A 72089-nucleotide genomic window follows, 5' to 3' on the forward strand; every position below is an offset into this window, starting at 1 on the left:
CTATAACTTTCCTAGAATCACCTAACTTCAAGGTTATGGATCAGGACTTGGGTCCCTGTTTACAAAGCACAGAGGCAGAACCCTAACCCCTAATGAGTAGTGTTAGCACAATGACTGAAACATCAGTAAAGATACTTTTTATCACAATTGCTTAAAAGAATTTAAGTTTAATTTTTAATAATTCAAGGATAGGATCCTTGTCTGCTACAGCATAATAAAGTCAGCTAATAACTATAAACTCAGAAGGAAACGTATGTTTTAATTAGAGACCTTTTTTACTAAACAGGACAAGGTCTCTTGCTCATAAATAATAATTGCATTGAAAGTTTACCCTTCCATAAAAGATTATGATTAAAATGACTCACAAAACTTTATTAATCCATTGTTAAATTGTGGCTGAGATTTCTTTAATTCCACAGAGAACTATTTAATTTGTCCACCAAACATGAATGCGGGGAGGCTTGGGCTTTCCCCCTCAGGGAAGGAATTAGGTTAATTGTGGTGGTCTTAGGGTTTGGCAATAAGCAGCTCAAGACTATGCTTGTGGGAGGCCCTTTAATTTCATTTAATAATAGAAGAAAAGAAAAGGATCTAAGACAGTATGATACAGAAAACTCATGCAAATGAATGAATACCAGGAAAGTAACCCTCAACATATAAAACAAACTCCTCTATAACTAACAGACACTGTAGTGCATGCTTGGTATCCAGCATTTATAAAACAAACTCCTCCGTAACTAACAGATACTGTAGTGCATGCTTGGTATCCAGCATTTATAAAGCAAACTCCTCTGTAACTAACAGAGACTATAGTACATGCTTGGCATTTCAGCATTTATAAAACAAACTCCTCTATAACTAACAGAGTCTGTAGTACATGCTTGATATCCAGCATTTATAAAACAAACTCCTCTATAACTAACAGACACTTACACAGTACATGCTTGGTATTCTAGCATTTGGGGGCTGTGACAGGAAGACTGGGAGTTCCTGGCGAGTCTGAACTACATAGCAAGACCAGAAAAAGAAAGACTGACCAGGCATGGTAATATACATCTTTAATCTCAGCATTCTGAGGTAAAGGTGGATTTATTTCTATAAGTTCACATCCATCTCTGTTTACATACCAAGTTCTAGACCAACCAAGACAATCTAGTGAAGTCTTGAGGATGGACTAATAAAGAAAGAGGCAGTTTCAAATTCTCCAAAGCACTATTAAGTCAAAGTCCCTCACACCTGAGGTCTCCCCTGTCCTACATCGCCATGGACTGTGCTGTTTCCACAGAAAACATGAGCTCCTCATTTATCTTTGCACTTACAATCCCATGTCTGCCATCAGGTATAATGTCTCACGTCAGAAATTCCAATGTCTGAGAGGCAGGGGATTGAGTTTGATGCTAGCATGGGCTATGCAGTAAGTTTCAGGCCAGCCTGAGTTAAAGTGAGCTCTCTCTCTCAAAAGAATGGCTGAAGTTGGTGGACTATGAGTTCAAAGCTAGTTTATGCTACAGAGTGAGTTCAAGGACAGCCTGAACAACTTAGTGAGACCTTACCACAAGAAAAATGAGAAAGTTACAGCAGGGGGTGGAAGAAACTTGGACTTTTTTAGACTTTTTTAGACAGAAATGAAAGTCATTAGACTATGAGAGTTTAAAAGATTTGCCTTCAGTTCAGTAGCATTACCAAGATGTAGTTTCCTTCACTAATGACTTTTCAGTGGTTCTAGGATCTGTAAAAGGTGTGAGAATGATAACCCCTCCCCCACAGAGTCTCTACCTTGCTTTCTAATAGCAGATGCCTTTCCTGCTCTGAAGGAACTGGATGCCCAACTCCTGGCATTATGAGCAATTTATTCTTAGCAGTCTCTCTCTGTCCTCTCTCTCCCCCTCCCTTTTTCTTCCACCCCCCTGCTGTAACTTTCTCCTCTTTCTTGTGGTAAGGTCTCACTAAGTTGTTCAGGCTGGCCTTGAACTCACTCTGTAGCATACACTAGCTTTGAACTCATAGTCCACCAACTTCAGCCATCTGCTTTCTCATCATCCATAGTCACACAACTCCAGTAACATACTTCCTCTTACAAAGTCATCCCTCCCAAGCATCTCTAGATAGCACCACCAACTGAAGCACCACAAGCATTCAAATTCCTGAGACGATGAGGGATATTTCTCATTCAAACCACAACATTAAAAGTTCTAAATCCATCCATTTATCTCAGAATTTCATAAATTCATTGTTTTTAATAGCTGAGTAGCACTCCATTGTGTAAATGCACATTTTCTGTATCCATTCCTCTGGTGAGGGACATCTGGGTTCTTTCCAGCTTCTGGCTATTATAACTAAGACTGCTATGAACATAGTGGATCATGTGTCCTTATTACAAGTTGGAACATCTTCTGGGTATATGCCCAGGAGAGATATTGCTGGATCTTCTGGTAGAACTATGTCCAGTTTTCTGAGGAACCACCAGAATGATTTCCAGAGTGGCTGTACCAGCTTACAGTCCCACCAGCAATGGGGGAGTGTTCCTCTTTCTCCACATCCTCACCAACATCTGCTGTCACCTGAATTTTTGATCTTAGCCATTCTGACTGGTGTGAGGTAGAATCTCAGGGTTGTTTTGATTGGTATTTCCCTGATGATTAAGGTTGTTGAACATTTTTTAGGTGCTTCTCAGCCACTAGGTATTCCTCAGTTGAGAATTCTTTGTTTAGCTCTATAACCCATATTTTAATAGGGCTGTTTGGTTTTCTGGAGTCCAACTTCTTGAGTTCTTTATATATAGTAGATATTAGCCCCCTATCAGATTTAGGATTGGTAAAGATCTTTTCCCAATTGGTTGGTTGCCTTTGGTCTTATTGACAGTGTCCTTTGCCTTAAAGAAGCTTTGCAATTTTATGAGGTCCCATTTGTTGATTCTTGGTCTTACAGCACAAGCCATTGGTGTTCTGTTCAGGATATCATCTTGAGTGAGGTAACCCAGTCATCAAAGAACACACATGATATGCACATATGGATATTAACCCAGAAGCTCAGAATCCTTTTTAGCGGGGGAACAAAATACCCATGGAAGGAGTTCCAGAGACAAAGTTCAGAGGAGACCCTAAAGGAACAACCATCCAGAAACTGCCCCACTTGGGGATTCATCCCATAAACAACCACCAAACCCAGACACTAGGCAGATGTCAACAAGAGCTTGCTGACAGGAGCCTGATACAGCTGTCTCCTGTGATGCTCTGCCAGTGCCTGGCAGTACAGAAGTGGATGCTCACAGTCATACATTGGACAGAGCACAAAGTCCCCAGTGAAGAAGCTAGAGAAAGTAGTCAAGGAGCTGAAAGGGTCTGAAGCTCCATAAAAGGAACATCAATATGAACTAACCAGTACCCCCAGAGCTCCTTGGAACTATACTACCAATCAAAGAAACCACATGGTGGAACTTGTGGCTCTAGCTATATATGTAAGCAGAAGATGGTCTAGTTGGTCATCAATGGGAGGAGAAACCCTTGGTCCAGTGAAGGCTCATTCCCCTCAGTATAGGGGAATGCCTGGACCAGGAATGGGAGTAGGTTGGGGAGCAGAGGGAGGGGTGAAGGGATAGGGGATTTTCGGGGAGAAACTGGGAAAGGAGATAAAATTTGAAATGTAAATAAAGAAAATATCTGTAGTCTCCCCTCCCCCAGCCTGAAACCTGCTTGCTCAGGGGTGGAGCTTCCCGCTCAATCGTTTTGCCATGCCCACTGCTGGAACCTGCCGCTTTGCTGTTCGGAGCCGTGCATGTGGTCACCTTGCTATTGGACCCCAAGACTAATTGGCGGGAATCGGGCCCCCTTCCCCTGCGTGCGGAACAGTAAAATTGAGCTTTGATCAGAATGACTGTCTTAGCTACATTTCTTTATCTCGCCACCTAGCCCCTCTTCTCTTCCAGGTTTCCAAAATGCCTTTCCAGGCTAGAACCCATGTTGTGATCTGCTGGCCGGACACAACAAATATCTAATAAAAATGTATCTTAAAAAGTTCTTGTATACATTACATAAATTGAATAAAAACAATTTATGCACATCAGGCCAAGGATGGAGGTCAGAAGGAGAGGACTTACCTCACATGTTCAGGACCACGGATTCCATCCTTAACACTGAAAAACAAATGTACAGTACACCAGGAGCCCTCCCTAAGTACTAGCTTCTGCTGTTCTTGGGTATCCCATCTTTGTCAAAACCTTCGAATTATGGTCATATCCTTCAAGTGTACACAATGATTAGAGAAGAAGGCACATCCCTGCAGAGATGTTGTAATCTTAAGATGTATTTATAGTGCTTACCCTGGATCCCAGAGGCACTGCAGATGGCAGAGATACACAACCCCTGGAAGGTTATGGAAGCCTGAAAGAAGGGTTGCATTCCTTTCTGCCATGTAGGCATCACTGTGCATTTGGGGGTTTCCCACTTTTATTTATGCAGTAGATTTATGAGGCCAGTGGAACAGCAGACCAGGCACAGACATCTGTTTATCAATAGTGCATCCTATTCCCAACTGTGACACACACTCGCCAAGCTGGAAAGCCTCTCACCAGCAAAATAGAAGTAATAGGAACTATGCTATTTCAGAATAGTTCAAATAACATAAACATGAACAAATTATAAATTATAAAGCACTATAGAAATGGAAGACATCATTATCATTTGGAACTTTTAGGTTTGTTTTATTTATAGGACTGTTTTTCCTACATGTGTGTATGTGTGTGTGTGTGTGTGTGTGTGTGTGTGTGTGTGTGTACATGCACATGTACCATGTATATGACTGGTACCCTCAGAAGCCAGAAGAAGACAGTGGACCCCTTGAAACTGAAGTTACAATTAGATATGAGCCATCATATTGGTGACTGTGAACCAAGCTCATGGCGCTACAAGAATAACAAATTTTCTTCCCTACTGAGCCATCTCTCCAAGCTCTAATATTTACTTTATAAAGTCTAGACCAAGAAGAATAGCAATTTTAATTGTTGAGCAACTGTTTGACACCACTGAATGCAGATATAAGGCTACATCTGTTCCTTGCTTGGAAGAATACACTGATCAATAGACAACAGCTCTCTATGGCACAAAACAGGGACAAGGGACACGTTATTCAATATTTACAGATTTTTATTTGTACAATACCACAACTGACGCAGATAAATTCTTCTGCATACATGTAATACAAAAAAAGCAGTTTCACTATAGCATTTAAAAAGTTAGAGAGAAAGAGAGAGAGAGAGAGAGAGAGAGAGAGAGAGAGAGAGAGAGAGAGAGAGAGAGGGAGGGAGGGAGGGAGGGAGAGGAGGGAGGGAGGGAGGGAGGGAGAGGAGAGGAGAGAGAGTCAGTGCCATGTTCTGGAAGCCTGTAAAGTTACCTGAACCCAAATATACTTGTTTAGTTTTAAGAAAACCAAGCTTTCATTGTAAGGACTGAAGTTCTTGTTTCCTTGTGTTACAGAATGAACTGTGTTCTCTCTCAATCCACGTGTTGAAGAACCAACTCTCAGTGTGGCTGTTTGGAAAATGAGTTCTAAGGAAGTGATGATTAAGGTTACATGGGATAATAAAGTTGGGGCCCTGGTTCAATAGGATTCATGTCCTTACAAGAAGTTATCAGAGACTTTGTTCTCTCCTCTTTGTGAAGAGGTCAAACCTTGAAAATGAAGACACCAAGTCAGCTATATCCTTGGTATTGATTATAGCTTTTCAGAAGGCTGAATTGTGAGAAAAAATATCTGTTTAAGGTACCAGTCTATGGGACTTAGTTATGGCAAACAACCTCAGAGACTAATGAAACTAGTACCATTCACAATAACCATACAGTATTACCAAGAGAATGAGACTCTACTACAGTATTCTTTATTCATGCCACCACCATTCCAGCATATGGAATATACCTCTGAAGTAGGACAGTCAGACATGAGACAATAACACAACAACCAATAGCCATCACAGATGCAGAACCCAGGACAAATGTGTTTACCCAAAGGAAAAAGGAGAAACATGAGTGGGCAGTCACCAAGCAGCAAGAATCAGACTAAAGTCTGAGAGTTGATGACTGTGAAATCAGAGAGCCCAGGCTCACTTACTGAACAGGTATTGGTAGTCTTCTCGGGACCCTCTCTGGCCATGAGCAACACAGGAAGAGAGGCTACGTGCAGATCCTTCACTAAGCTGGAAAGAAACCACACTGATGAGTTCGGGAAACTCATCTGCTTCTGGATCCTGACATCTCAGGATGGGAAAAGAAGGACCTGAGACTCAGGGTCAGAAAGTTCCCATAGGTAGTTCGGTTTTGAAATCTGAAAAGAGTGATGGGACTGTGAGCACAGCTGTCAGGTTGTTTCTGCAAAGTCACATGATGTCCATGTTCTGGAAGAACATATTGGTCAGCATGCCTGCACTGCTATCCTTATCATGACTGTTTCTGGTATCATGCCCCTGGGTGGCAGGAAATGATGCTGAACAACATTCAGATATATGTCTACTCATATGTGCTGTGGCATAAAAGGCACTATGGGATAGAATCCACCCACTAACCAAGAGAAATCATGTGATCTTTGTCTGTGGAGTTCTTCATAAAGCCTACAGATGTTCCACACATCAGGTATGGTCCTGGAGGGGATGGCTCTCCAGTTTCCTCTCTGTCTTCCCAAATTATATGCACATATTATTTTCTCCAGAAAATATTTGCAAAACATCTGTTCCTTTCAATTTTTTGCCAGTCTTTCAGGAGACTAATTAGAAGTAAAACTCTGTGTGTGTGTGTGTGTGTGTGTGTGTGTGTGTGTGTGTGTGTGTGTGTGTGTGCGTGTGTGTGTGTGTTTATGTGTGTGTGTCACAAATATACATATACATAAATATCTACATATACCAGTAATTTTTGTATTGACCACTTAAGCCCCTCAAAAAGAGCCTTCTCGCTTCAAATTTCAAAAGATGTCAAGTAAACACTGAAGACATCAGATGAACTTTGAAGCCTACAGAAAAATCACCTCAATTTACTGCTTCCAGCTATACACAGAATCAGGTCATGAGACATCAGACAGAGAGACTCTTCCATGGAATTACTGTTTCTGAAAAGACAATAGAAAAAGTTCAATTCTATGGAATATGTGGGAAAACTAAATGATAGAGTTGCCCTATGAGAAGTTAAATATAGTGTCCTTCCCTAATGTAGGTTATATGAGCTGTGTATTGTTGCAGTAGTAAGAAATTACCATATATGGCTATGGTTATCATTGCTGTGATGAAACAATAATAAAAAGCAAGTTGGAGAGGAAATAATCCATTTGGCATACACTTCTACATCATATACCTTCATGGAAGGAAGTCAGGATAAGAATCAAACATGGGGAGGAACCTGGAGGCAGGGGCTGATGTAGAGGCCATCGAGGGGTAATTCTTACTGGCTTGCTCCCCAGGGCTTGCTCAGCTTGGGTTTTTTATAGATATCAGTGTTGTATTAATCATTAAAAAATCCTACCCATGCCTTAGATCATTGAGCTCCCAGATGAAAGAGACATTCACAGCCTTTATATTTACAATAACCCTTAATCAGGACAAGAGCTGGACAACTGTCTATCTTCTGTGCTCCTATAATCTACTTTCCTATCAATAACCCAGAGTTGTTACTTACTATTTACTATGTTCCATCTGGAATGATCTTAGCTCCAATTGGGCAGCCCTCAAGGACACGCTTTCTTGACCCTTCACCCATGGCTGTCTCTCCTTCCTCCTCTCCTGCACATTCTTCTTCCTCATGGTCCTCCTCTCCCTCCAAACCCAGAAAACCTAAGTCCTACCTGTCTCTGCATCTTTATTTACCAATTAGAAATTATTTGGTGGCAAGATCACTCAGTGTATTATGTGTGGACCTCATCTCTGGGGCAACTAGTCTTAGAGGTACCAAATTAGCATTAGAATACAAGCAGCATTAGGCCAACTCACTTCAGTTCAAGATCACCAGCCCAGGAATACTAACCCAGAAACACCAGGCCCTCCCCAAACCCACCCTAGTCACTAAATATAAAAATGCTTTACAGCTGAATTTTTTTTTTTTCAATCTTTCAATTTTATTATTTTTTTTTCTTTTTTTCTTTTAATTTTTTTTTATTTTTTTTTAATTAGGTATTTAGCTCATTTACATTTCCAATGCTATACCAAAAGTCCCCCTTACCCACCCACCCCCACTCCCCTACCCTCCCACTCCCCCCCTTTGGCCCTGGCGTTCCCCTGTACCGGGGCACACAAAGTCTGCGTGTCCAATGGGCCTCTCTTTCCAGTGATGGCCGACTAGGCCATCTTTTGATACATATGCAGCTAGAGTCAAGAGCTCAGGGGTACTGGTTAGTTCATAATGTTGTTCCACCTATAGGGTTGAAGATCCCTTTAGCTCCTTGGGTACTTTCTCTAGCTCCTCCATTGGGAGCCCTGTGATCCATCCATTAGCTGACTGTGAGCATCCACTTCTGTGTTTGCTAGGCCCCGGCATAGTCTCACAAGAGACAGCTACATCTGGGTCCTTTCGATAAAATCTTGCTAGTGTATGCAATGGTGTCAGCATTTGGAAGCTGATTATGGGGTGGATCCCTGGATATGGCAGTCTCTACATGGTCCATCCTTTCATCTCAGCTCCATACTTTGTTTCTGTAACTCCTTCCATGGGTGTTTTGTTCCCACTTCTAAGGAGGGGCATAGTGTCCACACTTCAGTCTTCATTTTTCTTGAGTTTCATGTGTTTAGGAAATTGTATCTTATATCGTGGGTATCCTAGGTTTTGGGCTAGTATCCACTTATCAGTGAGTACATATTGTGTGAGTTCCTTTGTGATTTTACAGCTGAATTTTATGAAAGCTCTCTTCTCTCTGATGACCCTATCTTGTGTCATGCTGACATAAAACTAGCCAGTACAATATGCTTACAGACTTGAAACAGTAAAGACTCTACATGTAACATCTAAAATCAAGCTGTGAGTAGGGCTGCTGTCCTTAATGACATGTCTATGGAGAGTACATTTCCTTGGGTTTTTTGTTTATTTGTTTGTCGTTGCGTCTCCGCGAGGCGGACCACGCTTCTGCCGGCCCACCAACTCTCCAGTCCACTGGGCTCCCGCTGGGCCATTTCACTTGGCGGACCCTCTGCTGGCCATCTCTCCAGTGGGGGCCCGAGTTCCTCTCGCTACCACACAACGTCCCACACATCCCACAGTTAGTCATTACATCACTCAGCTGAATTAACACCCTTAAGCTTATAGTTAGCCAATCAGACTTAAGTATCGAGAAAATCACAATTTACAAGATGCCAATACAATAATTTCAGAGCCAAATGATAATAATAAAAGCTTTATCCCAATATTTCTAACCTTGTGAAATCATAGCTACTTGGGGCTGGTAAACGCCAGGCAGGTTCATTTCCGCAGCCATCTTCTCCTCCCGCTGAGATGCTTCCCATCTCTGCAACTCTTAGCTCCATCTCCCTTCTCCCTGTCCAATCACAGACCTCCTCTGCACTAATGTAATTGGAAAGGAAACAGCCTACGACAGTTTGTTTTGTTTTGTTTTGTTTTGTTTTGTTTTGTTTTGTTTTGTTTTGTTTTGTTTGTTTTGTTTTGTTTTGTTTTTCCAGATTTGAGAGCCCATTCCCAGTCTGGCTTGTGTCACCTTCCTCCCTCTTCAAAGTCAGGACAATGGGATGAGGCATTCTCCCATTGCATTACCCTGATTCTCTCTCTGCCTCTGTCCCCAAATATGAGGAAAAGGCTTATTGTAGATATGAGGGAGAGCAAAGCCAGAGGCAAGATCCAGACTGAACCGGGCAAGCAGATTGAACCCAGTTATAATAAAAGAGTTTTAGTGGATGGGACACAGAGAGAGAAAGAGAAGAGCCAGGAGACCAAGAAGTTGGGACATGTAGCTGAAATGGTTGGGTTATATGGAAGTGAGAGAAGGGATCAGGAGATCCCTCCGGGTTCCTATCTCCCTTCTGATCCTTCCGTGTGCCCTCCCACCGTGCTATCTGTCCTGTTGTGATAAAGCCAGGGGCGCTCTCCCAACCCAAGCAGCCAGGGATGCCCAGTCTTGGACTTTGCATCTGTACACTGCTTGTTAAATAGGATTTTCTGAGACAGGCATGATGGTGCACACCTATAATCACAGCCCTTGATAGGCAGGAGGATTTGAGTGTAAGGCCAGCTGGGCTACACGGAGAAACAAGAGAGGATGGGGACATAGGTCAGTGGGTACAGTGTTCATCACACAAGCATGAGGACCTGATGTCGGTCCCCAGAACCCACATAAGGAAGCTGAGTATGGTAGCATGATAGGAAACCCAGTGCCAGAAAGATCCCTGGGATCCCACGGCCAATGGGCCCAGCCTAATCAACAAGCACAAGGCGAAGGAAAGAACCTGTCTCAAAAACCAAGGTGCATGGCAGAAAGATGACACCTGAAGTTGACACACAGGACCTGTCGTTTGATTGATTTCCTCAAAATATCCAAGCCCAAGTATTCTGTTATGGCAGTAGATAATTAAGACATTACTTCAAGCTTTGTACCAGAGCCAAGGACTTGACATGCTTAGGAGGTTGCCGTCGGCTGCTTGAGAGAATGTCCAGGAGAGAAGGAGAGTTTGCCCGTCCTCAGCAGCTGATAAAACTCGGTGCCAGGCTCCTCTTCCTGGGTTGACATCAGTTCTGACGCAGGTGTAATGTCGCATACCTGTAAAGCCAACACTCAGAAGGTAAGTGCAGGAGGAGAGGTGTGAGTTCTAGGATACACAGCCAGTTCTAGGAGACCAGCCTGGGTTACACTGAAAGTCCCTGTCTCCAAAAGTAAAACAAACCAAAAAACAGTCTGGATTTAAACACCCTCTATTACACATACTTAAATCCCCATTTTAAGATACAACTCAGCAAATAAAATTTGACGGTATTTCTTTGAAATACATCATCCAAAAAGAATTCTTTTTGTTGCTTTTTAAAAATCTATGAATGAAACTATGATCTGAATAAAAATTATATCAATATATATCATGTAGTTTATATGTATCACATAATCAAAATACAAGTAGAAACTTGTAAATCTTTTTTCAGTTGATGCTCAGTTGAATGATTTAACATGTTTTGGTCATTGTGATAGTTAATATGTTCAGATACAGATCACAGGATTTTTATACTTTTTGTTTTCATTTGTCCTTGCTTTTATTTCCCATGCTTGTGCCAGACAGTGGTGGCGCATGCCTTTAATCCCAGCCCTTGGGAGAAAGAGGTAAGCAGATTCCTGAGTCTGAGGCCAGCCTGGTCTACAGAGTGAGTTCCAGGACATCCAGGACTACACAGAGAAACCCTGTCTCAAAAAACAAAAACAAAACAAAAACACATGCTTCCTGCTGTGGGAAGGGCAGAAAGGGGAGAGGGAAGAGCAGAAAAGGAAGACCAGATTTGGAACATGTTAACGCAATCATGGAGAAAGGACAACGGGGTCAAAACTTGGTTTCTACCAGAAGAAACTGGATCAAAAATGATGGAAACATGATTTGCCATTGAACACACTGTCCTTGATATTCCTTCAGTTCACACAGTCAGAGTTACCCAGCACAGTTGGATTATCAGTCCCAACTCAGGGAGAACTCTACAATGTGTAGATAAACAACTTTCAGTTGCTGTTCAATATCTTGGCATTGCCTAAAATCATGCAGAGAGGAAAAACAATAAGCAAGCAAACAAACAAAACTTTCTGCTGGAGGAGAGAGAAGAGAAAATATTATCTATCACAATAACCAAAAATACGTTAAATCATTCAACAGAGTGTCAGCTAAAAGAATATTTACAAGTTTCTACTTATATTTTGATTATGAAATACACATAAACTATAATGACATGTATTGATATAATTTTTATTCAGTTCATAGTTTCATTGGTAGTTTGTTTTGTTTTTGTTTTTCTTTGGGGGTTTTTGGTTGTTGTTGTTGTTGTTGTTGTTGTTTGGGGAATGTTGTTGTTTTTTGTTTGTTTTATTTATTTGTATTTTGAGACAGGGTTTCTCTGTATAGCCTGGCTGTCCAGGAACTCACTTTGTAGACCAGGCTGGCCTCGAACTCAGAAGTACACTTGCCTCTCCCTCCCAAGTGCTGGGATTAAAGGTGTGCGCCGCCACCACCTGGCTGTAGATATTTTTTAAACAACTAAAGATTAAGTCTCTCTGAATCATGCTTTTCAAATAAATAGTATCATCAAATTTTAATTGCTATCAAATTCTATCTTAAAAACATGGGAGGTGTTAAATATGTGGAATAGAGAATGCTTAAATCCAGACACATTTTTGTGTATTTCTTTTGCTTTTTGAGACAAGAACTTGCAGTTTAATCCAGGCTGGTCTTAACTTGCTGTGTATGATAAGTGTCGGCCTTGGAAGAGATTAATGTAGTTCTCATGAGACTTGTCTCTCTGGACTCCTGCCAGAACACACATGTGAGGACTCCTTCCTGCACATGCTCCTGCCAATGTCGCCACACTCCAGAGTATAAACCTCTACACCAGCCTCATATACTGTATCAGAATTTCAACAAACGAACTAATAATACACAGTGTATTTTATGCACAGCACATTTGCATATGCTGATACATAGAATTAATTGTGTTTCACTTTGCTACACTGACATGACAAATGGTAGATTAAAGGGCTAAAAACAGAGACACTTTCTCATGATTCTGTAGGCCACACATCTAAGATGAATGAATTGACAAGAATGGTTTCTTTGTAGACCAAGCTGGCCATGAGCTCAGATGTTCCACTGTCTCTACCTTCCAAGAGCTGAGCTTAAAGTTATGTGCCACTTCTGTTAATATTGAACATATGGTTTTAGAGAAACATGATCCAGTCCACAATAGTAAGACAGGATATACTAGTGTCCCCTAGTTGGTCATACTTTTTAGAATGGTTCTTGTAGCTGATATCTTGTCTACATGCTCAGCTGTAAACACAACACACTCCTACTCTACTTTAGTCTAACTAACACTCACACAGTGTGTTCCTCTGGAGTTCTCTGCTCATGGAGCATCAAGGAGGACTATATATAAGCAAGACTGAATGCCTCCCTTGTAGCACGGTTCACATGAAAGACAACCAACTTCAGACGTATAGAATACTTATGATTGCAATAGCAGAACATTAAAACAAATTTGAGTTCTTCTGAGAGCAAGGACCTAGGTATAAGGTAAGTATATTATGCTACATGCATATGAATGAGCAAAAGATTTCCACACCACTCATATCACACATTTATTCACCATTGACCTCTCAGGTTGCAATTAGAAAACGAAAGTTCAATAGTAAAATTATTGAATATTGCAATAGGATGATGAGAAAGTTGCAGACTAACTGTTCCTCAGTCTGAGACTCCATTTGTCCACACAGGATTTTTCTCCAGGGAGCTGTTCTTGAGACAGAGATGATCACCCACAAAATATATTGGCCACATGGATTGGAAGCCTTCTCTAGCAAGCCCCTACTCTGAATTGGCCCAAAGTCATGGCATGGTAGGAAAGCCTCTTTTCATCTTAAGATTGCCACACAACATCAGCAAAAATGCCAGACACACCTGATACAAGAATGTAAGCCACAATACATCTACAGAATGTATAGACCAAAAATATTCAACTCGAAATTCTTGTAAAGAGCCACCCCCTATTACATCTTCTACATAAAATTCTCCATTAAAGATTATAAATACACCTTATAGACAAAGAGGTTTGATAAAATGAAAGAGTATATTGCCTGGCACAAAATGTTAAGTCATGTTATAAGATAATAAATGCTCTAAATCTTTGGAAATATTCATTTTTATTTCTCATCTTTATTTCATTAGCAAAAAGCTCTTACAGTCAGTTTCCAAGTGGGACACCTGGGCGCCCAAACCTTTTCCTGTCTGGTCCTGCTGTTCCATTTCAGCAATTTCAAAGTATGTGTCAGCCACTAATGGCTTGTCGACCCGGCCCCATCTGTGTTGTGGTTAACGAAGTTCTTCTGCATGTCTAGCAGTCTATTATTTGAAAGTCCTGTGTTTCAGTGTTATTGGATCTCTGCACCAATTTTTATGCTTCCCAGAGATTTCAGTGGGAGTTTCAGGAAGGACAATTATATAACTGCCTTCAGAGCCTGTAAATCCACCTGCTTTGCTGCCAGCTAATGAGGAAAAGAGCCATGGCTTTTCCAAGCCAAATAAAATGTCTGCCACAGAACAACTTCTGCATGTGCATAGGCACACACAAACAAACAAATGCATTCACATGCCTACACACACTAACACACAGTGTTATTATTAGTGGGGAGTGAGAGGAATGACTCTGTATGACTAGGATTTTACACCATTGGCCTCCCTCTGTAGTTGTGTTGGGCTCTGCTCTCTCTCATATGGTAAGAGATAATAATGAACACTTAAATGTATTACCAAGAGAAGTTAAGTGTTATTAAGTATAAAAATTGGTAGGGATTAAGGAATTTGGTGAAAGGAGATTAACAAAAGGGCTATTAAGTAAGTAATTTGCCATGGACATACTTGCTGATGATGTGACACTTGAGAAGACACCTGCAGGAAGTTAGAACACAATCATACAGGTATCTAAGAAACTGATTAAAGGCAGAAGCTTCACAAGTTTGACAATGAACAAGAAAGCCAGTCTTCCCAGAGTGCCCAGGAAGAAGATGATGTTAAGATTCCCTGTAATGGTAAGATAAGAATCTGCAGTTCCATGTGAAGGGATAGTCTGATCTCTTCTGTCTAGCTACTGTGTGGTGGATGGTTTTAGAAGATTATGGGCTGGACCAAAGAGGTACTTAGGAAGGTATTGCAGTTATCCTGGAGACAGGTAGGTGAGGCCCACACCAGGGAGGAGAATCATAGAAATGGTGAATTATAGTCATGGATGAAATGTAATCTGGTGGATTTTCTAGTATTTTAGGTGAAGCAATTAGGAAAACGAAGTTGCCAACTGTAGCTGAACAGAGGCCGAGGGGTGCTTCCTTTTAATCCTAGCTACTTGGGAGGTTGAGTAAGTGACAAGGTAAGTGTAGACAATTTAGTGAGACTCTGGGTCAAATACAAAATTAAAAGTGCTAAGCATGAAGCTCTGTAATCAAGTGCTTGTCTAACATGCATAAGGCCCTAGGTTTGTTCCCCAGCAGTGAAAAAAAACAAAATTACTAGCTATGTTCCAAAATTAATCAAGAAAATACAGTATGTTACAAGTAAATATTTGAAATCACAAAGAACTGCAATTTGTTCTGTCTTCTAAAACAAAAGAACACTGAACACATTGCTTGTCTTAACTATCAAATAATAAATTATCTCACAACTAAGAGTTCTGTTTCTAGTATAAAACACTGCATTCAGATTCAGTGCGTGACTCCTTTGAAGTTCCCCAAAACAATGAAACTTCCACAAGTCCCCAGATGCAAGCTCACCTTGAGGCTATTGTTCTAAGAGGAAATTCCACTGGAGAACTGGAGTATTACCTTCCTTTGCTTTCTTGTATTTTGCTTTTGACAGAGAGTCTTGTATATCCCAGATTAGCTTGAATCCCTGATCTTCCTGCCTCTACGTCCTCAGTACAAGGATTACAGGTCTGTACCATTATGCCCACTTTTCAGTGATGCTGAGGACTGAACGCAGTATTGTGCACATTAAGAAAGTTCTCTACCAAATGAGATGAATGCAGCCTCAAGCTCCTATTGGAAAGATCAGTTGTCAGGCATGAATTTGTTTAGATTTTACTTAGTAAGTACTTGGTTTACTAATCCCCTCTCTCTCATCCTGCCCTGGCCCTTTGAAGACCCTGTTTCCAGCCCTCTCTATGCAAGTACTTACTTCAGAGTTGTGAATAAGAGTGAGTAGGTACCCCGGAGCTCTTGTCTCTAGCTGCATATGTATCAAAAGATGGCCTAGTCGGCCATCACTGGAAAGAGAGGCCCATTGGTCATGCAAACTTTATATGCCCCAGTACAGGGGAACACCAGGGCCAAAAAGTGGGAGTGGGTGGGTAGGTGGGGTGGTGGGAGTGGGGAGGGGACTTTTGGGATAGCATTTGAACTGTAAATGAAGAAAATACCTAATAAAAAATATTTTTAAAAAAAGAGTGAGTAGGTGATTCATCACCCACCCTGTACTAGTTGGATGAGCAGAAAAACAAGTAAATAATGATAGCAAAAAAGACATGCACAGGACTGTCCTCAGTATCCTTGCTATGGAGCATGCTGGGAACAAATACAGGTCAATTCCAAAGCAATAGCCTGCTTGAGAATATGGAAGGAAAGAACAAAGTCAGAGCTGAACCAAACTGGGTTTGCAATACAGGTGCTCTCATGTAATGGAGGGGCATGGCAACAGGAGCTCTTAGGCAGCAGCTTTAAAATCCCTGTGATTTGAGGCCACAGAAATGACCCTGTGCCACAGCTCTCCATACCCAAATCCTGCCTGGAGAGAGCTGGTCTCCCTGGAGTGCTAGCATACCTGTGAGAATGAATAAGACCATCACTTCTGCTCCAAGGGACCTTCCCAGAGCCCACAGGATACAGGAACCAAGGAATAACCTGGGACAGGATCCTTCTGGTTTCCATCTGTGCCTAGAGCTGTGCCACAGTTCTTCTTACCCAAGTCCCACCAGGAGAGAGCTGGTTTCCCAGGAGTGCTGACAAACCTGAGAGCACAGGCAAAACCACCACTTCTGTTCAATTTCCTGCCCCAAGAAGGACCCACTCAAAGCCATCAGGACATAGGAACCAAGGAAAAGACAGGGACAGGATCCTTCCAGTTTCTGCCTGCACCGTGGAACTGTGCCTGTGTCACAGCTCAAATTCCTCCCACAGAAAACTAGTCTCCCAGGAGTACTGACACACAGGCTTACAGGAAGGAAAAGTCACAGACAGAAACAGCAAGACCAGCTAACACCAGAGATAACCAGATAGTGAAAGGCAAGTGCAAGAACATAAGCAACAGAAACTAAGGCTACTAGGCATCACCAGAACCCAGTTCTCCCACCACAGCAAATTCTGGATACCCCAAAACACTGGAAAAGCAAGACTCTCATTTAAAATCACATCTCATGATGCTGATAGAGGACTTTAAGAAGGACATAAGTAACCCCCTTAAAGAAATACAAAAGAACACAAGAAAACAGGTAGAGGACCTTAAAAGAAAAAACCCACTTAAAAGAATTACAGTAAAACAATGCCAAATAGGTGAAAGAATTGAGCAAAACCATCCTTGATTTAAAAATGGAAGTAGAAACAATGAGGAAATCACAAAGGGAGGCACCTCTGGAAATAGAAAACCTAAGAAAGAGGTCAGAAATCATAGATACAAGCATCACCAACACAATACAAGAGACAGAAGAGAGAATCTCAGGTGCAGAAGCTACCATAAAAAATATTGACACAGCAGTCAATGAAAATGCAAAATGCTAAAAGCTCCTAACCCAAATCATCCAGGAACTACAGGACACAATGAAAAGACCAAACCTAAGGATAATAGGTATAGAAGAGAGTGAAGATTCCCAAATTAAAGGGCCAGTAAATATCTTCAACAAAATTATACAAGAAAACTTCCCTAACCTAAAGAAAGAGATGCCCATTAACATACAAGAAGCCTACAGAACTCCAAATAGATTGGACTAGAAAAGAATTTCTTCTCTTCACGTAATAATCAAAACACCAAATGGAGAAAACAAAGAAAGAATATTAAAAGCAGTAAGGGAAAAGGGTCAAGTAACATATAAAGACATACCTATCAAAATTACACCAGACTTTTCAAGAGACTCTAAAAGCCAGAAAATCCTGGGAAGATGTCATACAGACCCTGAAAGGACACAAATGCCAGCCCAGGCTACTATACCCAGCAAAACTCTCAATTACCATAAATAGAGAAACCAAGATATTCCATGACAAAGCCAAATTTACACAATATCTTTCCCCAAATCCAGCCCTATGAAGGATAATAGATGGAAAACTCCAACACAAGGAGGAAAACTACACCCTAGAAAAAGCAAGAAAGGAATCTTCTTTCAACAAACCCAAAAGAAGATAGCCACACAAACATAATTTCACCATAAATTCCACAACAAAAATAACAGGAAGCAATAATCACTGGTGTGTAATATCTCTTTACATCAGTGGACTCAATTCCCCAATAAAAAGATGTAGACTAACAGACTGGATATGTAAACAGGACCCAGCATTTTGCTTCATACAGGATACCCACCTCAATGGCAAAGACAGACACTACTACCTCATAGTAAAAGACTTGGAAAAAAATCTTCCAAGAAAATGGTCCCAAGAAACATGCTAGAGTAGCCATATCTAATAAAATCGACTTACAACCAAAAGTTATCAAAAAAGATAAGGAAGGAAGTTAGACCCCAGAAAATAAAATAACTCTATTTAAAAATAGGGAACACAGCTAAACAGAGAATTCTCAACTAAGGAATACCAAATGGTTACGAAGCACCTACGGAAATGTTCAATGTCCTTAGTCATCAGGGAAATGCAAATCAAAATGACCCTGAGATCCCACCTCACACCAGTCAGAATGGCTAAGATCAAAAACTCAGGTAACAACAGATGCTGGCAAGGATGTGGAGAAAGAGGAACACTCCTCCATTGCTGGGGGGATTGCTAGCTAGTACAACCACTCTGAAAATGAGTCTGGCTGCTCCTCAGAAAATTGAAAATAGTACTACCTGAGGACCCAGCTATACCACTCCTCAGCATATACCCAGAAGATGCTCTAACATGTAATAAAGACACATGTTCCACTATGTACATAGCAGTCTTATTTATAATAGGCAGAAGCTGGAAACAAACCAAATGACCCTTAACAGAAGAATGGATACAGAAAATGTAGTACATTTATACAATGGAGTACTACTCAGCAATTAAAAACAATGACTTCACAAAATTCACAGGCAAATGGTTGGATCTAGAAAATATCAACCTGAGTGTGGTAACTCAAATCACCAAAGAACACACAAAGTATGTACTCACTGATAGGTGGATATTAGGCAAAGACCATGGAATACCCAGGATACAACTCATGGACCACATGAAGCTCAAGAGGAAGGAAGACCAAAGAATGGATGTTTCAGTCCTACTTATAAGGGGGAACAAAATAATCAAGAGAAGTAGAGGGTGGGAGGGACTTTGGAGGAAGAGAAGAGGGAGAGGGGAAAAAGAGGGAAAGATTCAGGTATGGGAGGAGATGGAAGAAATATATCAAGGGTCAGGAAACTTAACAGAGGTGTGTAGCAATGAGTGATGGGGAACTGGGGGTAGCAAGCAGAAAGTTCCAGATGTCAGGAAAGTAAAAGCCTCCCAGGACCCCACAGTGATGACATTAGCTGAAATACCCCACAAAGTGAAGGGAGAACCTGTGGAGACCTTATGCAGAAGTTAGGAATGACCCCCTGGTAGAGGGATGGGGCTACCCACACATCTCCAAAATTTTAACAGAGAATTGTTCCTATACAGGAACAAAGAGTGGAGCAGACACTGAAGGAAAGGGCATCTAGAGACTGCTCCACCCAGGGATCCATCACACTTTCAGACACCAAACCCAGACACTATTGTAGATGCCAAGAAGTGCTTACTGACAGGAGCCTGATACAGCTGTCTCCTGAGAGGCTTTGCCAGATTCTGTCCAATATAGATGTGGATGCTCACAGCAACATCAGATTGAGCATAGGGATCCCAATGGATTAGTTAGGGAAAGGAATGAAGGAGCTGAAGAGGCCTTATATGGCATCAAGGGAGGGGAGGCTCTTGGTCCTGTGAAGTCTTGATGCCCCAATGTAGATGAATAATAGGGCGGTGAGATGGGAGTTAGTGGGTAGGTGAGGGAGCACTCGCATAGAAGCAGGGTAAAGGGGGATGGTATAGAGGGTTGCAAGGGGAAAAACAGGAAAGGGGATAACATTTGAAATGTAAATAAACAAAACATCCAATTAAAAAAAGAAAATAAATTGGTAGACAGGTAGACCAATGGAATAGAATTGAAGACCCAGAAATGAACCCACACACCAATGGTCACTTGATCTTTGACAAGGGATCTAAAACCATCCAGTGGAAAAAAGACAGCATTTTCAACAAATGGTGCTGGCACAACTGGAGATTATCATATAGAAGAATGAGAATTGATCCATTCTTATCTCCTTGTACTAAGGCCAAGTCTAAGTGGATCAAGGCACTCCACATAAAACCAGAGACACTGAAACTTATAGAGGAGAAAGTGGGGAAACGTCTCGAAGATATGGGAACAGGGAGAAAATTCCTGAATAGAACAAAAATGACTTGTGTTGTAAGATCAAGAATCGACAAATGGGACCTCATAAAATTGCAAAGCTTCTGTAAGGCAAAAGACACTGTCAATAAGACAAAAAGGCCACCAACAGACTGGCAAAGGATCTTTACCAATCCTAAATCTGATAGGGGACTAATATCCAATATATATAAAGAAATCAAGAAGGTGGACTCCAGAAAATCAAATAACCCCATTAAAAAATGGGGCACAGAGCTAAACATAGAATTCCCAACTGAGGAATATCAAATGGCTGAGAAGCACCTGGAAAAAATGTTCAACATCCTTAATCATCAGGGAAATGCAAATCAAAACAACCCTGAGATTCCACCTCACACCAGTCAGAATAGCTAAGATCAAAATTTAGGTGACAGCAGATCCTGGCAAGGATGTGGAGAAAGAGGAACACTCCTCGATTGTTGGTGGGATTGCAAGCTTGTACAACCACTCTGGAAATCAGTCTGGCCGTTCCTCAGAAAATTGGACATAGTACTACCAGAAGATCCAGCAATACCTCTCCAGAACATATACGCAGAAGATGTTCCAACTGGAAATAAGAACGCATGCTCCACTATGTTCGTAGCAGCTCTATTTATAATATCCAGAAGCTGGAAAGAAGCCAGATGTCCCCAACAGAGGAATGGATACAGAAAATGTGGTACATTTACACACAGTGGAGTACTACTCAGCTATTAAAAAGAATGAATTTATGAAATTCCTAGGCAAATGTATGGATCTAGAGGTTATCATCCTGGGTGAGGTAACCCAATCATAAAAGAACTCAAATGATATGCACTCACTGATAAGTGGATATTAGGCCAGAAACTTAGAATACCCAAGATACAATTTGCAAAACACATGAAACTCAAGAAGAATGAAGACGAAAGTGTGGACACTTTGCCCCTTCTTAGAATGGGGAACAAAACACCCATTAAAGGAGTTACAGAGACAAAGTTTGGAGCTAAGACGAAAGGATGGGCCACACAGAGACTGCCACACCTAGGGATCCATCTCATAATCAGCCTCCAAACGCAGACAATATTGCATACACCAGAAATATATTGCTGAAAGGGCCTTGATATAGCTCTCTCTTGTGAGGCTATGCCAGTGCCTGGCAAATACAGATGTGGATGCTCCCAGTCAGCTATTGCATAGAACACAAGGTCCCCAATGGAGGAGCTAGAGAAAGTTCCCAAGGAGCTAAAGGGGTCTGCAACCCTATAGGTGGAACAACAATATGAACTAACCAGTACCCCCAGAGCTTGTATCTCTAGCTGCATATGTTGCAGAAGATGGCCTAGTCGACCATCATTGGGAACAGGCCCGTTGTTCTTGCAAACTTTATATGCCCCAGTACAGGGGAATGCCAGGGCCAAGAAGTGGGAGTGGGTGGATAGGGGAGCAAAGGGGAAGGGTATAGGGGACTTTCAGGATAGCATTTGAAATGTAAATGAAGAAAATACCTAATAAAAAATTGGAAAAAGAAAAGAAATTAGTTCTTTCATAAAACAAAACATACAAAAATTAAACCCTATGGTTTTAAGAAAGCATTCAGGTTAGTGCAGTACCATGTGGATTGTGGAGAACAGAATTACAATATCAAGGTCTAACCAAGAAAGCAGAGATTTGGGACATGATTGTCATAAGGCAATACTCAGTGACTCAGAACACTTCATGACTGTTTATCAGTCTCATGAAGATCCCTCTTGTGGCTTAAGACAACTACCATGTCAGTTCCTTGCTGAATTATTGGAAGTGATAGGATTCCTAGTACTCTAATCATTTAGTACTGTAGTATTCTATGTATCATGCCCCCCAAAGGCTCACACGTTTGGACAATTGTCCCCAGCTCATGGCACTGGTTAAGAGCACTGAAACCTTTAGGAGGCAGAGCTACCCTGGATGAAGGAATCAGTATGGGCTGGCCTGAGCCTTTGTAGCCTGGTGAAGCTTCCTGTCTGCCCTCTGTTTCCTGATTGTAGGGGAAGCATTTTCAGCTGCCTCCACTCCTGCACTGTGCCTTCCCACCATGATTGAGGTAAAAGAAACTCTTTCTCCTCTAAGGTGCCTCTTGTCAGGTATTGACTTACTAAGACAAGAAAAGTCATTAATGTACTGTTGCCAGTATGAGCTTTGAGAATATTGAAGCCCCAACAAGAATTAAAGCCAGAAAAGAGACTTACCTCTGTAATTTTGCATTAAAGGAAATGAGAAAACATCAATTTTGCAAAATAATAAAATGCATGAAAGGCTGACATCAGAGGCCATCTCAAACTTATACTATGGAGTATTTTCAAAGACAAACACACACATAAAGTTAAACACCTGTGTATTTGTCTATTAACCTGACCAAATCCTAGTTTTCTGCAATATTTGCCTTAAGACTTTTCATTTTTAGAAATAAAACATTACAGAATGGAGCTAATTTATGTTCTCTGGCCTTCTCATTATCTTTCCTCTATATTTACAATTGTGTGGTTCTTGTTCTAGCATGGATTTCTTATTTTTTTTTTCTGCTTTGTCTAATTACAAATTGTTGTGCACCACTTTTCATCTGTGGGGGCCATGAATAAAGCTCTACTGACCCTAGATAGGGAACTGGCCTTAAACCAAAGTATGAAGAGCATGGAAGTCCAGCTTAGTGAACCAATGAGTTATAATGGATTATTTACATGAATGTGGGTGAGAGGTTACTTATAGGAGCAGAAATGACTCAAGACTGACTCACGAAGGGCCTACCTCAGCATGGGTGACAGCTCATAAAACCTGGAAGTGTAGAACACTGCAGGCAGATCAATACAATAGGCTGGAGAGTGTCCTGTCCATTAGCTCAGTTGATTTAACCATCTTGGCAGAGGAAGAGCCTAAAGAATCTTGCCAGTTTCAGGGACTTCAGCTATTTTGAGTTATTTCCTATCTTAATGGAGTTTCCCTGTGGGATGGAATTTTTCACCTCTCCCTAAAACATCCCATTGTTTGCACCTCTTTGTAAACATTCTATCTTAAAATATACTGTTGGCTCGCTTCTCCATCACAACATATGATCTTTAAAAATTCCACTATAATCTTGGAGGAAACTCCTGCACAACACTGATATATGCATTCAAATACATTATGGTTATGAGTTTTTAAAATTCTAGTTAAATAGACATAATGGGTTCTCTGCTCTTCCCTGTTCCAGAGACAGCCGCATCTTCTTGTGCAATGCCAGTCTCGTCCCGTAGACAAAATGGTGAAGGTCAGTGTGAACAGATTTGGCCGTATTGGGTGCCTGGTCACCAGGGCTGCCATCTGCTCTCCACATGGCAAAGTGGAGATTGTTGCCATCAACGACCCCTTCATTGACCTCAACTACATGGTCTACATGTTCCAGTATGACTCCACCCACGGCAAATTCAACGGCACAGTCAAGGCCAAGAATGGGAAACTTGTCATCAATGGGAAGCCCATCACCATCTTCCAGGAGCAAGACCCCGCTAACATCAAATGGGGTGATGCCGGTGCTGAGTATGTCGTGGAGTCTACTGGTGTCTTCAACACCATGGAGAAGGCCGGGACCACGGTCCATGCCATCACTGCCACTTAGAAGACTATGGATGGCCCCTCTGGAAAGCTGTGGCGCGATGGCCATGGGGCTGCCCAGAACATCATCCCTGCATCCACTGGTGCTGCCAAGGCTGTGGACAAGGTCATCCCAGAGCTGAACGGGAAGCTCACTGGCATGGCCTTCCGTGTTCCTACCCCCAATGTGTCCGTCGTGGATCTGACATGCTGCCTGGAGAAACCTGCCAAGTATGATGACATCAAGAAGGTGGTGAAGCAGGCATCTGAGGGCCCACTGAAGGGCATCCTGGGCTACACTGAGGACCAGGTTGTTTTCTGAGACTTCAACAGCAACTCCCACTCTTCCACCTTCGATGCTGGGGCTGGCATTGCTCTCAATGACAACTTTGTCAAGCTCATTTCCTGGTATGACAGTGAATATAGCTACAGCAACAGGGTGGTGGACCTCATGGCCTACATGGCCTCCAAGGAGTAAGAAACCCTGGTCCACCCACCCCAGCAAGGACACTGAGAGCAAGAGAGAGGCCCTTGGTTGCTGAGGAGTCCCTGTCCCAACTCGGTCCCCAACACTGAGCATGACCCTCACAATTTCCACCCCAGACCCCCATAATAACAGGAGGGCCCTAGAGAGCCCTCCCTAGTCTCTTGGATACCATCAATAAAGTTCGCTGCACCCACACACACACAAAAAAAGACATAATGTATTTAGTACTCAGCAATGGTTTTGTCTTACCTCCTTACATTTCCGTATGCTTTTGGCACTTGTCACTCAAATTTATTATTTCAATAGCTGAAATTCCATTATATAATATAGCACTATGTATACATTATAGTATATGTGCATACACACACACACATATATATGTAGTAGAGGTAGATAGTTTTAGATTCATTTAATTTACTGATTGGTTAATTAAAGATGTACATTGATTAAAAATGTCTAAATATTTAAATTGCTTCCAATTTTATGCTATTATAAATTATATCAGCAATAAACAAGAATTTCAATTGTTCTACCTGCTTGCCAACTCCTGAATTTTCACTCTAATATATATTAGTGAGGCCCTGCCTCAGGAAATCAGATAGAAAGAACAGCAGCATGTGGTTGGTTGTTCTGTCTCTGGTTCCCAACAGTGCAGAGGCTGAAATCAATTTCGCACACTGTGGGACTCTCAGGTTCTGAAAATCTCTGGTTCATGTTCACCTACTTTTCTCCAATGGCTTTGATATATTCCAGATCAAACTGGTTTTTCGTTTTATGCTTCACTCCCTGGAACACCCTCTCACTGTAGTTCTGATGCCCTTCTTTCTATTACAGTTTGACAATATGTATATTTAGCAAAACACTCAGGGTAAGCTCACCTCTGGGGCCTATGACCTCCCTGCCCCCCAACCACAGGCTCTTGGCTAAGGATGAGTTCCCTCCTGGGAAGCAGGCCTTAAATCCAATCACAAAGTAACTAACTGGTTACTTCAGAACACCCATGTTGTAATTGCACCAATGAGAGCTACTTGACAGGTCAGTTGTTATTGTCACTCAGAATTCACAACTGGGTAAGACTAGGGAAGCTAGCCAGCAGAGATGGAGCCTCCTGCTCAGTGCCAGCTTCATTTCTCCATACTGTGTGATGTCTTCAGAAACAGAACCTTATCCTAGAGTGACAGCAATAGTTTGCATTACTGTGAGTTCTCTGAGTCCTCCAAACAACCCCCACCTGGCACTGCCATGCCAGTTTGAGCTTCTGTGAAAAGCACCAATCCTTTTTTGTCTTTGTGTGTTTTTCTTCAATTCAGCTGGCATTTCCTGTTGGGATGGGGATGAGGTTGTAATCTCACTTTAACTGCAGGGTGATGGTAGGTCATTCATCCTTTCTCCAGCTCCACACATAGCTGGATCTAGTCCTGAAGTTCCTTCTCTGTTTCACCAGTTCCTTTTTCTAGACCAGAAACCACATCACTCTCTTAGTTTACCTTTTTGAGAAGTGCAGCTAATCTCAGGTGTTTCCAATGTACATCCCCAAAGCTATCTACACCATTTTTAATCCTTTCTGTTGTTCTACGCTAATTTCAAGGTCTTATACTCAAATCTCAGAAAAAAAATATACAGGAACTTTGATTTAAATTGCATATGATCTGTAGACAAATTTAGGAGTTTTTCTGTTTTCATTAAGGGTTTCCATCTATGGATTTGTATATCTTTTTTTACCTTTAACCAAGGTTTCATTGATGTGGCATATTCTTCTATCAGATGCCCCAACAAATTAGATTTTTTCATGGCAACAAACTTGCCTAACTTCTAGTAGGCATTTAGTGAATAGCTGCTGCTTACTCTCCCTCAGTACTGTAAGGTACCATCTCCCCTCAGTCTGATATTTCTTAATCAAAGTAAAATAATATTTAAATCAGGAAGGAGCTAACTGTAGACCATGGATCATGTCTGACCCACTTCTTATTTTTATAAGGCAAACATATACTGGAGGGCAGCCCTGCCCCAGTGCCAGTTCTAAACATGGTGTAAGAGAATTTGATGAGTATGCAGAATCTACTGCACAGCTCCTGCATGCCTATTTCATTCTTACCAAATTATAGAAACATTGCACAACACTGACACCATTTAAAGCTTTGATCTGCATATATCCTGCCAACACCCTCTACCTTCAAATCACTGACAAATGCCAAATGACTGGAAAGAGATGGTCCAATATGTTAACCTAGGGCTTCCTTTCTCCTTTTTCATGTGGGCCTGTGGGTGGGAGTAGGTGTATGTGCTCTTGTGTGCATGCATGTGGAGGTCAGAGGAAATCTTAGGCATTTCTCTGTAAGGCAATCCACCTGCTTGGAGACAGTGTCACCTCAATTAGATGAATTATATGGCTATCAAACCCCAGTGATTCTGTTTCCACCTCTCCAGTGCTGCAATTACAGAGTCACTACCACAGTCAGCGCTTTCACATGAGCACTGGGTGATCAAACTCAGATCTTTTCACTTGCAAGACAAAGCTTTTGCTGACAATGAAATAAAAGATGGGTCATGACAAGCTTCCTTGCTTGTTTGTATTTCTTAGATTGGCATTGCCTTCTGTCTGCATTCAAAGCAAGTTCTGGTCCACGTGGAATGTGTAGCTTCCCTGAGCTGTCAGCTCCAGCCTTGAGAGGTGCAACACCACATTTAGCTCCTGCTCGCCCTGAGTGTCACTAGCTCCATGCCTCGCAGTGCTCATGGGACATCACAAGGACTATGCCAATGGTGCAGCAGGGAATGATGGGTACCTACACTACACATGTTGCCACTGCTCACATCCTCATCCATTCAAACCAAATCAGCGTTTGAAAATAAGATTATTAACGCCTTTGAAATGTGAGAGCAGAGCAGGAAAGCACTGGGTCCTTGTGGGTGTGAGCCCTGTGTGAGTTTACAGATCACATGGCCACGAAGCCACCTTTGATATCACAGTAAAAAGCAACAAAATGTGGGTTGTTGTGAATATTGCTGTTTTTGCATACATCGCAGCCAAACATTGGATGTCCGTGCAATTTAAGCATCTTCTTTCCAGGGGCTGAAACCTTCACCCCACATCTCTGATTATATTTATTCCCAGGTAAATATATTACAATATGTGTTACTACTACAAGATACAACCTTTCACATTAGTTTCTTTCTTTTTTTGTTACAACATGTGAATAAAATAAACTTTTGTGTAGTAATATTTTGACTCTATTAAATTCTCTAATTGGCCTTAATGAGTCTCTTGAATTCTCTTAGACTTTCTTGAGTTTTTAGATTTTATTACAAATTTGTAACTTTAATAACATATTGAGTGTTGTTTCTTTTTTTTAAATCCAGATGACTTTTTCTCTGGTCTTACCACAACTACCTTTTATCTCCAGTATAGTTATGACTGCTATTCCATTCCTAGGGTCAAAAGGAATTCTTCACACTTGTGCAGGACTTGCCATAGAGTTTGTCTCAATTACTTTGATCAAGTAAAAGAAAATCACTGATGGGCTATGAGAAGGCTTAGCAGATATGGGGCTTGCTGCCAAAACTGATGACCTGATTTAAATCCCCAACGCTCACAAAGTAAAAGAAAAGAATGAAACTCTACAAATTATCTCAGGACTGTGCATCTGTATACACATACACACTCACACACACACACATATACAAACACACATGGGGAAATAGCTGAAATTTAAAGAAAGGAAAAATCAGAGCTCTTCTCATGTTTCTGAGGGTTTTCATAGTGAAAGAATGCAGCATTTATCAGACGAATGTTCTGTATCTATTGAGATAACCAAATGTTTAGTGGTTTTACTGTGTGTTTATGGAATTACATAGGAGTTTTAAATGTTAAGCATCTTCATTTTCCTAGCAAACCTGTTGTGATTATATGCATTATGGTATATAGATATCTCACATGCATGCTCACAAAGAAAAATACACATATATGTATCTACATCACAATATTCATTTCCTGTGATATTCCTAAGTGGTTTTTTTTCTTATTTATTATTTTACTTGTATGGGTACTTTGCCTTCATGTATGTCTATGCACCAGGTACATACAATGCCTGCAGAAGGCAGAAGAAGGCATTGAGTTGCCTGTAACTGAAAGTTACAAATACATCTGGGCCTCGCAATGGATGCTGGGAATCAAACTTAAGTCCCCTGAAAGATCAACAATGCTCTGAACTGCTGAGCAATTGCTCCAGCATTTTCTAGCTCATAAAATGAGATGAGAAGAACTTTATCTAAATAGTATTTACTATTACCTGGAGCATGCTATAATATACAGGAACTGTTATATAAATAATATATATGTCATATATATGTATGCACACATATATACACATATACATATATACATATATGTATATACATACACATCATATATACACATATACATATATACATGTATGTATATACATGCACATCATATATGCACATATATGTATGTACATATATACATATATGCACACATACACTTATACATATATATATGCAAACATATATATATAACATATAAACACATATAATACATATATACAAAATGTAACATATGTTATATATACACGTATACGACAGATAATATAGTGTATGTGTGCACATGTGTGCATGCATAAGCATGAGATTATATGCAACTGTGTATGTATGTATCTATCTGTACTTCTGTGTGGAGATCTCAGTTTCCCCTCAAATGTCTTCGTCAATCACTCTCCACCTTACTTTTTAAGGTAAAATCTCTCCCTGAAGCTAAGCTTGGAAATTTGATGACATTAGTAACCTCTAGGCCCCAGGAATCTCCCCATTGCCTCCTCCTGATAGGAAGTGTCACTATGGCCAGCCTTTTAACACAGGTGTTGGTACTTTAATTCAGATCTAATGTTTGGGCAAAAAGCTTGTTGTTACCTGAGCCATTTCTGTAGCCTCTATGATATTTTTAACTCACAAGTCATGTGTTTACTGGTTTGCTTTTTTTAAGTTCAATATTTAGCAAGCTATTCTCCCTAGAAATTTTCCACTGCATTTAGGTTTTTTAATTATTGCATATCTGATGTTTTACTTCATTACAGTAAAATTATAATATTTTCATTTCTGTACAATTTTTAAATTAATAAATAGGAGCTAGGTGTTAAGGCAGAATTGCCATGAATTCAGTGCCAGTCTCAGATCCATGACAAATAGCAATCCAGCCTGGATTACAGATGAGACCCTGTCTGCAAAAGAAAAACAAATAAATAAATTGTACACAGTTATTACATAGAAAGTGAATATGATGCTTTTATATGTAAATCTAGTTAGACAGATATATAGACAGGCAGGCAGGCAGGTAGACAGATAAACATGGTTAAGTTTTCAAATGTGTAAAATATTTTTGATCCTATGAAAATATCATTATTCTCCTACTTATAAGCATATACATTTGAATTTTCCAAGATTATGACCCTTATTGACACATAACCTAGCTCCATAACTCTGCTCCCTTTGTCTCCCCATGGCAGAGACTCATAGGATTCAGTGAGCAAGCAAAAGAAAAGAGAGAAACCTCCAGGGTATACACGGTCTGAGTGCACTCTTCGTCATGAGGATCAAAATCGCCAAGAGTCCATGTCGCTTTAAGGAAAGATCAGCTCTCTGTAGAGGGTTGTTTCATCACTTTTTATTTCATCCTTTGAGTGACTTAATATCCCCAAAACAAATCTTGCCGCGCTGTGCTCAGAAAGTTTTCTTTCTTTCCTGAAATTTGAACCTTTCTAACCACGTAACAGTTGCTAAGCAATTTGGAATGGAGATTAGCATAGATCTGGGCAGCACAAGCAGTCCTTTGTGAGCAATAAACAGTCTACTTTTCATTTAAAAAAATTAATATCCATGTCTGTGATGCTCACTAAGACTGTTTTGAAAATAAGCTAGATCTAATCCTCTTCTTTTTAATTTCTTGGAGACTGGCACCACTTGATCTGATTATGTAATGTTAAAATTGTAAGTTTTATGAGCTGCGCACACAGCCTGGCAGTATTAAAGCATCCAGCAATTAATAAAGTACCCCTGACTCTGTCCCTTTTTAAATTTTTTTTATTTGTTTGTGTATAGGGGGCTGTTGGTATCAGCTCAGAGGACAATTTTCAGAAGGTCCAGGATCCAATCCAGGTTGTCAGTTTGACAGCAAGGACATTTCTCACCTGCAGGACCATGTCACCCAAGCTTCTACCTGTTGAAGGAGGTTCCAAGGTCAGGTAGACCAGGAAACCTTGAAGTAGAAATTAAGTTCTGTTACCTGAGACTTTTGAAAGTCAGTCTAATTGGTTTGTTTTCTTATAAATCAGCTCCCTGTTTGTTTCACAGAACCTTATACTTCCCACCAAGAATCTTCAGTTAAGACCAGGATTACCAGTCCCAGGAAAGCTTTCTCTAGACCATCATGTTCACTGTATACAAATCTACAGGATGGGTTCTCGGGCTCAAATTTACCAAAGGAAAGTTCCTGATGACCTCAGCTCCATGTCTAGGAGTGGAACAAGGTGAACAGCCTCCAGTGTCTTTCCCGGGATTACCTGCCTAGCATTCCATGAATTCCTCTCACGGCACTCACCCTGTGAATTCTCAAGCTTACCACAGTTTTCCACCTTAGCAACAAGCTTTTCTCTTTAGAAATATTTCTAGGCCTGGCCTAGCATAACCCCCCCCCCCCCCCCGGACACATCACTTGAGCTGTGGAACTTCAGTAACCACCAAGAAAAACTCATTCCTTCTAAGATGCAGACTGAGAGCTAAGAACACAGAGGGAAAAAAGGATTATTCCAAAGTGAGTTGCTAAAGACACCGTGGCTAGTATTTCACACGAACGCATACTGACATCACTGGAGTAGGTATAGATACTAAAATACCACACTTGGACAGTTGAGATCCTGCGACCAGTAATGGCTCTTCGTGCCTGTACTGACTACATTTTGTCAACATGACAAACCTAGTCATGCCAGGGGAAGGGAACCATAAATTGAGGACTTCCCCCCATCTGACTGGTGTATGGGCGTGTCTGTAGAGCATTTTATACATTACTATTAATTGATGTAGGTGAGTGGGACCATTGTGGGTGGTGGCAAGCCTGGGTAGCAAGGCACCTGGCTTGTCTATGAAAGATAGCTGAGCAAGCCAGGGGAAGCAAACCAGTATTTCTTCTTGGTTTCTGTTTACAACTCTTGCCTGGTGCTCCCGCTTTGGTTTCCCTCCTTGACAGCCTGTAAAGTGTGGGGTGTCATGACATAGAACCTTCTCTCCCCAGGTTGGTTTTTCCCAGAGTTTTATCACAGCAACAGAAAGACAAACTGGAACATGGAACAAGCCTGGCAACCTGAGTTTGATTCCCAGAACCCACAAAGGTAGAAGGAGAGAACTGACTCCACAAAGCTGTTACGTGGCCTCCACATATATGCACAAACACATGCACACACCATGTAAAACAGGCCTGCATGCAATGATTGATTAATTAGTAACCTTAAAATAAGTATCTTTTCAAACTTTGGGATTAAGCAGCTCAGCAGGATTTATGGAGCATAGGTTCTATAGATGACACTGGCCAGTTCTTGGGAAGAATATAAAATTCATATCCCAATAAGCTCATCACCTATTAAAGTGGTATAAGATATTCTATAATCACATTTTAAAGTACAGTGTGAGATTAGGAAGATATCTTAGAAGTGAGGTACCTTGCAAAGGCCCTGAATTTGACCCTCATTCTCTAGTAATTAATTAGAATTATTCTGGAGTCTACCACAAACTTACAACAAGAAAATGACATATACTTCTATACACTTTACAGCTCCTAGATTGTTGGGAGTTATTAAGACAACACAATTGTCCTGATTTCTGAATTGGGCCTCTCCCCCCAAGAAGAAAAGGGGGGGTCAAAAGCAGGTCACCGACATACCGCTCTGAGAACAACCACAGATTGTTCCAGCCCTAAGTCAGTGCCGGATGTCCTGACCACACCCTAATACCACCAAGTTCCTGCTTTCCTGTGTAGTCGCCCAAAGAGAAATTTCTGCTGCCCCATCCCTCCTGCTGAGAAGTACTTCCTCTTTTTCCTATCCCCATCACTCCTACTGAGAAGTGCTTCCTCCTTTGCTGTGTATTTCCACTGCCCCATTTCTCCTGCTGAGAAGTACTTCACCTTTTGTTTGTGCATTTAAGCCTTGAGCCTTGCTAATACAGTGACACCTTGATGCTAATCAGACTGTTTACATGTCGTTTCTCACACTTGGTATCCATCTAAGAACCCCATTTGGTTCTTAGGAGAAGGTCCCCTCGAGACCCTCAAATAACTGGACCTGCTGGACGGGTCACTAGATTTCAAACTTCCACCTTGAGGGAGAAGAGGGGATTAAATTGCTCCTAAAATAAATCACAAGCAAATGAAGTCATAGTAGCATCAGTGACCAGCTAACAGCCAAGGAGCAATATACAGGATCTTTCAGAAGGAACGGTGACCACAGGCTGGTCGGGCCACTGCTAAACATAGTATGATACCACTTGTTCAAACACACAAGTAAGGGATGCTAAAGCATGATTCTTTCACCTTTCTTCCACATTCTCTATTTTGACTAATAGTAGTGTGAAGTTGTTGTTGTTGTTGTTTAGAGACATAGTCTCATTATGTAGCCTTGAATTATGTAGCCTTGACTGACCTAGCACTCACTAGGTAGACCAGGCTGGCCTCAAACCCACGGAGATCTACCTACCTCTGACTCCCACATGAATGGATTAAAGGTGTCCAACACCACAACAGGTTGACAATGGAATGTCTACTTCTTAATAATGTTCTAGAGGCGTTTTCCTGAGGATCTAAATTAATTCACCAAATCCAGATGTTTACAAAGTGCTTTTGCATTCCTTTCATGGGAGGCAGAAGCAGGGAGGTAACTAGCTCCTGACTGTCTAGCTTAATGAGTTTGATGAGCTTCAGAACAATGAGAGACCCTACCTCAAAACAAATAAAAAGGATTTCAATTTTCTAGTTGTTTTTATGTTTGGATTAATGTCCCTAGTTTCAATTAGAAGTATAAGAATTGATTTTGTCTATTTATATTTGTCTTTCTGGAAACAAAAAAGTATGAAGTGCACTTTCCAATACCCTTTTCAAAGGGGAACACTTTGTCTTAATGCTTCTTATCATAAAAGAATGTAGGGTTTGTCAAATATCTTTACATTGCTCTTTGAGGAAACTGTAAGTGTTTGTCATTTATTAGATACCATGATTACATTATACTATGTTTTTTCTGATATTAAATAAACCTCCAATTCAAAAAAAATAATGTTCTAGAGGATATCATTATCATAGAAAAGTTAAACTCTAAAATAATTACCAAGTTTATATTGTACAATGCCAAAAAACCCCAAGTAAAATATTTGAGCTCATGATCAGTCTCACTAAAAATTACCCAATTGGCAAATTTATAATTTGTTCAGAGCAGTAAAAATAGGCCATAGTCATTTTAATGGACAGGTGATGGATGCATCCATGCAATACCTAAGATATTCTCTCTACATTTTTTCCTAAACCATTATAAGAATTTTAATTTTTCCCACTAGAATTATCAGTATGTTAGGAATGAGCCTTTACACAGGTTTCATTATAATGAAAACTGGTCCTTTTTAAGTTTTTTACCAAACTTCTAATTGCAGCAGTGTTGTTTGAGAAGAAAAAGGAGAGAAAGAAGTATAAATGGGAGGGGAGGAGAGGGAATGGGATAGGGAAGGAAGGGGAGGGGAGAGGAAGGGATGAGATGGAAGGGGAGGGGGCACTAAAACACTCAGAATTAAGAAGAAAAAAATATTAAATCAAGTGTTGTATAATCACGTAATGAATGAATTACCAAACAGCCATTCCCCAAAACAACAAACAGAGACCATGATTATATGGTTTGCATTATTTTTATGAAATACAAGTAGATCCACCATCCAGCCATCTCTGTGCATATGTATATAGGCTAAGGACATGTATATGTATATAACTAAAATGACAACTGCGTTTAACTCTAGGATGCAAAATTTATTATAACTGTTTCTTTTTTGCTTTTCCTGTTTCTATTTAACTAAATACCACACACACACACACATATGGAGAGAGAGAGAGATTTGGAATACAATAGTGTAAGTTACAAGATTTTTATTTAAAGATTACTTGAATTCACAGATTTGTTAGCCACAAATATGTATACTTGCTTTCTCCACCAAAAAAATGGAATGAAGGTTACAGATTCTTTTCTTATTTTTTCCTAGACATAAATAAGGGTATCACGCATTGGCCACAGGTTAAGTATAAATGGTGACCTGTACTGGTACAGGTATTTAGGGTGTAACTCAACTCTATAATATTATTAGGTTATGTGGAGTATTATAACCTATAACTCAAATTAATTTGGATTTTCTGATTCAGTTCTCTGGCAGAAGTCAACTTTAGAGCACAGTAGATAATGCATAGTCAGAGAAATTATGATTTACTTTGAAAAAAGCAGGAAGCACCAGTTCCAGGGTCTTTAACAGGGCTGATTTCAATCAAGGTCTTGCTATTGTTCCCAAAGATGGCCTTATTCTTTCAGAAAAAGATAAATGGTGGCAATTGTCCCTATTAGGATGGAGAATAATAAAAAGGAAAGCACTTCCTGGCTAATTCCCATCTCCATAGAAACCGCTCAGCTCCCCACGCCTCTTGTCCCTAGCATCAGTCAACAGAATTTTCTGATGTTAGGCGATTGGAGCCAGGCGTCTGCCTTCTCTCAAACTGGGATACCTCGAAGGATGAATTGAAAGAACAAAGAGACTTGTGCCATGTTTTTAAAGGCCCCACTGCATCGCATTTAAATCCTTCCCCTATTTTCTGTCTCAAGTTTCTGAGGAACTGTGTTTCACGTGAGTTTCAAAGGCGCATGTGAAATGCAGCTGTTCGCAGAGAATCCTTCATCCTGAGGACCCTTCCTGTCCCTTTCTCTTATTTACACTCAAATCGTCCATTGATAAGAATTTCTTCTTTTCCCTACATTTTACAAGCATGCCTGTCTTCTGAGTTCTGAGATGTCCGCTGTGCTGTGCAGGCTTTACCTGCTGACTGAATAAAGCACTTTAATGTAGATGTGATGGAATTAGTCATTCCCCTCCCCCTTTGTTCCCATTCAGCTTGCAGGCGCGGGGGGGGGGGGGGGGGGGGGGTATTTAAGGTAAATAACCCCAGTCTGTTTGAAATTTAATTTGACTCAGTAGCTAATTGGATTTAATAATTACACAACACACTAAAAGTGCATTGAGAGCAACTGGCCTGAAAAAGAATTATGTAGCTGAAAATCTAGAAATTGTTGAATTGATAGAACTTTAAAGCCTGGAGTTTAAAGATGATGTAAATGGGCCTCTAATTCTAGCTTGGGGATGAGTTGGGGGGGGGGGGAGAGCAAAAGAGAGAAAGAGCAAAAGACAGAGAGAGAGGGAGGGAGGGAGGAAGGAGGTGTTTTGAATATATATGAATGAAACTAAAAATTATTATTATATTTTAATTAGATTTTAGTGAACTGTATTTGGGAACTAGTTTTTCAGTGTTGCTCACTTCTTGTTTTACAAATAATGAGCCTGATGTGTGGATGTCTGACTCAGAAAATACAGACATGATGCCCTCAGACAAAGGAGAAAGAAACAAGAAAGCTGGGCTAGACAAAACAAAGGAACCTGGTTGGGACAGTGGCTACCACCACAGTGCATGTTTCTTCAGCTCCATAAGCACATGTCTATTATGCTCTGTGCTGCAGCGCAGCTCAGCCTTGATCAGAATGCTCTGGTGAGAAAATCCAGTCCAATCATGAATTTTGCAGGCAAATGCAGGAAACTAGAAAATATCACCTTGAATGAGGTAACCCAGACCCCAAAGGATATGCAGGTATGTACTCAATTATATGTGGATATTAGCCATAAAGTTCAGGATACCCATGCTACAATCCACAGACCCAAAGAATCCAAAAAAACAAGGAGGACCCAAGGGAGGAAAGAAGGGGAAATAAAATAGATATCAGAAGTGGATGGAGGGAGGGAACCTGGTGGGGGGGGGATGGGGATGGGGATGGGGATAGGAACAGGGAGAGGGGGCAGGGATCAGATGAAGGGAGAGCAGGGAAGAGAGAACAGGAAATTGTCAGTGGGTGGACAGGGGTGGAGCATCTCTAGAAAGTGCCAAAGACTTAGGCCAATGGGAGGCCCCAGGAAGTCTATGGGGGACTCTAGCAGTGGGGGACATGGAGCCTGAAGCTGACATCTCCTGTAGCCACTGATGACTTCCAGTGGTGGGATAGGACAGAGGCCCACGCACAAAACCTTTGACGCAAAGTGTATCCTGCCTATAAGATGGAGTAGAGACTGAGGGAATGGCCAACACTGACCTGCACAAATTGAAACCCAACCCATGAGCAAAAACCAATCCCTGACACTATTAATGATACTCTGTTCTGCTGGCAGACAAGATCCTAGCATAACTGTCCTCTGAGAAGTGCTACACACCAGCTAATGGAAGCAGATGCAGAGACTCACAACTAAACATTAGATGGAGTTCAGGGAATCTAGTGGAAGAGTTGGGAGAAGGATTGAGAAATATGAAAAGGTCTGGAACTTCACAGAGGAACAACAGAGTCAACTAACATGGACCTTCGTGGGCTCCCAGAGACTGTATCACCAACCAAAGAGCAAGCATGGACTGTGTTGGCATCAGGACATTCCAAACCTATGACATCACATAGGTGTCAGCACGACCTGTGACCTGAAGACTGGTTGCCAAGACAACAGGTACCATATTCCCAGCATTCACTTGGCTCACCTCCCACCATTACTTGTGTTAGGTCATTTTCCATATAAATAAGAACACCCCTCCTCTCTCCCCTCCCTTCTCTTTCTGCCTCTACCTTGTCTCTCCCTTCCAATAAAACCTCTTCCACGTGGAACTGTCTTGGCCTAGTGTGCTGTGAGACACATCAAACTGTTGATGTATTCTCACACATCAGACTGAGCCTAGGCCCCTGATATATGTAGCAGATATTCAGCATGGTCTTCATGTGGGTCCTCCAATCACTGAAGCTTCGGCTGTCCCTTAATCTGTTGCCTGTCTATGGAACCTACTCCCCTGACTGAGCCACCTTGTTTGGCCTCCGTGGGAGAGGATGTGCCTAGTTCTGTGTAGACTTGGTGTCCCAGGGTGGGGAGATGTGGGAGGAGGAGCTCCACCTTCTCAAAGGAAAAGGGGAGAAGAATGGGGGAGGAGCTATGAGAGGGGAGACTGGAAGAAGAGTGGTGGGTATTGGGATGTAAAGTGAATAAATAAATTAATTAATGGAAAAAATCCAGTCTCATATCAACTTTTTAAAAATCTTTTAGAACCAACAAGAAGTCGGGGGGGGGGGGATGCAATTGTCTGGTACTACAGGATAAGCAGCTGGTGACACTAGTTCCTAGCTGTTAACTTTTCATCTCTACAGATATGGATTCCTATACTTGAATCTCTAGACACAATGGCTGCCTCTATCTCGGTTTTCCATTGCTTCAAACAAAAGCAACTTTCACAGTTGTGGTTTTAACACTAGCCCCGAACTCTTCTTCACAGTGATTTTCCATCCTTTTTTATAAAACCCTTGGCAATTAAGGTGTCCCAGTAAGAGACAAGCTTAGTGAACACACAGAAGCCTTCTTAGACTTATGCCCTCTATGGCTGATCAACAAAACAAGCCAGCTCAGTGTGTATTTTCTTTACGCCTGTCATTAGGAAAGATAAAAATAGCAAGTTTTTCAAGTGTCCATCAGCAATGTTGATATTATGCTTCCTGAAAAATGCATATGTGCATATTCTGAATAGGTTTAGCATCTAAGCACCAGCTACATTCTCACTAACAGGAAGCTATTTCTTACCTCTGTATGTGACCATTTGTATGTGACCATTCGCAACTGACTCTTCCCCCGCCCCCCAGCAGGTCTCCAGGCAATAATTCCCCCAGTTTCCCTCTTCCTGAGTGACAAGAAATCTCCAAGGCAGCAGAGCCCAGTTGAGAGTCCCTGAAAGAGAGTCCACCAGAATAACATTTTCAGGAGGCATGACATTCCACACTTCACTTCCTGCATTCCTACACATACTACCCCTTAGAAATGCATCCTGGTTCACTTGCTGACCCCTTTTAGGTGGACAACCCCCACCCCCTGCATGAGGACAGCACCCTAGGGTGAATTTGTTTAGCAGGTTGCTTTATGGATAAGCTGATGAAAACCTGTTTGAGTCTCCAGAAGAGAATGCAGAGGGAAGGATCCCAGGGAGCTGGGTCATCTTGGGTCACAGACTAGTTGAGACCTAGAAAGTTGAAATTGTTCTAGCTTCTGGCTCTGACAGACAAAATAAGAAAGAATTGTGAATGACCCCAGGACTTCATGTGGGTCCATCTCATGAAAGAACAAAAGTCTACACTCAGCACTGTTGCCCATTAGGTCGGAAAAGTTCCCAAGTCCTAAAATTTTGGCTCTTTGCTTTTCATCTACCTATCCCTGCCCCCCGACTCCCATCAATCACCTATTCATCAAGACTTGGTAACTGCTTTTCAGTCATGTACGTTGAAATTCCATGACGGCTACCTGAAGTTGGTTTTCAGATCATTAGAAAAATCAGTTATGGTTTTTCCATTAAGATTCAAACCAAGAAAAATCTTTAAATTGATTTCCCAGGCATGCCTAATTCACTTTTTAATTAGTTAATGATTTTTCCTCAGAATCATCTCCATATTATTGATACACAGCAGGAGGAAGAAAAGGCTCTCCACTCTGTTATTTTAATACCGATAAATGTGGAAGCTACAATTCATAAAAAGTAGTTGGTGTCTTTATTTTCTTGTCTTGTGGACCTGGACTAAACTTCACAGCAATGCTCTCCAGAAGCTGTGGCCGTCTTGTTCCTGCTTTTCTTTTCTTCTCTTTGTTGTTTACTTGTTTGCTTGTTTGTTTGTTGGTTGGTTGGTTAGTTTTTTTGTTTTTTGTTTTGTTTTGTTTTTTTGGTTTTTGTTTTTTGTTTTTGTTTTTTTTTTTTTGCTGGAATAACTACAGACTTGTCTGTTACAGTGAAAACTAATTAGGATATGCAAGAATGAACAAAAGCAGCACTTACTTGAACAGAAAAGAGCCAGGTCTGGTGGCACATACTTGCCATCCTAGGACTAGATGCAAGTACAGCAGGATCCTTGATGCTTGCTGGCCCTCTAGCCTTGTGGAATCTGGGAGCCCCAAGCTCACTGAGAGACCCTGTCCCAAAACATAAAGTAGAGCAAGAGAGGAAGGCCCCAGCATTGACTTCTGACCTCACAGACACTCACACATGTACATATGAGCACTTGTGTGTGTGCGCGTGTGCATATACACATCTGAAAAGAGTAATTTTCATGTTTTCCCTCTTTCTTTTTAAAGAGAATTTATCCTGGGCTGAGAGTATGGTTCAATAGTACAGCAGATATTTAATGTTCACAAGGCCAGCCCCGGGGTAATAAATAAATAAATAAGATAAAAGTAATTGATTAAATTCAAAGAACACACAGAGCATTGCATTTTACTAGCACCTTGAAATGCACAGATGAATAAAACTCTATGATTCTTAAAAGGATATATATGATGACATCTCAAGGGTTTTTGTTCATTCTGGAATAAGGGAATCAACAGTCTGCCCTATCAGAGGCGGTACAGAGTGCTAAGCTCACTCACCAGTGGATATCCAGGTAAGAGAATATATATGCAATTGTTGAAGAAAATTGGGAGTCTTTGGCAAATGGTGATTCCAAAACCAGATTCTAGAACATTCTTTCTAGTTCTGGGCATGAACGTGAGAGGAGGCAGACTGGAGGTTATCTGGCACATTCATGCAGTTTATATTTTTGGTTGTGAGCTTAACCTTTAAGGTAAAGCCACCTCTCCATCACAATATTCATGTATTTTTATCTCACTAAAGATTTCTGAGGAAGGCAAGGCTTGCCATCTCAGTGGAGATACAAGTCCAGGTGAAAAAAGTAAATGACTTACCTTTCTGTAGTAGACTGAGGAATCCCAGCGGATCCTCCAATCAGTGTGTGCTGGTCCCTGGACTCTCCTCATAGGCAGCAGTACCACACGGGACCACTCAATAGCTGCCCTGGCACTGTACCTGCTGCTTCCCACTCATTGATTCTGCAGCTGTCAATAAAATTTGAAAAGTATAAATATTACAAATAAGGCAACTGAGGCCTGAAAAGGGCAGCACGTGCAGGTGAACAAATTCTGTACCCGCTACCTGAGCCTCAGAGCCAGTTCCACGTGACTCTGAAGACCTGTCTTTAGTTTACTATGCCAAAATGCTTTCCAACATCTAAGGGGAAAAAAAAAAAAAAACAAAGGAAACCCAGCAGCATGTCAGGTCTGCCACAGCAGAGGGGCTCATACATGCTGCCAAAGGCTGAATGGATGCTCTTGTCACATAGCAACTTAGTGGCACAATTGCACCTAGAGAGAAAGCAGGTCCTGCAGCAGCCTTCTTCCCATGACTCCACTTGGCAACAATGTACTTAGGACCTGACTTAGACAGATGAAGATGTCAAACTCTGGGGGAGAAAACTTCCAGAGCGTCTCAAGATACGTTACAATTTTTTGCCCCTGTATTCAATCTTTCCACACTTTACCTCCTTTTTAGTACACAGCCAGTGCAGTTGGGTGGCTTGGACAGGAGGTGACCCTTTAATCAGACCAAATAATCAGACCTAATAATCAGACCAAAGAGTCCAACCGTAGCCACTGAGGGCTAGATGAGATGAGAATGGTGGCCTGAGACATAGCAATGCAAAGCCTGAGTCTGTGTTGGGGTTTTCACATAAACTGAGCAGAGGAAAACAGGCCAGAAAAGCATCTAGCAAAGGTGGCTCTTGTTTCATAACTTACTTCTAGTATTACCACAATTTCTCCTGAAGGGAAAAAACTCCAAAGTCTAGAAAAATATGGTTACACAAGGAAAATGAAGGTCTATAATGAGGAGACATTTGTCTTGTAGGAACTTAACTACAAGATAATTAAATTCAATGGGGTGTGTAATTACACAAAGAATGGAATCCAATTCCCTGGAATTCTCTCCTCGGCTACCTTGGGGGAATGAGCTAGACCCTGGCTTTTTTCTTGCTGATGTTTTCTGAATTAATCTTGTCAGTATTTCTAACAAAAAGAGCCGTGTTTTAGCCTTCAAGCTGGTTTCATATTTTCTAGAGTTTCCATGCAGGGGAAGCATCTAGTCCACAGCTGGATGGAACTTTCTGGTAACTTCCTGCAGCTGGAACCAGAGTGCTACAGCCCTTTCCCTTTAACCCACACTGAGCTAGGAGAACCTACTGACCAAGGGCTTTTCTCAATGAAGCTGTTAAGGATGACCTTTTAAAATAAAACTATGAAGTTCAGATAAATCTCTTCAAACTGCTGTGATATCCAGAGGATGCTTTTAAGAAAGCTTTATCTTGTAATCAGCTTGTTTCATTAGCATTTAGTAGCTTACTAAAATTATGAAGCAATAAGGGAAGGATGCCCTGTCAGAGTCGGCTTGAATTTTGTTCTATTCTCTACATTTTGTGATTCATATATGTTTATATTTTAAAAGTAATTTGGTGTTCTTGGCCCTTCACAATGTTACCAAAACTTTCAGGGAGAGAATCAGTACATTATGTCAATAATTTTCATGAACCTAATTGCTTATCTATAGGTTTATTGCTTAATAATTAGCAATGGTTCAGTTGCTTGTTTTTTGGCTAAGTGTTCAATTGTAAGAAGTGTGTAGCAGCAAGTAAGGTCTCTTAGGGAGGTTTGCTTTGTTTTGCTTAGATGTTATTTTGAATTGGGGGGGGGTGGGGGCATGCAGGCATGTGGACATGTATACCACATGCAGGCAGGTGCCAGCAGAGACCAGAGTCATGAGAGACCCTGAAGCTGGAGTTATAGATAGCTGGAAGCCACCCTGTAGAGTAGATGCTGAGGACTGAGCTCAGGTCCACTGGAAGAGCAATGAATGCTCCTAACCATTCTCCAGTCCCAGGAACCGTCTTCTGTGACAGCTCCTGTGATAGCAGGAGGTTCCCAGGAGCAGAAAGACTTGGAGGTGCTCCCTGTGGCCAGTCACTTCCCTTACTATTTCACAGAGTTCTAGACAGAGAGAACTATGAATTATACAGAACAAGTGGCAATGGCAGCAAATAGAAAATGCTCAGATCCTCTATCTCCTGGTGTGATCACAAGTACTGTCCTGACCAAGTGAAGACGCTGGTGAGGCTTGGGAACAGTTACTGCATGCTTTCCTGATTGGCCACCTTATGGCAATTCAGGAATCCTCTTGGCTGCTTCTCTTAAGCTGACGCCGTCCTCCCACACTGCCCTGAACCATGAGTCTCGAGGCTTCTGGGGTAGTTAGGCTGAACCCAAACTGTGAACCCAGCAAAGTGGAAACTTCCACTTCCCTCCCTCCCTAAGATTAGAAGACAGAACTGAACATTATGAATCAAATGGCTACATGCCTAAGATGCTTGGTGAATCCTTAAGATGATGATGGTGATAGTGGTGGGGGGGAGGGGTGGTGATGGTGATGGGAGGAGTAGTGATGATGACGGTGGTAGTAGTGGTGATGATGGTGGTAGTAGTGGTGGTGGGAGAAGTGGTGGTGATGATGGTGGCATACTTGGAAGTTTTAAATTTTCTTCAGTATCTAAATAGAAATATTTAAGAAAGTCTGATTTAATATTCAAACTATCAGAAGGATGTTCAGATTTTTGTTGGCATCCATTGAACTAAAGAAGAAGGAAAGATACTGATTTCAGCAGTTAGAGATGTGCCTCTTGGGCAATGACTTCCTGTTTCCCACAGGATGAAGAACAGAGAATGTCTGGGTTAGCCTGCCTGGCTGCAGAGCTGTGTGGATGTGTATATGCTCTGCTGCCTCTCCTCTATCACACCTCTGTCGTTCCTGTCCCACACTTCTGCTCATGTCAAAGACATGATAGCAAGTCATGGAGTTGACATGTGTATAACTCATCCATGCACTTCTCTTATGAACATCACTCTTCTTAAATTCCAACCAACCCTAGGAAGTAGGAGTTTCTGTTTTCTGAACAAAGAAACTCAGCATGGGAAACTATGCTTATCCACCTTAGGTCACGTGGCACAGAAATGACAGATTGAAAATATTCCTTTCTAATGGTAATGCGCACCTTAATTATGTATATAACACATGGTGGCTGGTGGAGAGGAAAGGGGAAATGGGCTCTAAAAAAGAGCTCACGAAGTAGCTCAGGGTGGCAGCTTTCCTTGAATCTGAGCATGTGGCATCTGGATGGCCACTAGCACAAATCCACTCAGGGCTACACAACAGACTTGCTTCAACAAAAAGAAATGATAGTAGCTGAACTTTGATCCCCCAAAAGGAAAAGAAAGTCAGTTTTCGAAGTTTGAGTTTCCAAAGCCAAAGCAGTATGAACTCTTCACTTTATAGTCACTTGTCACATCTGCTTAGAAGTCACCAAGCTCAGATTCTACTTCATCCATGAAAAATTTGATGATCTGTTCCTGGAACTACTAGCACAGCTATCATTATCAATTTAACTGATGACTAATAGCTTCACAGAATACTTTATCATTGAAAGGCATTATAAGCTTATGTGTTTGTTCATATTTGTGACATATCACACCAAGTACACAACAAATGTCCTAACATTTCTATGTTTCATACTACCTTGAAGAATGTCTCAAGAAGAAGTGTGTCTGTGTGTGTGCATGCCTGGTGTGTGTGTGTGTGTGTGTGTGTGTGTGTGTGTGTGTGTGTGTGTGTGTGTCTGCATGCAGGGGATTCAACCCAGACCCTCAGGAATACCACAGAGCCACTCCCAACTCCTGAATAATGTCTCAATTGAGAACAATAAAGGATATTAATTTCAGGAATATCTAAATTTAAAAGTATAACAAATAAATCAAACAAAGCAAATATGTAAAGTAACATGGTAATCAATAAACAAAGAAGCAGGTACCAGTTCTGATGTGGGACAAAGTTCAGTCCAGTGTAGACATATGGACACACAGACACATGGACAAAGGACAAGTGATGTTTTTGACAAAGGTGTCAATGGAAATCTTCTCTCATTTGATTACAAATTCTCTGCCTCCCCACTACCCCTCAGTCAAGGGAATTAAATGGGAAAAAAAAAAGTCATTATTTCAATAAATGTACAAGGGTAATTAAACCTATACAATTTTAAAACAGTGTGCCATCCCACAAAATAAATTCCAAATGGCTTACTTAAATTTAAAACTAAAAGCATATAGAATAAAATGAGAATATGGTTATGGCCAGGACCAGGTAAAAATTGCTTAGAGAATTCAAAGTCTAATTGCCTTGGGCATGGTATACACCTGCAAACCCAACACCCGGAGGCTGAGGCAAGAAGACCAAGACTGCCAGCCTGTGGTCTATAGCAAGGTTTGCTTTCAGGAAAGGGAACATGGATTCTAACCATGGAAGAAAAATAAAGACAAAAAGAGCATAATAAAACCTTAAGGCTGCTGTAGCCTCCCACAAACCTGAAGCAGGCTGAGCCAGAACTTGACCTTGCTGCCACTAAGGAGATTATCTAGGGTGGAGCCTTCCTCCCTAGATCACTCTATTGTTGAGCCACTGTTGCTGATTCTCTTCAAGATACTGCTACCTGCTGAGAGGCCCCAGAGCTATTCCAGAGACTACACCAGCTGGTTCTAGGCTCCAAGAATGAATTGGCGGGAATGGGCCTTCTGCCTTCTTTATAAAGTGTGTCCGCCATTAAAAATTTGAACCTTGATCAGAACACTGTCTTGGTTCCATCTTTCTCTCGTCGCCTAGTTTCTCTCTTTCAGCGCTGGCCTGCCATTCAGGTGTACCCGTCCTTGTGAGCTGCTGGACAGCTCACAACAATTTGGCACCCGGACTGGAACCTGAAGAAGTTCAGGAGGACACTGAGGTAACACTGTTTTGTGTGGAGATCCACGGAAGAAAAAGAAAAGGATCATATTGGACACTGAAGCAACAGGTACACATTCTAGCGCTAGTTTAAAACTTCATTTTTTAAAGGGTTGCTACAGGGGTGGAAAGATACGGGCTAAGTTTGGATTCAGTGCTAACCCAGCGCTGAATCCGCTTGGGTCAACAGTGGAATTATCGGAACTAGGAACTGATCAGGCGGTTATCCATGGCTTTTAAAAGCTGCCTCAGGCGAGAGGAAAAGGGTTTAAAAAAAGAAATGAATCAGGCCATTGTCCTCGGTTTTCAAGAGTTGCTTCGAGCAAGAGGAGTAGGGCTCAAAGTACAATTGTTAGAAATCTTTTAGATAGGATAGATTCTTGTTGCCCACGGTTCAAGGAAGAAGAAACTTTAGATATCAGAACCTGGGAGAAAATTGGAAAAGCCTTGAAAATCACTCAGGCAGATAATTTCACCTTTTGTCTCTGGGCGCTCATAAAAGATGCTATTGAAAAGGTGATCTCGGAGGGGTTAGATAGTAGCCAGGCAGAGCTTGATGAATCTCAGGAAGAGCGCCTTTCAGAAAAGGGTCCTCTCAACTCTAAATTTGATAGATATAGAGACTCCGATGATGAGCTAATTTTAGACAAAGCAGATCACTCAGAAAGAGGAGCTGCCAAATATTCTGAGGAGGATTGGTCTCCTTGCAAGTCTCCCGCTCCACCTATAGCCTCCACCGTGGGAGATGCTACTCATAGGGACATGCAACTAAGCAAACTAGAGTTTGAAGTTAGGCTGCAAAAATTGACTGATAAGCTTGGGGAGCTAAAAAGGATGTCAGATGGAGAAAAAAATAACTCTTCTGAAATGCACCAAGCACCGCTGGGAAGAGCTGTGAGTCAGACTCATGGGAGAGGACAGGATACTACTCATGTGCTAGCCTTTTCTGTCATTGAAGTAAATGACCAGGAAGATACTAGAGTCAGACACTACCAGACTTTGGATTTCAAGTTGATAAAGGAGTTAAAAACAGCTGTTGTGCAATACGGTCCTTCAGCCCCTTTCACACAAGCATTACTGGATACTAGAGTCACACTTATCCCCCTAGATTGGAAAACTCTATGTAAGGCTACCCTGTCAGGAGGAGATTTCTTACTTTGGGATTCTGAATGGCGGCGAGACGCCAGTAAGAAAACTGCTGCTCTAAATGCTCAGACCGGTAATCTAGACTGGGATAGTAACATGCTTCTGGGAGAAGGTCCTTATGAGGGCCAGGCGAATCAGATTGGTTTTCCTGTTGGAGTGTACACGCAGATTGTGTCGGCTGCCCGCCGTGCTTGGGGACTGTTACCGGTTAGAGGGGATATTGGTGGGAGTTTAGCCAGCATTCAGAAGAGTTCTGATGAGCCTTACCAGAACTTTGTGGATAGGCTATTAATAGTAGCTAGTAGAATAATTGGAAAATCTGACTCAGAAAGTCCTTTCGTTATGCAGTTGGCTTATGAGAACGCTAACGATGTGTTGCGCTGCTATCTAGCCACACAAAGGACAAACAGATTTAGCGGGATATGTCTGTCTTTGTGCAGAAATCGGGCTATCATATAATCAGGGTTTGGCTTTCGGCGCCGCTTCACAAGGGGCTGCCATTCAAGCAATGTTCTCGCAGAAACGAGGGAATAATGCATGTTTTAAGTGTGCAAGTTTGGGTCATTTTAAAAGTGATTGTCCCAAGAACAAAGGTGCTGAGAGTGGGCAAGCAGGCCATGCCCCAGGAATTTGTCCCCAGTGCAGAAAGGGCAACCACTGGGCTAAGGTGTGCAAATCCAAGCCAGGCACTCTGGGCCATCCGGTGCCGGGAAACAAGAGGAGGAGCCAGCCACAGGCCCTGACTTACTCACAGAAAACAGCTTATGGGGCTATAAACCTGCTGCCCAGCCAAAGAGATCAGTTTTTGAATTTGTCAAGGATAAACCAGGAGGTACAGGGTTAGACCTCTGTTCTACCACCCACGCAGTATTAACCCCAGAAATGGGAGTCCAAACTCTGCCTACCGGAGTCTTTGGACCTCTACCTGTAGAGACTTGTGGATTTCTTTTAGGACGAAGCAGTTCTATTGTAAAAGGCCTGCAGATTTATCCAGGTGTTATAATAATGATTATGAGGAGAAATTAAAATCATAGCTGCTTCCCCTCATGGTGTTATAACTGTACCCGCTAATCAAGGAATTACTCAACTTGTTTTAATTTCTCTACATCCACCACCGCCCAGATTTGTTAAGAATGAAAGAGGACAAGGTGTTTTTGACTCGTCTGGTGTGAATTGGGTTCAATCTATTACTAATCAGAGACCTAACCTTAAAATGACATTTGATGGAAAAAGCTTTGAAGGTTTGATAGATACTGTAGCCGATGTAACAATCATTAGAGGACAGGACTGGCCCTCAAACTGGCCTTTGACTGATACGCTAACTCACCTTCAAGGAGTTGGTTATGCTAGTAACCCAAAACGAAGCTCCAAATTGCTAACCTGGAGAGATGGGGAAGGAAAATCAGAACAAGCCATTCAGCCTGTAAGACGACAATGGCCCATGATTTACCTCATTCATTTCATAGATGATGTTTTGATGGTGGGAAAAGACCCCCCAGGATTTGTTTTTGTGTTATAGAGATTTACAAAAAGCTTTAGCTGAAAAAGGATTACAGATAGCTTCTGAAAAGATACAAACTCGGGATCCTTATAATTATTTGGGCTTTAGACTTACTGATCAAGCTATTTTTCCCCATAAGATAGTTATTCGCAGAGACAACTTAAGGACTTTGAATGATTTTTAAAAAATTTTAGGTGATATTAATTGGCTTTGCCCCAATTTAAAGTTCACTACAGGGGAGTTGAAACCTTTATTTGATATTCTTAAAGGAGTTCTGATCCTACCTCCCCTAGATCCCTAACCTCAGAAGGATTGCTGGCCTTACAACAAGTGGAAAAAGCTATTGAAGAGCAATTTGTCACTTATATAGATTACTCTTTGCTGTTACATCTGTTAATTTTGAATATGATTCATGTGCCTACAGGATTGCTATGGCAAAATTCTCCTCTAATGTGGATACATTCAAGGATGTCTCCTAAACGCAATATCTTGCCATATTATGAAGCAGTAGCCCAGATGATTATCATTAGAAGGAAGCAGACACTAACTTATTTTAGCATAGAGCCAGATATTATTGTTCAGCCTTACAACGTAAGTCAAGACACTTGGCTGAAACAGCATAGTACAGATTGTTTGCTTGCTCAAATAGGGTTTAACGGGACTATAGACAACCACTACCCTCAAGATAGGTTGATAAAATTTTTAAATGTTCATGAGGTGATATTTCCTAAAATGACTTCCTTACAGGCTTTATATAATGCTCTATTGATTTTTACTGATGGCTCCTCTAAAGGTCGAGCTGGATTTCTTATTAATAATCTACAGGTAATCATAAAGACTCCTGGCCTCTCAGCTCAATTAACAGAATTAACAACAGTACTGAATTTCTTTAAGTCTGTGCATGAGGCTTTTAATATTTTTACTAATAGTTTTTATGTTGCACCGTCACTACCCTTATTGGAGACTTGTGGTACCTTTAACTTTAATACGCCAGCAGGATCCCTGTTTTCACAATTGCAAAACATCATTCTTGCCCAAAAACACCCATTCTATATTGGCCACATACAATCTCATTGTGGTCTTCCTGGACCTTTAGCCGAAGGCAATGATTGCATCGACAGAGCTCTAATTGGAGAAGCCTTAATTTCAGATCCTGTTGCTTTGGCCAAACGTGATCATGAAAATTTTCATCTGTCTAGCCATACCTAAAGGCTCCGACATAAGATCACTAAGGAGCAGACAAGAATGATTGTAAAACAATGTCCTAAATGTATTACATTATCTCCAGTGCCACATTTAGGAGTTAATCCATGAGGTCTTATGCTTAATCATATTTGGCAAATAGATGTAACTCATTATGCAGAATTTGGAAAATTAAAATATATACATGTTTGTATCGATACTTGTTCAGGATTTTTTTTTTGTTTCTCTGCATACTGGAGAAGCCTCCAAATATGTAATTGATCATTGCCTACAAGCCTTTAATGCCATGGGATTGCCTAAACTTATTAAGACAGATAATTGGCCATCCTATCCTAGAAAAAAAATTTACTTTATTGTGTAAAGAATTTGGCATCAAGCATAAAACTGGAATTTTTTATAACCCCATGGGACAAGGAATAATTGAACGTGCTCATCGCACTTTAAAAAAATTGGCTTTAAAAACAAAACAAGGGCAGTTATATCCCCCAAGGTCACCAAAGGCACATCTTGCTTTTGCTTTATTTGCTCTAAATTTTTTGCAAACTGATGTTAAAGGTCAGTCTGCAGTGGATCGCCACTGGCATCCAGTTACTTCTAGTTCTTATGCCATGGTAAAGTGCTGGGACCCATTTACTAACGAATGGAAGGGTCCAGACCCGGTCCTAATCTGGGGAAGGAGCTCGGTCTGTGTTTTTTCACAAAAAGAAGACGGAGTGCAATTACTGCCTGAGAGATTAGTTCGTCAACTGGACACAGATCCTGAATCTTCTAGTAAGTATGACTCTAACCTTGATTATGGGTAAAAATCCTGTAGTCTTTCTGCAATTCTCAAAGTCACCTCCCCCACACCAGGAGTTCTAAGTCTAGCCTGATCGTTGCTAATTTGCAATTGAATGGAGTACCTGGACTTCCCCAAAAGAAGCTTTTGTACTGTGCCTTTCACTGTCTTGACTTTGTTTTTCAAGCAGGTCAGTCAACACCCTTCAGCCTGACTGCAGCAGGCGTGCATCCCCGCCCCCCAAAACGAGCAGGTGGCAGTTATTAATTTTCATCAAGAAGAATTCTAGCTACATATTGTGGCTTTGGTCTGATTTGGGAATAAGGTGTGCTATGAGGGCCAGTTAGTCAATGACGGGCAACCAGATCCCGGATCATACCAATCTAAGACAAGGGTACATGCCAAAAGGCCTTGGCTATTGATAATACACCACAGAGCCATGTTTGTGTGAATGGTTCGAGAGGATCTGAGATCCTAAGGCAGGCACGGCCGCCAGCCACCATAATTCCCAGGCAGGACTATGGAACATAAATAAGTTTTATGCCTCAGTCCAGCTTTTTCTTTAATATTAATAACAGGGAGGGGATGTAGCCTCCCACAAGCCTGAAGCAGGCTAAGCCAGAACTTGACCTTGCTGCCACTAAGGAGATTATCTAGAGTGGAGACTTCCTTCCTAGATCACTCTATTGTTGAGCCACTGTCGCTGTTCCTCTTCAAGATACTGCTACCTGCTGAGAGGTCCCAGAGCTAATCTGGAGACTACTCCCTATTGTGCACATCATCACCTGCAGCTGGTTCCAGGCTCCAAGGATGAATTGGCAGGAATGGGCCTCCCCCCTCCTTTATAAAGTGTGTCCGCCATTAAAAATTTGAACCTTGATCAGAACACTGTCTTGGTTCCATCTTTCTCTCGTCGCCTAGTTTCCCTCTCTTTCAGCGCCGTCCTGCCATTCAGATTTACCCGTCCTTGTAAGCCACTGGATGGCTCACAACAGCTTCTGCTTATATAATACAGTTATCGGGGGTACGGGCCTAGAATCTTAGCATTCAGAGTATGAATCAGGAGGATCATGAGTTCGAGGCCAGTTTGAACTACACAGTAAGTTCTAATCTAGCCTGCATGACAGAGTAAGATCTTGTCTCACTGAGTAAATGAAGACATATAGACAGATAGATAGATCTGTCTTACTATATAAAGATAATAAACATATTGTTAATAAGTTGAGCTACAAACATATGGATTGAGATATTTCTAATACACAAAACTAACAGAGAACTTGCATCCATATACTATAGGGATCTATTAAAAGCATAATAAAGAAAGAGAAATCAACAAACAAAATGAATAAGCAATAAAACCAATGAGCTGGAAGGAAGATACACAGTGAAACTTTGGGAAAGATAACACCATCACACACCTATGAGGTGTCTAGAACTTTTAGAAACTCTCCACAAGCATTGGAATGAAAGCAGAATGATACCTGGGAGAAATGAGAAAGTGTGTAATCACTTTGGAAAAGTTCAAGGTTTTATTTAACTACTTATTTATTTTACTTGCTATGTCTGAGCACTGTGCCTGCACATGTACCAGCACATACATGTCTGGTGGCTTGGGAACCAGAAGAAGGTATCAGGTCCTTTGGAACTGTAGTTACAGAAGGTTGTAAGCCATTGCATGGGTTCTGTGGACTGAACCCAGGTCCTTTGTAAGAGTGGAATACCATAAAACATAAATAAATAAACAAATAAAGAGCAGCTTTATTTCAATTCCACCTAAAATTCTTCAGCTAAGGAGAGAATAAAAAACTGTCAGCATGATGGAATGCTCCCCACAATAAAATTTTGGCACTTACAACAACGACAAATCTCAAAGCGCGATGATAAATGGAAGAAGACAGACATGAAAGCTTCATACTATACTACCCCATTTCCATGTAACATTCTGCAAGAGAAATGCTTAAGGCATGAATCAGATCAGTTCTTGTTAGGAATTGAGGTCTATGGAAGGAACTTAGCACAAAGCAGCAGAAAAGAAAACTATGGAATTTATATCTTATTAAACATGAGAGATCTGGTATCCCAAAGGAAGATGTAGGGGTTGAAATTGGCTTAACCTAAGCTAACTGGGCTGCAGTGTTAGAGCTATCACAAAAGGCTAAGTGAGAATCATCCCTTAGCCTAGGTCACTGATGATGTTAGGCTAACAACAGCCCTATGCTGTCCCATCACTTACCATAGATCATGGTTATGGTTCTCTTTTTTTTTTTTTATTGTTACGCATTTTCCTCAATTACATTTCCAATGCTATCCCAAAAGTCCCCCATACCCTCCCCCCCACTCCCCTACCCTCCCATTCCCACTTTTTGGCCCTGGCGTTCCCCTGTACTGGGGCATATAAAGTTTGCCTGTCCAATGGGCCTCTCTTTCCAGTGATGGCCTACTAGGCCATCTTTTGATACATATGCAGCTAGAGTCTTAAACTCCAAAAGTACGTCACTACTAACCAAGGGGCAAGTAACAAAATTTTAGGATGAAAATGTTCACTTTATTATTATTATTATTATTATTATTATTTGTTGTTGTTGTTGTTGTTGTTGTTGTTGTTACTACTTTGCATGTGTATGTTTGCATGCACATGCATGCTACAGAGCACATGGAAGTCAGACAATGTCCAGCAATTAGTTCTGTCATTTCATCATGTTCATCTTTGGTTGTTTCTGCCATCCTGTGGACTCTAGGCTGGCTGGCCTGCAAGTTTGGTCAATTCTCCTGTCTCCACTTCCGACAGATGTGCACCATCACATCCAGCCTATCATGTGGGTTCTGGACATCAGACTCAGGCTGTCAGATTTATATGGCAAGTACATTTACTTCGGAAGCTGGATTCCAGCCCCTACACTTCCATCATTATGTAGACAACACAGGCTTATGATACATGTAGTAGACACAGAGTTTTAGTAGTATCAAGTTCCATTTCTGTGACAAGATGAAATTTTCACCACTTACGCTTCCAACAAAATTGCTTCCTTATCTCTGTGGTTGTCAATAATTATCTGTAACTCTTATTAATAACATGAAATGACAGCAGTGTTACCAACAATCCAGTTGCAGGCTGGCCAATCAGGTCACACAGTAATCAGACTGCCGAGTATTCTTTATATACTAAAAGCGTTTGTGGACCAGTTATGTTGGCTCCCACTTCTGACCCCAAGTCTTGTAGATGGGTAGCTCAAGAGCTCAATGCCAGTCTTGGGTGTAGGCTATACTGTTGTGAATTGGTTCTAATGCTTTGTGGGACGCCCGACTCGCCAGCAAGTAGATGCCACAAGAGGATCCTTCTGCAACACGTTTATTGGGAGAGCATGGACTGTGTAGGTGAAAGACCCCAAGCCCCAGAAAATGGCGCTGCTTATATAGGCCTAGGAGTGACGTGTCCATACCTGATTGGTTATGCTACCAGTACCTCATTAATATGCATCGGGCCAGGCAGTGACTCGGCAAAAAACTCTTATGCACATGCGCACATTGGTTGTTTACCCATAATCATGGGCGGTGGGCAGTGGTAGCCAGCGCTATCTTGTAATGGCGTTTGTGGCTTCCCACATCTCCCCCTTTTTATTTTAATAAAATGATGCTGGACTAGGCCTGTGCAATTATGTCCATCCGCCACGGCTCCTGTTTTAGGTCGTTCCTCTGTGTCACAGCCTTACCCGTCATAGGGTAACCCTATCGTCACCGGGCCCCCGTGTCTTAGGTTGGTCTGTGCATGAGGAAAGTTGCCCGTCTTTGGATACCGCGATGCTGTGTGGCAGTAATTGCGAAATGACCTAGGGCAAACTCTACAAAAGAGGCCAGCCAGATTTTTTTAAGGAATGAATTAGCGGAGAAATCATGATCACCCTATCACATGCAATGAGGAAACCTCAGCGATGTGCAAGGGCTAATCAATGATCATTGAGTCTCTCTCATCCCAGTGCAATGGATCCATAAATCCATGGGGTGCAAGAGCAGAGAACTCAGATGCCGACTAATTCTTGAGCATAGATAACCAAACTTCAGGGGAGGCGCCGTTTTTAATGGCTAAAAGTACCTGAGTTATAATCACCTTGTCACGTTTTTGTTGAGTTCTGAATTTGCAAACCAACCAAAACATGAACACCATCCACAGCATATGGCAGCACAAAACAAAATCACTTCCACCCATTCCTTAAAGAAAGAAAATGCAGAGGTAAGCCAAGAGGTAAAGTCTCCAAGGGTCACTGGTTCCACTCTGGTTCCATTAAGGTTCAGGATCTATATCTGCAGCTTCGTCTGCAACCTTTCCAGATCCTACGACCAGTTCCGCTTCAGATAATTTGATAAATCTGTACTTTTAATAAAAGAATTGTTAATATACCTATTGGGAGTAATGCACACATGCGAAGTGGATGCCACACAACTCATTTGTATGACATCCATCATCTGTTCCATGTTATGTTGTAAAATATCCACTCTCTGATTCACTAACATTAACCCTGAGGCGATATGAAAATCCACCCTTTGCAGGGTAAGCAATGCTTCAGACGATTTTTCTGCTATCTGACTTATGGTGTCAGCAGTATTAATTTGATGGGCCATAGCAGTTCCTGCGGTAACTGCTGATGCCGCAGACACCACAATGGCTGTAACAATGGCAGCTGTGATTCCAAAACCTCTCTTTTGCCGAACAAGACTCATTATTGGGAACTTCTCTGGAGCTGCCTCAACAGGCACAGGGACAAAGGTTGGTAAATGTACCACTAAGGCTAAGAAATTAGTTCCATTCCAGCATTGTGTCAAAAGACAAGTGACATTTGTACAATCTAACCATTCTGTATTATTTTGAAATTGAGCCAATATAAAGAAAAATGGAGGATTGACACAGACTTCTACTGGAGAAGTAGTCATATTTCTGATAACTCTATTAGTTGTCACATTATCTAAATGAGCAGAGATATTGGAAAGTGTGGCAGAAACATTCAATATCTCATGAAAGGTTCCAGTCAACAGTGCAAAGGCTGACAAACTGGTACTAGCACCTGCCTCATTACTTAAAATCCATTGGTAATATGGCCAAATATTTTCTTTTCCTGTAGCATCTCCTTTATTACGGCAAAATCCAATGGTAGTGACAAAACAAAACCCATTGCTATTTCTTTCCGAGGAAAAACATTTGATTGACAAGGTGAAAAAACTATAGGAAATGCAAGGTCCTGATGACACCAAGGCACGCTGCGTATAGCAGTAGCATTGCCAGCAGGCCATCATGATCTTTTGGGAATAGTCCCATTTCCCTTTATCATGATAGTGGTAATGTTTATAGGTGAAGTTACATTATTTCCAACATCACTTGAGCCTAATTGCTCTCCTTGAACAACTTGCGTTAAACCATTAAATAACACTCCAGAGCTCACTTATTTTGGTAAATGGGATCTGCCCAATTAGAAATAATCTTTTTCTTTAAAAATATTCAGTTGCAAAAAAACAAAGGCAAGGTAGAAGAATTGGAATGTACCGGTAAAGGTACTGGCCATGATCTTACTATGGCCCAGAAAGGTATACTTATCCCAGTCTTAATTATCAGGAGTAAGAGGATCATCTTGGGGTTCATCTTGCTCTTTCACGGTCCTTGTCAGTCGCGTCGGGACCCAAAGTGGATTTTCTTCACCCTGTGGAAAAACACAAATAGCTCCCCAAGATCTGATTAATATAGGATCCGGGCCATACCATTTATTATCAAGGACATTTTTCCATTTGACCATTTCATTGGGCGATTGAGGCCATTGTCCATGCCTTTCGGATGGTGATCTTCCAGCTTCATCCTATTTTAAAAAGTTAAGAGTAAATATTGTACGGGATAGAGCCATCTTTGGCGTCATAGCCTCTATTCCCCCTTTCTGCTTTTGCAAATATTGTTTCAGAGTACTATGGGCTCTTTCAATGATGCCTTGGCCCTGTAGATTATAGGGCAATCCAGTAATATGTTTCACTTGCATTTGTTTGCAAAATTGGCTAAATTTAGAAGAAGTATATGCAGGACCATTATCTGTCTTTAGCACTAGGGGCTTGCCCCATGCGGCCCAAGCCTCTAAGCAGTGAGATATGGCATGAACTGCTTTTTCCCCTGTCAAGGAAGAGGCATGTAGGACACCAGAACTGGTATCGATGGATACATGTACATATTGTAATTTCCCAAAAGATGGGGTATGCGTGACATCCATTTGCCAAACATCTAGGGGTCACAATCCGCGAGGATTAATGCCCAGGGAAGGTGCATTAATAAATTCTACACATTTACAGTTTGTAGGACAATATCTCGGGCTTCTGTTCATGTGAGTTTAAACTTCTGTCACAGTGTAGAAGCAGGGACATGATAAAGTTGATGAAAATTCTTAGCACCTTCTATAGAACTTTGTGATAGGAAAACCATATCTCTGGTGGCTGAATCAGCAATTGCATTTCCCTTAACCATAGGTACAGGTAATCAACTCAGAACGAAAAGCCAGTAGCTATCAACAAGGCGGAGGTGCCACTGCTAATCCTGTGGCCACAACACCCTTACTGCAGCTCTCAAGTGAGATTGAAAGCCTCATGAGTCAGGGCTATTCCCACCAGGACATTCAGAAAGCTTTGGTCATTGCCCACAACAACACTGAGATGGCTAAAAACATCCTCCAGGAATTTGTTTCTATTTCTTCTCCTGCCCACGTAGCCACCTAGCACATCTCTCCCTGCCATGGCTTCAGAGGACCCATGAGCCAGGCTCTTACTCAAAGACCACTTAGGAAAGCAGTGGCTTCTTTTGGATTGAAACCAAGCAACTTATAGGATGGTCTTTCTAATGTGTGATGGTGTTTGTTTGGTAGACTAAGTGGGAAGGAAAGTACTGTTCTATGGTTAATTGATGCTAGCACCTAGCACTGGTCACTCCAAAGTGCTGTTTCTATAGGAATGTTGAATTTGTTTTTGTTTTTTATAGAAGTTTTAATTCTCTTAGTTACCTAATGACCGGTTTGAGATAGAGGCCTTCATATACATTCTGTGTCCTCCCCAGGACATAGCCTGTGGGAGTCGATTGCCTTGATGCCAGGTGTAGGTCATGAATGTCCAGGGTGGCTTTCCAGCCCAAAACCGTAGAGCTTTTAGGAAGCATCAGTCATATATATTATTTAGATTTACAAAATAAACAGCTAGGACTTATCTGTTTAGTCTTTCTTGCCAGTGGCTAACTTCAGCTTAGGAATTTCTCCCTTGAATAGGAGCCAGGTAATGATGTATGTGCTCTAATATGTTGAATATAAAAGGAGTGTTCATGCAACAAAATACAATCTTGTGTTTTCATCAAAATTTTAGATACAGGACTGTTAGTTTTAATATAACATGAACAGTGACTAATTACACTTTCAATTGTTTCTCTTGAAGAGAGATTGTAAGTAGAATGCTTGAAAAGTTATTATAGTCACATGTGTATAATTTATTTATTTATTAATCAGAAATTAGAGAAAGTCTTTAAGTTGTCTCTGCAAATAACTATCTTCTAGGGAAAAACAGCTTGAGTAGTAAGTCTAAAATCCAAATAAATATAAGGATCCTGAGTCTATCTTTTCAGGAGCTATCTGTAATCTTTATCAGTTAAAGCTTTATGTAAACATCTATAACACAAAAGCAAATCCTGGGGGTCTTTTCCAGGCAAATCAGGACAATTTCTTAACTGCCCAAAAACAATCTTCTTAAAGGAACATTATTTTTTCTTATAAGTTGCATAAGCAATTGCAAGCTCTGAGATCTAATATTGATTATTAATATACAACTTAAAGTTTGATTGTTCAACATTTTTAAACACCATCTTCAGCACACAATTTAATTATCTGTGCTGAAACAGGAGGAGACTCAAAAGAATAAGCATGTGATTCAATTCACATATACTTTTCTCTCATATAAAGGCTATTTTTTAAACCCAGTAAATGGGATGCATGCATGCATGAATTTACAAGCATGCATAAAAATAATTTTTTAACTATCTTAGGAAAATTATTATCAATTTTACTTAATACGATGGTATGCAATAGATCAAACATCAATATTCTGCAATAACCAAATTAATGGCTGTTTGGAACAAGGAAAAGACACTTATACATATAAGCAAACTCTGTACATTATAACTTTATATAAAGTAGGCAAGCCAAATCACAATGTCTTGATAAATTTCACAGCCTGATTGACCTTTTGTAAACTTTGAATTTAAATTTTATTTAGAACAACATCTGGCTAGGAGAGCTGAAGTTCCAGGTTTCCCTAGTCACGGTTTGCAAAAGAAGTGCCACACAAGCCGCACTGAGGCTGCTTCCCTCCGAGCTCAGCCTCAACCCAAATGCAAACTTTTCTCAATCTGAACACTCTGCCAGAGTCCTGGCCCAAAGATTATCCCTATTTTGAAATATCCTTAAAGACCTGTTTTCTTGTGTTTGTTCATGTTGTTTAGAATGATTCTAACCCTGAGTTTCCAATTTTAAGCTAACTTTCTGTTACAAGCAAAAGGCTGCCTGCCCCTTTAAGAGCTCCATTTACAATCGACCCTCAGCAAGGATTTTTCAGCTGTACTTGACTCCCAGCCACAGTGCTCATCACTTTCTGCTGTGCAAATTGGGACTGTTTTTTAAACAAGTTAAAGGATGGACAGCCAGCAGATAAAGTTTTAACCAATTATATTTTTCAACATGAAACACAGAACAACAATCATTCAAACAACAAAACAAAAACAAACATGAATTGACAGACATATGGACAATTTGGTGCACCAAAAACAGATAATAGACAGACAGGGAATAGAACTTGGTGTCTCAAAGGGACCCAGATATCCTAACCAGAGCTAAGAATATCTCCATAGGAGCCAGAGAGGAAGCAGGACGTCTCCTGTTTTCCTTCTGTCCCCAGGAGAGCTCTGAAATAGCTTATTTTCATTTTTTCTCCTTCTTCTGGGAAATCTGCACAGTGGCTGCTTCTGATAGTTACTCCTCTTTCCCTGAAAGCTATCTTTAAGCCTTTGGTAAAGGCTGCCTCTTTAGTCAAAGTTTGATCTTCATTCTTTATATTATCTTTTATATCTTTATGTTTTATATTATCTTTTGTATCTTTATTTTTTATATTATCTTTTGTATCTTTATTTTTTAGGTTCTTTTCCTTTTCTCTTTTTATACTTATTTTTCTGTGCACGCTTTCTTTTTCATATCTCTCTGTTTCTGACATACTTTCCTGTTGCTCCTGTAAAAGTCGATGCCCTTAACAGCTGGCTCACATTTCTTGTCCTGGATAGACTGGCCTTAATCAGCTTCCATAACGGCCTTGTTGCTGCTTTTCACTTTTCCTTCTGCCTCCTCTTTCGCTATATCTCTCCCTAATTTTTCCCAACTAGGTAGCGTCAGCGACCCAGTGGGGGCAAACCAAGGAGCGAGTGTCTATTTCTTTTAAGAACCCTCTCACTGTGCTTTCAGAAATCTTTATACCTCGTTCTTTGAGCAAGGCTTGCACTGGCCCTACTAATGGCGTAGACTGGCCAGTACCCATACTTCTCCTGGACTGAAGCATCCTTGAGGTACTCACTTATCTATGTGAGGTTAGCCCCAAGGTCGATCCACGAATTTATCTACACTCACTTTATGATTTTATGTGTCTGCCAAGCTACTCCCAGCAGATACACTCGTGTCCAGGGCGATAAAAATTAAGGCAACAGCATAATATCAAGGCAAGAGAGAAAGCAAGCAACACAACCCCAGCGACAGTTACAGGACCTACTGTGTAGGAAAGCATACCTCTCAGAGACTTACATTAATTTCTTCTTACTTACCAGTACCCCTGTTCCCCAGCTGAAGAGTTCTGAATCCACGCAGTTGAATCCTTCTCAACAGACTGCTTTATGGGAACACTTCATTAACCACTCAATCCCCGTGATGCAGTTCTGAATCCTCCCTGTAACAGGGGGTCTTCGCTCGTGCCTGAAGATGTTACTTCCCGGATTTCGGCACCATTTTGTGGGACGCCTGACTTGCCAGCAAGTAAGACGCCACAACAGGATACTTCTGCAACACGTTTATTGAGAGAGCATGGACTGCATAGGCGAAAGACCCCAAGCCCCAGAAAATGGCGCTGCTTATATAGGCCTAGGAGTGACGTGTCCATACCTGATTGGTTATGCTACCAGTACCTCATTAATATGCGTCGGGCCAGGCAGTGACTCGGCAAAAACTCTTATGCACATGCACACATTGGTTGTTTACCCATAATCATGGGTGGTGGCCAGTGGTAGCCAGCACCATCTTGTAATGGCGTTTGCAGCTTCCCACAATGCTTTGTCTTAATTCAGCTCCCCAAAGCTGCTTCAAGACCTGAGGGTCACTGACCTCAGCTGGCTTCAATTGGTAATAAATAATTGCCATACATCCAATGGCTAGTCAGGAAAACTGAGGTGGAACATTTAGAGTATGTGACTGAGGGATGGGGAGGGATAGTGGGTGGGGGAGAGGAGAGGAGAGGAGAGGAGAGGAGAGGAGAGGAGAGGAGAGGAGAGGAGAGGACAGGGGAGGACAGGGGAGGACAGGAGAGGACAGGAGAGGACAGGAGAGGACAGAAGAGGCAAGGAAAGGAGAGGAAAGGAGAAGAAGAGAAGAGAAGAGAAGAGAAGAGAAGAGAAGAGAAGAGAAGAGAAGAGAAGAGAAGAGAAGAGAAGAGAAAATCGCCATGACTCAGAGACAAAGGAATCAGATTTAAGAACTCCAGCAAGAGAAAGTGAAAGAGAAAGTGGCCCTATTGAGGGGGTGCTGCCCAGAAGGTAACAGGGCAGTAAAGATAAAATATAGATTTAGAAGATGTTAAGCCAGAAATACCAGAGGAGTGTATGCTAGCCTCAGGGAGGTTTAGAAGTACCCAACCATTGAGCTAGTCAAAGCATATAAAAAATTACCGTGTGTGTGTGTGTGTGTGTGTGTGTGTGTGTGTGTATGTGTGTGTGTCTATTTCATTCTTAAATCCAGAGCTCTTGGGCGAGTGCAGAGGAAGTAGAGCTGTGCTAGTGTGTCTTTGTGCATGTGTGTGTGTGCATGTGCACATGTATGCATGCACATGTAAACCTGCACATACAAAAGAAAAAAAATCACTAGATAATTCACTTCAAATATTCTATTCTATTTTAATGCTTTGAACATTTAGGCTCTAGAAGAACTCAGAGCATATTGAGGATCATGATAGAAGAAATAACTCAATTATCTAATAACAACAACAATAAGAAAAATATGGTGGGAAATAAGAGCAGTCATTCCACATAAAATTTTTAAAAATAGAATAAACTTTATTGTAAATAAAGCCAAAAATAAGTGATCTGGGGGAGAAGCCAGGTAGATTCATAGATCAAAGGAATAGCATTCCAAAAGCATGCTGGTCTATGATGTCAAGGTTCACCATGAAGTCATAATGAAAACTGTTTACTATATGTGCCAATGCCACCATCAGGGTAAAGTTTACTCAGTCTAATTTTTGTTGAACTGTGTAGTTAAAACCAGTATTGCTTTAGGAAAAGATGATAATCATTGCAATAAATATTCACAGAAGAGGAGGGTAAAGGATTGAACTATAGCTAGAAAAAATATAACAGTGAAAAGTTGGTTTTAGATATTAACATTTGAGGAAGCTCCTGAACTTGGGCAAAGCTCATGCAAAAAGCAAGAGGTTACAGGTACCAAAGGGAGAGAACCGACTGATTTAAATGAATTCCTTAAAGAAGGTAGGCAGATGGGTTGGAATTTAGGCAAAAGCAGATGTTACATGTTTTCATGTATATTCATTACTCTGTTTAGACGGGAAACTCCTTTGTGTCAGTTTCTTTACATAAACTATATTTTTGGACTCTCATTGAATTTGGCCATCATATTAAGTTGGTGGACAGGTGACAGTCAATTGCAGGATTTATTGTTACCTGACCAACATTTAGCTACTTTGAAGTCAAAGTCAGTAAATTTGAAGTGAATTTAGGTAGAAGTCTTCATTTTGACCACCTTTCATAGTTACAGTCACAAACTGTGGGTTCTGACTTTCCATTCCCCTTAAGGGTTAGCATTAAGGTGTATCAAACATGTAAGTTGACAGGAGCCTGTCTTATCTTCTGTGGAAACTTTTAAATGGGTGTGCAAGTGGAGGAGATTTTGTTTCTGAAATCTCCACACCTGCTTGCATTTCCACCTGCCTTTACAAAAGAAAGACTGCCATCTAAGAATTGGAGCAATCCAGCACACACCCAAATTAAAATTGCCAGTGATTATAAGACCAATCGTGTGCCTTTAATCCCTCCACTGGGGAGACAGAGACAGGCACAGCATGTTTCTGGTGAGCCCAGCCTGCACAGTGAGATTTTCTCTAAAAACATAAAAATTAATCACTAATCCAAGAATACGATTATATCATCCTCACAGAATCATGACTCAGAATAGCAAAAGTGGGTAAGCTGAACCAAGCCAAAAGATAGCTTTCTTGCCATTGTCGCTAATGTCTTTAAAATTTTGTGTTAAATTTATGATCAAATCTTTAAATGACTTGATCTTATCCAAATATGATTCTCTTTCCCTTTCTAATGGGTCTAGCCCAAAGCAAGCATGTCTTTCCATTAAACCTTCCCTATACCTGCTGTCTACTCAGGAAAACAAATGTTATGGATGATCAGAAACAACAAAAAGAACCCTTTGAAGAGTTGATATACAGCACGTGGGAAAGGTTTCACCCTCCTTCTGCTTTCATAATCAGCACCTACCAGCTGCAGCAGTAGGGACTCCTGACATAGTCTGGTTTGACAGCTCTGTGTCTGATGAATGCTGTGGTCATGGCTGACTTGGCCACTGGAAAGCAAGAGGCTGTTTCTTTTTGCCACAGGGACAAACCACTTTTGTACTCCTATTTTCCACTCTTCACAGAGGGATAAGAAGAGGGATCATTTCTTCTTAAGAAGTTAAAATAGCTTTGTCCTCTGGCTTCCATTTCAGTTATTAAGAGTGAAACAGCCGGGTTAAAGGTGGTGCACACCTTTAGTTCCAGGTCTTGGGAGGCAGAAGCAGGCGGATTTCTGAGTTCGAGGCCAGCCTGGTCTACAGAGTGAATTCCAGGACAGCCAGGGCTACATAGAGAATCTCTGTCTCAAAAAACAAAAACTAACAAAAAAAAAAAAAAAAAAAAAAAAAAGAGAGTGAAGCAGATGACCTGCAGAGGGCTGACACAGTAATTTGTAGGGAGATGAAAATATTCTAGAAGATCAAATGGAAACTACCCTTTTCTTTTTCTATGTCATAAGGAGGTTTAATGATTAATTTTACTTTATTTGAAATATTTACTGAGAAACTAAAACTTTCTGAGCTAAACTGAAGGACAAGGCAAAGCTATTTCTCTATTTTCCAACATCATATTAGAAGCCATAGTTAACAGAATAAGACAAAAAAAATAATACAGGCTAAATAAATAGCAATTGAAAAGGGGGGAAACCCTTTCTTTTCCCATGAAAGATATGATGAATGTCCATGAAGAAAGTTTGAAAGAATCACCACAGTCCTTCTGAAACGAATATATAATCATGAAAACTAACCCTAAACCTAACACCCAAGGTTAATATATAAAAATCAATTACCTTCCAACTTATCAGAAATGCAGAAGTGGAATTTTCCATCTAAAGTACAATACTACCCAAATGAAATAAGTTTTTAAACTTATTTTATCTGTGCAAGTGCTTCACCTGCAAGCATGTATGTGCATCACATGTTTGCCTGGTGCCTGCATAGGCCATCAGAGAGTGTCAGACCCTTGGAGTAATAGGCACCTATGAGACACCTTGTAGGTGCTGACGTCTGATCCCAGGTTCTGCTACACAAGCCATAAGTGCTCTTAACTAATAAACTATCTCTCCAGCCCAGAATTAGACAGATGATAAATAGACTAGATAGATTAGATAGGATACATAGATACATAGATAGATAGGCATACATATGACAATACATTGAAAACTAAATTCTGCTGAAAGAATTGAACTAGATTGACAGATGTTTCATTTTCATAGATAGGCTCAATATTATTAAAAAAAAGTTTTCCAATTTCAGCTATCTATCAGATATAATCTCAGTCAAAATTCTATCAAGGTATTTTGTATATACTAACTCTCTAACTAAAGCATGCATGGAGAAGCAAGAATTACAAAATAGCCAATTCACTGCTGAAGAAGAATAAGGTCAGAGAACTAACAGCACCTGACTTTCAGATTTGTAAGGCTAAGGGCAGCATGGAATTTCAGAAAAGAAACACAAATAGATCAAGGAACTTAACAGAACACCAGAAATAGAGCCACCAATGTGCAGTCATCTGAGTTGTGACAAGAAAGCCAAGACTATACAATGAAGAAAAGATATCTATTCAACAAATAGTGCTGTGACAGTTGATCTCATGTACCAAAAGGAATGTCCAAATACAAATTACCTATACAAAAATCTTAAACCCTCCTCAAAATCACCTCAAATGTTTCATAGACCAAAGTGTCAAGAGCAAAACTGTAAGGCTCATATAGAGGAAAGTCTAGATAATATTGGGTGTAATAAAAGCATTATTGTTGTTAGTTTATAATAATAGGTATCAAACCTGGTGTACATGCTAACAAGGGCTCTACAGTAATTTATATCATCCCTCCTCTCTTTCCTGTTTCTTCTGAGACAAAGTCTCACTAAGTTGTCCCAGATTGACCTTGAATTCACCTTGGCCCCAGTCTGGCCTTGTATTTGGGATGGCTTACTCAGCTTGTTAATAGCTGAGATGACAGACCTGCTAGCAGTCCTGGCTTGTGATGACTCTTGAAATACAACACCAATCCCATGATCCATGAAAGAAAGATTGATAAGCTTGAGTCTGGTAAAATTAAAAATGTCTACTTGGTGTAGAACAAGGAGATAATCCAAAAACTGGGAGAAAATGTTGACATGGCTGACAAAAGGCTATTACCCAAAAATATACAGTCTTAAAATCTCTGTCTAAAGCCATAGGATGGACAGCACCATGATTAAAGTCAAACGTAAGCTGTGGGCTTTGAGTGATAGTGATCTTTCAATATAGGGCCATCAACTTTAAAACGTCTACCTTTTGGTGGGGGATTCTGGTAATAAAGAAACTGCATGTAAGGTAAATGGACACATGGAAAATCTATGCACTTTCATTGTTCAGTAGCACTTGTCCTGGTGAGGCATGAACACCTGTCTCCTCAACCCAAGTAGGGAACCAATGATAGACCAAAGACAAGCTATCACTGAAGTCAAACATGATAAACCAATCACATGCATAGCCATTCCTTACAAAAATGGGTAAGGGGTCACTTACAGGAGCAGAAATGACTCAAAGACAGATGCATCACCCTAGCACAGGTGACAGCTCACAAAGTGGGGAACCTAAAGCAGACAGCAGGCAACTCAACAGGCTTGACAGTGTCCTAGCCAGGCACTTCAGTTAGTGCCTCTCACCTCAAGCTTGGCATGGTGGATCCGAGTCTTTCCAGGGCAGTTTGGCTTGCCTAAGAGTTTCTCTCAGCAGTTCTTAATGCTTATGAAAGCTACCTTATATGGGTCAAGATTTTAATTAAACGTAGTGAAAGTGCTTACCTAATAGATTTGAACAAAAAGAAAGCAAAAATCTTAAAACTAGACAGAATGACCTGAGAAATAATGAAATCTTATAGAAAAAGACAGAGAGAATGAGACAGAGAGACAGAGAGAGACAGAGACAAAAAAGAGAGAGGGAGGAAGGGAAGGAAGGAGGAGAGAGGGAGGGAGGGAGGAGCTAGAAGGATAAGAGGATTGCATGCCTATTGCCCTTGCTTTCTCCCCGTACTTACACACGGTCAGTGGGAAAACTCACAAGACAAGAGTAAGGGGTCTTAATAACATCAAGCTAACTCTAGCCAGGCTTCATTCCATCAGTCTTGGAATGTTCTCTTTGCCACTCTCAGACAAGATAAATGGCGAATGCTCAGTATTCATCTTATTTAGCATACGAGCAACATCTCCTTTTCATAGTCACACTCTTTTTCTTTCCTTAAGGCTTATTTTTATTTTTAATTATGTCTACATATGTGCATGGGGGAGCTGACTAGTCTTAATGTCAACCTGGCACATGCTAGAGTCATTTTTGAAGAAGAAACCTCAATTGAGGAAATAAACCCACCAAACTGGACTGCATGCAAGCCTGTGATAGATTTCATTGATTGATGATTACCATGGGTGGGCCCAGCTCACTGTGGGTAAAATCACCCTTAGGCTGGTGATCCTGAGTATATAAGAAAACAGAGTAAGCACACCATGGAGAACAAGCCAGTGAGCAGTGTCTGTTTCAGTTCTGATCTCTAGGTTCCTGCTCTGAATTCCTGGGAGAACTTCATTTGATGATGTATGATAATGTAAACATAGAAGTGAACCAAGTTGCTTTTAGTCATGGTGTTTTATCGAAGTGATAGAAACTCTAGGATGTGTGTGAGGAAGGAGTATGTACACACTTGAGGTGCCCTAGGAGCCCAGAAGAAAGCATTGGATCCCCTAGAAATGGAGATGTAGGCAATTGGGAGCCACCCAATTTGAGTGCTGGAAACTGAACCTGAATCCTTTGTAAGAGCAGGAATTGCTGTTAACCACTGAGCCACCTTGCCAGCCCTGGTCTACTTACCTTCTTGTGTCATGATATTCTCCTCCTGTGTCTAAGTGGCAGTCCTCCCTGCTTGTCCCTGATCTCTGAATGTTGTAGACAGAAGGGCTTATTCTTTAATTTCTTCTGTTGACTTCATATTCTTTTGCTCAATGACCTCATTTGAATTCTTATTCTTAAATAGGGAACTTAATTCCTATAGCCAACCTTCCTACCTGATTCAGTCAAGCAACAAGTTTTAAAGAGCAAAATTTTACCTACTTTGTCGAAACCTTATTGAAAGATTGATTAATAGCATAAATCAGTGGCATAAGAAATGCTTGCTAATGAAAAAAAAAAAAAAAGAAGGAACGAAGGAAGAAAGTAGGAGCACATTCCTCAAATTTATACCACCCAAGGCAAAGACTCCTTGATGATCGAGAAGCAGCCTGTGAGAATAGGAAGCCATGAAGCCACACCAAGATTGTCTTAGTCCAGAAGTCACTGGTCAGGGCCTCCACAGTGTTGGCTGCCACATAAGAGCAGAAATCATGTAGATAGATGTCCTGCCTGGTTCCCTAATTCTTTTAATTATCTGGGAGACTGGGAGGTGACTCAGTTGATACAGTGCTTACATTGCAAACCTGAGGAGCAGAGTTTGGATCCTTGGCCCCATGTTTAAAGTCAAACAGTGACACACACAGGTCTGTAATCCCAGCACCTGGGTGGCAGAGGCAGGAGGATTAGCAGAGCTCTCTTGCCAGTCAATCCATCAAAATCAGTGAGAGAACCTGGCTCAAGAAATAAAGTGGGAGAGTTACTAAGGACGATGCCTATCAGACTTTTGGTCATCACAGGGATGGTACACATAAGCGCACATGCGCAGACACAGGGGAGGGGAGAGGGAGGAAGAGAAGGAGTCTGATCAACAAGTTAATATGACAGCCAGAAGTCTCAGGGTGGAAGAAAGTTGGAGCATCTCGAATGGGAAACCCTGAATAAAAGATGCAATTTGCATATTTACACCTAACAGAAAAAATCATGTTAATGTGCACGGAAATCTAGAAGCAGATAACTAAAAACCTTAGGTAAGGGGTGAAATTATTTGGTCACCAATTGTACTGCCACTTCACTCATGGTTTTGTAGTAACAAATAAGTGGTTATGTTCTCAGCATTTTGTTCCTGAGTATTTCTTCCGACAGTGCACCAACTCACTGTAAAAGCTACACAGAAGACAGCTGTCAGAAAAGAAAACAAGTTACTTAGTTTATTCATTATCAGACAAGAGAAAAAGCAGAACATTGACTGAATACGTACATTGCATAATACATCCTTTACATCCACAACAAACTAGTTAAGAACACAGAGAGGAGCATGCTTAGCTGTGCACATTAGCAAGCTCAGCATTCAGAGCCAGAGAGAGCGCCATAAATTCAAGGCCAACCAGGACTACACAGAAAGACCATGTCCAAAAATATGGAGAGAATGTAGATAAATGAGGACAAGATAGGACCATGAGTGACCCATTTAATTATGAACCGCAGTATTTGGTTTTAACTCTGTACCAGAGCTAATTTGAGTTCTAGCTAAAGTCATCTACACCACAGAAGAGATCTAAGTCTGTCTTGACTTTGCTGTGAACCCTGGCTGCTGGTTTGATGAGCACTTGAAGAAGGCAGGTGCTAGGTTCCTGATGGCTTAAGCCTCCAGGCCTCTTCCTCAAGCATGCTCCTCTGATTCCTGCAGACCTCCAAGACTCAACCATTTGTCTTCCTCTTTCATCTTAGGCACCAGTGGCTACCCATCCCAGGACTAGCACCTGGGTGGCAGCCCATATTTGCTGACTAATTAGAAAATAGTTGAACAGAGCATTCAAGCTTCATTGGAGTTTGGTTTGGTTTGCGGTTTTTGTTTGTTTGATCTTGGTTTTGTTTGTTTTGCTATTTCACTATTCTTAAAAGTGAAGAGCTTTAATAATATGTTGCTTTTGGAAGGAAATAAAACTTGAGACCTGTGATTTATGTAATGTATGTCAAATAGCCCAAAGAGTTGTTTGTGAGCTTTGAAACCTGGGGCTGAGAACATAGCAGAACAGACCAGGACATGCCCGGGCAGGCCCATCGCCTCCCTATCTCCCACCCCTCTGACCTAAGTTAAATGTTACAGGCTGCTGATGTTTAAATGGACCAATCATGTGAAACAGCGCCAATTCCTCCCCCAGCCCCACTCCTTTTCTATAAAAACCCCTAGCTTCCAAGCCTCGTGATCGAATCCACTGTCTCCTGTGTGAGATACGTTTCAACCCGGAGCTCCGCCATTAAAATACCTCGTGTTGTTACATCAAGGTGTTGTGTTCTATTCGTGATTCTTGGGTGCACGCCGAATTGGGAGCTGAGTGGGGGTTTCCCCACTAGGTTCTTTCACTTTAGGATTGGTGCCTGAGGAAGAGCCATGTCCAGTCGCAAAGATGGCAAGACGCTCTTGAAACCAGTCAAGAATCAGGCCAAGCAGATGGCTGGGGAAGATAAGGCCTCAAGCAGAAGAAACTCAGAGCAAAAGCAAAGGTCATCAGGAGGTCCCCTAGCCACTGGAGGAATTAAGAAACCCAGCAAAAGTAAGCTGTTGTTCATGTCTGAGAAGATAGTCACTCTCTTCTATTACTTTTAAACATCTGGATTTCCAGCTATCACATCTTTGCTACCTAAAGCTAGGGTGAAGTGTTGCTCTGGAGCCTGTTGTGTATTGTAATAAATTTATACTTTTAAAAAGGCATAAAGTAATAAAAAATTAATTTTTAAAAATTATGGCTTACTATCAAGGGGAAATAAAAATTCTTCAGAAAGTCAGCATTGCTATTGCCCTGGTCTCTAATTTCTGAAACAGTATTTATTTCCTATTATATTTTTGTGGTGCTGGAGGTCAAACACAGGCATCACATGTCACTAGGAAAGGGTTCTGTAGCTGAGGTACATCTCCAGCCCTAACTTCTGAACATCATTCACTGGCTGGGATTCCACGATTCTCAATGGGGCCACACTACAACGGATTCATTTCCAGCCAGCACACAGGGGAACCAGCACTGATCTAAGACTGTCAGGGAGCCTCAAGTTAAAGAAGGCGCATTGATCCCTCCCTCCAGAGTCTTGCCCTGAGCTTCAGATATCCTCATTCCAACTGACAAAGACACTTAACTCACCTCTCACCAGCACTAGCAGTGACAATCATTGGGACAAAATGCCAGTTTTCAACAATGGCAGGCAACACAACCTCTCATTCTACGTCCTCTTAGGAAGTCATCCTAACATTTTGCCCAGTGTAGCCTGAGCATCCTCAGTGAATTTCAGCCTGTGAGACGGAAGGAAGGGTGCTGTACAACTTCAGCATCTAGACTCTAAAAGATGACGCTGCTTCGGCCAGGAGTCCCTTTCCTTACTTGTTCTTCACACTCAGGTTGTGGCTCAGAGACCACAGGGAGAGGCCAAGAAGTGTTTCCAGTGGACAGCACCCCAGTGAGATCCCAGCCAACAGCTGTTTCCAGGATTCTACGTGAAGGCAGATGATTCAGGCTCTGCTCTGTGAGTCACAGGGCCTTTGAAAGGCTATCCCTTCTGTAGCCTGTCCAAATTCCCAATTCTCACAATCCATAAACCAAATAAAGTTACTGTTGTGTAGCACTAAGCTGTAGAGAAGTCTATAACAGAGCAATGGTTGTTAGAATAACCAAGCACTCACCTTTAACTTTTTAAAAGGCATATTGAATTCCAAATATGTGTGAGACTTGCATTTTTAGACTAGACTCTATTGATTTTTCCTACTGAAACCTTCCCAGGACTTGCAGCCGCCTCTCGCTGGTCTAACTCTCTTTTTGGCTCTCCTCAGAAAGCCTTTCCCTTGGCCCAGTCCTCCCTGCATGTGTGTCGTCTGTCTGTAGCACAATAGCTGTGTGGTTGCTAAGGCTGAGTCCACCTTTCAGAGCTGTTGAGTTTCTCCACCTATTATTCTAGGTAGTGCCTAAGCCAAGGCTCCCATTGCCATTTGGTCCAGATGGTGAAACTCCCCTCCCAGGTGTTTGTCTGTCCATCTTGTACTCTCCTCAGCAGCTCTGTCAGACAGCCCTTCTTCCTACAAGACAGACACAGTTACCTCTCTATTATATAGCTGTGCTGGGAGATCAGCCCAGAGCACCATGGATATTCAGTGCATAATACTCTTCCCCCTGATCCTTCCTCTTCATCATCAAGTCTTGACTTCCCACCCAATACTCTGATACATTCCTGTTTCTTGTCTGAGAAATGTCCTAAGTTGGAAATCCATTCCAGAGCCAAAGTTATCATCATATTGTGGCTAGTGTTCAAACTGGGCCATGTTTTATCTGGGAGGATCTTCAGACAAATTTGCAGGAGACTACACATTAGATGATATTTTCATTACTTCCTCTTCAGCACTACCATGATCCTATAAATAATGGGGTATTTTTGCAGTATAAATGCAAAATTCTAGGACATTTTCAAAACTTTCATTTTAATTTCTCCAGATGGTATTTCTCCTGTAAGGGTCGAGACACACTTAGTCTTGAAGGAATTGGTGGTTTTGTGCTTGCTGCTGCTGCTGCTGCTTGTCATTATGTAGAATGCACTATCTGAATTCATTGAAAACCAAGCTTCAACCCTGTGGTTATGGAAGTCCAGGCGTTCTTGAACCCAGAGGCTTATTGATTTTTAAAGCTGAATCATGTATTGCTTCTGTTTCTATTGTTTCTCTATTGTACACGACTCTGCTGGGGAAAAAAAACACAAAACCAAAGGTTACCCTGGAACCTCAGCTCAGATAGCTGTGCCTTCCTACATGTGACAAAAGTTCAGATGATCTTTTTTTCTGTGATATTTCTGGCTTCTTCCTTAAGATCTGTGTTTCCTTTTATTTACATGTGTGTGTGTGACACACATGTGCTGGTGCCTACCACCGCCAGAACAGTGCATCCAATTTCCTGGAGCTGAAGCAGTGGTGGTTGTGAGCCTGAATGAGCTGAAAAACACTCCTAAAGGTTGAGCCATCTCTCTGGCCCCTCTGGCTCAGTTCTTAAAACAGAAGGGCCCTGCTTCAGGAAAGTCTATAAACATGCACATCTTTTTAAGAGCCCAATTGAGGAGTTAGTGGTCCACTTACATTACAATTAAAGCCCTGTGCATGAGGAAATTTACAGCCATTAAACTCCCAGAGGGCATAGCTTCTAACTAAAGCCTTATAACAATCTTTCCCAAATAATGGATGTAATCCCCAAATCTAGGCTAATTTCCTTATTTCAGAAGTGA

The 72089-nt window shown here is 41.2% G+C and overlaps 1 pseudogene; it reads left to right on the top strand.

Moving 5' to 3' along the window:
* On the top strand, positions 23569-24599 carry Gm2383 (predicted gene 2383; annotated as a pseudogene).

Source organism: Mus musculus, chromosome 1, assembly GCF_000001635.26.
Source record: "Mus musculus strain C57BL/6J chromosome 1, GRCm38.p6 C57BL/6J".
In the NCBI taxonomy this organism is placed as follows: Eukaryota; Metazoa; Chordata; class Mammalia; order Rodentia; family Muridae; genus Mus; species Mus musculus.